The sequence below is a fragment of the Lygodium microphyllum genome, chromosome 26, assembly GCF_053477565.2.
Source record: "Lygodium microphyllum isolate KBCC chromosome 26, Lygodium_microphyllum_v1.1.10, whole genome shotgun sequence".
Taxonomy (NCBI): Eukaryota; Viridiplantae; Streptophyta; class Polypodiopsida; order Schizaeales; family Lygodiaceae; genus Lygodium; species Lygodium microphyllum.
In genome coordinates, this window is record NC_141160.1 from 108926616 (window position 1) to 108998704 (window position 72089).

The following is a 72089-nucleotide window of genomic DNA, read 5'->3' on the forward strand; positions in this document are numbered from 1 at the left end:
TTCAGTCGTTAGGAGATGCCAAGTACTTTGTCACATTCATTAATGATTACTCACATAAGGTTTGGGCCTATCCCATAAAGCTGAAATCTAATGTTTTGGCTACCTTTCAGTGTTAGCTTGCATTGGTTGAGAACTAGTCTAGGTATAAACTGAAATGCCTACAGTTAATGCCTACTATTAGATAATGGGAGTGAGTATGTCTCTAAAGCCTTTGAGCAGTTTTGCGATGAGAGGGATATTAAGCGTCAGTTAACCACCCCGTATACCCCACCCTAGAATGGTATGGCTGAGCGCATGAATAGGACAACATAAGAAAGGATCCGTAGTATACTTAGCGAGGCAGGCTTACCATAGTAGTTTTAGGCTACGGCAGTGACTACTACTGTACGCTTGATCAACCGATCTCCTTGCACTTCTATCAACTTTCAAGTTATAGAGGAGGTGTGGTTTGGAAAACCTCCCTTGTATGATCATTTGCATGTATTTGGTTATGAGGCTTTCTGTCATGTACTTAAGGATGCACAAAGCTGGATCCTAAGTCCGTAAAATACATCTTTCTTGGTTATGGGGATGCATGTGAGATGGGCTATCGCCAATGGGATCCATAGGCTTAGAAAGTCCACAGCTAAGGAAAATATATATAAGCAACCTAAGTGGGTAGTCGAGATACGTAGGGTTATCTTTCAAGAGGAGCCTCCTACTCTCATACACCTAGCTAAATAGCCTGTGCAGCAGCAACTAATGCTCTAGTAGCCCATGACCATGATTTTTACAAAATCTGAAGGCTCCTCAACCTGCCTTGAGATGCTCTGCTGGAGCCAGATGTCCTCTTGAGTGATTTGAGCTCTCCGTTGATTATGTGATGGTGACAGATGTAGGTGAGCCTCTCACTTATGATGAGGTCATGCACCATGGTGATAGACACTCTTAGGAGAGCGCCATGTAGTCAGAGTTTGACTCTTTACAAAAAAATCATATGTGGGAATTGGTTCCTTTGGTTGGCAAAAAGCATGCATTACCATGCAAGTGGGTGTACAAGTTGAAGAGAAACCTCGAATGCCCCGAGCCTGCTTATAAGGCTAGATCGGTTGCTAAGGGTTTTAAACAAGAGCATGGTGTTGACTTCGAGGATGTCTTTTCTTGTGTATTCAAGATGACTATCCTACATCTGGTACTAGCAAATTGGTTGCTAAGTTAGATTTGGACCTTTATCAAATGGATGTTAAGACAACTTTCTTAAATGGGGACTTGCATGAGGAGATTTATATGTAGCACTCTGAGGGCTTTGAGGAAAAAGGTAGAGAACACCTCCTGTGCAAATTGAGAAAGAGCCATATGGATTCATGTTTATACAACACAAAGAAGGCTCATGATGGCAGCCTTTTGATTTTGGCACTCTATGTGGATGATATGTTGATTGCCGAGAGAGCTCCTAAGATGAGTTGGATGCTCCAGCTTAAGAGAAGAGCTTTGAGATGAAGGACATGGGATAGCCCTCACATATTCTTGGGATGCACATTATGCGTGACCACTCTCAAGGGCTTTTTTACTTGTCACAAAAGGAGTATATCCAAAAGATCCTTGAGTGATTTCATATGCAAGATGTTAAGCCTATTGGCTATCCTTTGCCTTCTCATGTGAAGCTGAGCCAAGCTGATTGTCCGCAGTATGATGAGTAGAAGGCCGAGATGGCCAATATCCCTTATGCATCCGTAGTGGCCAATTTGATGTATGCCATGATAACTACTCGTCCTGGCATAGCTTTTACAGTGGGAGTTGTGGCATGCTGTATGGCTACACTTGGCAAGTGGCATTGGAATGCCATCAAGGGTATCATGAGGTACGTGAAGGGCATAGTAGATATGTGCATATGTTAAGGTGGCCATGATACAAGAGTCATGGGATATACTGACTCTAATTATGCAGGACATGCACACAATAGAAAATCCACCTTTAGCTATGTGTTTACCTTTGATGGGGGTGCTGTTTCTTGGATGTCTAGGGTGCAAAAATACAAGGCACTCTCTACTATTGAAACTGAGTATGTTGCAACCACTAAGGCTTGCAAGGAGGCTCTCTGGTTAGGTGGCAGACCTTGGTTTTATTGACATGGTTCCTACATTGCATTCGGGTTCTATGAGTGCTATCCAATTAGACAAGAATACCATGTAAAGATGAAGCACATTGAGGTGCAATACCACTTTATCAAAGAGGTTGTTGAGGACAAGTCTATTGACCCTCAAGATCTCAACTGACCAAAATCTTGTAGATCTGCTCATGAAAAGTCTCTCAGCAGAGCGTTTTGCCTTCCTTAGGAAGTTGATGGGTATTGGATGAGATGACCTCTATTCCTCATCATGTTGTACTCTATGTACACATCGTAATTTATCACTTTTTTTTTCCTTATTCCCTCTTCACTCGAGGCACATTCACCTTTAAGTGGGAGGTTGTTGGGGGTAAAGGTTCATGTGCCTAACCACTCGTGTATTACTACATTGATAGTACTTGCACTTATACACTGTAGGCGACGGGCACCCATCACTGTCACTTCATTCTTTATTATTTCAGTGACATTTGAATAAAGGGAAGGCCAATCATACATTATGACCATTGGAGTTCCCACATCTTGAGTCTCTCTCTCTCGCTCTCTTGCTCCATTCATCATAGCTCACACCTCTCTTGCTTCTTCTTACTCATGCTTCCACTTGGGCTTCTCCCTTCAACAGAAGGTGCCTTTGCAAAGGGCTTTGGGATGCTTATGGTGAGCTAGTTGGGACTCATTGTGGTATGGGCCTTGCAGGTGGCAATCATGCAATATGTCTTCGTGGGCACCTTTGTGTCACATTATAGCTAAAACTCCACCTTGGAGCTCTAGGTGGGTTTGGCCACGATTGCCTACCCATGGAGGTTCAATGGCATTGCAACATCAAGTCCCTAGTTGACAAGGAGTATAAGGTTGCAATATAGAGAAATGGAGCTTTACCTAGGAGGCTATGTGTGAGTGTGTCTAGTGGATCATCCAAGCAAACCACCTTATTTGTCTACAAGCTTGCAAGATAACGTGTCATTACCTCCTCCATAACACACCATGCACCCTTAGGACTAGGGTGCCCTCATCAATCACCATTATGCAAAAGCCCTCGAGTCAACTATAATAATGGGAATTTCTCAATTGGCTATTGTTTCAAGTTATCAATAATCATTGCAAGTTGTTAATTACTAGATAATTTAATGCTTTGATGAGAGAGAGAGAGAGAGAGAGAGAGAGAGAGAGAGAGAGAGAGAGAGAGAGAGAGAGAGATGATTGCTCCTCATATCATAATTGTAATAACTTTTTTGAATACACGTTGTTCCTTGGACATATTATTTGCAAGCATGGTTTACTTTAACATATGCAATTCCCTTTAATCATTATTACACAAACAAATTCATATCAATTTTGACTATGCATTTATTAAAATGATATGCATTTAAATGGGTTATAGGTTGCATCATGCTCTTCTTTACATGTCCAAGTGCATCTAGATAAACTGACACACACACACACACACACACACACACACACACCCCACATCTACATGTACACATGAGATATTGTAGAATGCACATGCAAGGCACACCATTATGTTGCGCGAATAGCACCCTATTTATTTTCTGTGAGCATGTCTCAAGAAGAGTTGCAAGCTTCAGAAGCTCGTAGACTATATACATTGCATAGTTATGGGCCAGCTAGGCTAGCCACTATAAAATATGGAGATTGCATGCCCATTCCTTTTGACTTGATTTGGGACTGACTCAAGGCACGAATGTCCAACATTCATTTCCATAAGGATTGACGATAACAAGGGTTCATTCATACGCATGCTCAAAACTTTAAGGACCAGCATTGCCTATAAACGTTCCATGCAGATATGGCCCATATGCTCATATTGCCGGCTGGTAGCATCCCATCTCCACTATAGCGTCGAGGTGTACCTGATTTGTGCGTGTTTTCGAATCCATGGCGGCCTCTGTGTGCTCTGCCGATTTCATGGCCTCAGGTAGATTCTTGCAGATCTGTTAAATCCTTGTTTGTACTGTCTCCAGGCACAAGCGCGCACACGAGAGAGAGAGAGAGAGAGAGAGAGAGAGAGAGAGAGAGAGAGCTCCAAATCCGGGAAGGTATGGCCCTTTTGCCTGCATGTCTACCCACTTACAAGCCATCTGATAGATTTGCATCGCGAGTTTAGTCATTTACCGTCGTACATCCACCCTTATTACTATCGGATACGATTGCCTTGCTAATAAACAGACAACGATTGACAGAAGAATGCGTAACCTATGTTCTTATCTACGCTACTGCATTGATTAAATTGCTTGAGATCTCCTTGACTGGAGCAATAATTCCATATGCTGTAGGGCCAATCCGCGTTTTCCTGCACACACGAGTAAGGAATGGGAGTAAGGAACAACTCGAATGCTTCCTTTATACAAGGCTACACATAGAAACTACAGCTTTTTGGTCTTTAGTAGTGACTGGAGTTTGGCTGCTTAGGAAGAAGCACAAGTAGAGTGCAAAGAGTGTGTAGCTGGAGAGATTTTACCAACGTGAGGCAATATTTGGATCAAGCCATGTACTTTATCTCTCAAATCCAGGCCAATACTAAAAGTCACTCAACCAACCACAATGTCATTTTGAGTTCAAAGCAACTGATGTGGTGCTTATGCTTTGGAAGCCATGTGAGTATGTTTTGTGATTGCACCATTGCACAAGCTAAGCAACCACATTATTCGTAGTTTTTTTTCAAAGGCTATAAACAATTATCACACGTTGGACCACTCTAATGATGATTTAAAAAGTCAAAGTTCCTAAGTTGGAAGAAATAGAAATGAGAGATTTTGGTGCTTCGGGAGTGCTTCTTTGGTAATGCGCTCAAGATGGTCATATGTTTGAGGAGTATGAAGAACATTCTACAAGTGCCGTTATTAGATTGTCAAACACTCCATGACTTGTACTAAACTCAAGAGTGGTATACTAGCGAGAGATGGAAGGTCATGAGCATCATAGCAAATTGGGATGCATGGAAGATAAGGTGTGGTGGTGATTGAGCAGCCAAAGGATGTTAGCCATTGGGCTTGACATTACTAACTCTTCGAGGGGCTACTATGTGTAATTCAAGAGAAGCTTAGAGAGAGGACGAGGTGAAGGCACTTTGTTTGTGGGAGCTAGGTTATCTTTTGCTCTATAGATGGTTCCATAGGGTGGAGTTGACCTTAACACTTCCATGTTGGTTGCTCAATGCTATTCAGATTGTAGTAGCTAGCTATTGTGAAGTCTTTTTGATGTTGGGTTCTTTTCTAATAGTAAGGATGATATACTTTGTGTGGTCTACGGGATGTTTGAATACACAATATTGATGGAATGGCCTTTGTAAAGGCTGCATGTAGAGTGTTTCATGTCCTTCTTTCATCGTAAATACATTTCTTTCTAGTGATTAACAATTGGGATTAACCAATATCTACTTTGTTAGTCACCTTGCATCTTTCTTTGACATGCTAACCCTAATGGACTTGGTGTAGGAATACACTAGGGTTTGGAGAGAAAAGATACAAGTACTACATGAACTTGGAGGTAGAATGAGAATGAAGAAACGAACTCACTCAAAGAACAAACCAAGTCTGCAGGTTATGATATAATGGAGGCCCAATAAGTGGAGGGCTTGTGAAGATATGCTAGGGTTTGAATAGAGAAAACATAGTGTACAAACATGAGTAAAGCGTAGTGAACTTATACAAGAATGCAAAATGTAAGAAGGAAGAATTTGATGAATGAATGAATACTGAAATGAAATAAATGAAGAAGAGGATATAGATGCGGTGATTTTCAATGAGTGGAGATGTCCAATAACCATGGAATCTTGTGGGGGTGGCTTGAGGGAGAGTGCCAAATAGTGCCCTCCTCCATGTATAAATCCCGAGAATAGCAAAACCACCAAGAATGATGTAGATGTAGTAGATTAGAGCTGAGGGTGATGAAAACTAAGCAGCAGCTGAGGGCCAATCAGTGATTGAAAATGCTGAATCTGATATCATGGGGCAATTGGCAGCAAAAAAGCAGATCTCTGCAAAGGTGTTTGACAGCTTATGACTGTTGCAAATGGCGCAGGCAATGCTGGACAGCGGTTTGAACCTGAAAATGCGGATCTTTAGAGGCTAGAGAAGGCTGGCGACAGCAGCAAAGAGTGATGTGGATGGGTTGCAGATTGAAATGCAGCAGCAGGAGATCTCCATGATGTACAGTGACAATAGGGAAGAACCTCTAGCCAGCTGGCGGTAGCATTGTGAGATTGGGTGGTGGGCTGGCAGCAGGGGCGGCACCTCTTTATGGCTGGATGGTAGGTTCTGGGGTTGAGAAGGAAGGCTGATGACAATGTAGGATAGTGCAATCATCTCCTAGCTTTGCTCCATTGCATAAACATGATTCAGTGTTCATCATTCTTCATTCATATGGTTCTTTAGTGTTTTTGAGTTTCCTTGTCTCAATATTTGTCGTACAGTGTGTTTCTCCCTGCAAACCCTACCATTTCTCAATAGTGTATCGGAGCATATCCTTCTGTCTCTCGACATGGTATCGGAGCAGAGATGCTCCAAGAGCTAAATATCCTCATTCTTCATCAAGGTGAAGAAAGGTTGCAAATGCATGTGAATGTGAGTGTGCATCCAGATAGCTGCAACTGAAGGTCGAGAGTGGCCGTTGGCACTCTAACCAGCACTGAATGCATACTTAAACAGCTCTCTGACAAGATAATGTGGATGCATTCAATTGCAGTGTATATGCTTTGCACTCATCCAAGGGTTGAGGTGTTGCACTTGTCTAGGTACATGTAATTGCAAATAAGTACTGGCTATGTAGAGCATGCATCTCTTTTGTTCATAGTGCTTATGAGATCAGTGGAATTAGACAGTACATTTCCACTTCTTTATGCTGTGAATGTGTGTGCATCCAGATAGCTGCAACTGAAGGTTGAGAGTGGCTCTTGCTGGTTGTTATTTTCCAGAGTAGATTTTCTTTGTCTAGCCTCTAATCCCATAGTGGAGCTTCAGCTGTTTTACAAATGCATCCAGTTCTCTGCTGCAGTTACATTAAAAGTATTTTAGATGGTCAAATGTGTTTAGACTTAAATTCAAATGCGTTTAGACATTAAAGCATTTTAGATGATCAAATGTGTTTAAACTTAAATTCAAGTCTGAGCGATTGGTGAATGTATGGTCTCCCTTATAACTTAGGTACTGTCTGTTTTTATTTATGTGTAAGGCACCTATAAGCTAGTTATCTGCTTCTTATTATCAATGAGTTATATTATGATATCATTCGATTATTCAAGTAAACTGAAGCCCTTCCTGTCTGAATATTTAACCTGGGTGCAGGGAGCTCAGCTTTCAAAACTACTGAGTTTGCAAAGGTGGACTGTTTGCTCATCCCAAATATAGCCCGAGGGTCTAAACATTGGAGAGGGAAGCATCCTGATCTCCAATCTCTACCTATGCGACAGAGATTATGCATATCTGCACAATATGAGTAAGTTCTGAAAGACATAATATAACATTCAGGTGCATGCAGTGCTTATTATAATGTAATTCTTTATCAACCTCTTTATATCAAATCTACAAGCACATATCAGGTCGATGCACATCTTTTCATTCAGATTCAAAGCATTTTGAATGTACTTTAGATTTCCGCACAAAAGTTCCAGATAAGACTCCTATACAAACATAGGTAGCCCACCCTTGGCCGGGTACTCTATAGCGCAACTGATACATGTATAAATAGCTATATAAGTGAAGGTGGGGAGGAAACTCTATAGGGAAGACACTTTGAGAGGTGTTAAGCTAGAAAATGTGCATTAACAATAAATTTTTCATTAAGCTCATTAAACAGCCCCAAAACTCAAATGCACAATTGTGCTTCAGTGTCCCATAAGCAAAAGCCTAAATTTTGGTTGCTTCCATCTCTATAGATAGAGAGCTAGTTCATGTCCATCCCTTTGCATCCTTTTGCAGCCCCAATCTCTCTAGTCTGCACATCATCACCAGCTGCTGGCGTGACCATCTGAAGGCTGCCCACACTTATGTTTAGTTCCAGCTGCTGTTGCCATCACTTCAGCCCCGTTTGTCTGCTCCAGCCCTTGTCAGAGAGTTTTCAGCTGTCACCTTGACCAAGACGACTTGGTGGACTGCTGCATTTACACCAAAACAAGCTCCCCTGCTACTGTTCCTTTGCCTGGAGTTCATCCACACTGCTGACACCTTCCACAGCTGCATTTCACTGTTTACATCACTTTGTCATCATCACCTGGTTGCTGGTCTGCTCCTACTGACTAGGCCATCTTGATTGCCACGTTATTGTCCGGATGGTTACTTGCTGTGGTTTGAGTTTTTCAGCACTTTTCTGCATTATCCTAATTTGTTTTTGCATCTTTGGTAGGTTTTTGAGTTTTCAGCACTTTTCTACATCATCCTCTAATTTGACTGGTGGTTACTACACTTGGGATCCGTCTTTGGTAGGTGATATGCTCGACACCTCCCTTAGTCCATTGCCATGAGAGTCCTCGGCTGTTGGACTGCTTTGCTCTTGAACATTGTGTGTATTCATTCATTCAGTATACGTAATTCATTCGGTTTCATCATCTTCTCCCAATTTTCTTGTTTTGCATTTCGGTTGGAGTTAGTGTTTTAATCGTGTCTATACACTCTACGTTTTCTCAATGAAAAATCTAGTATATCTTCGTGAGAGGCATGCATGTCATGGTGACTGGCCATTCCATTTGTGTTATTTTTTGTGGATGTTGCTTATGTTATGTCTCATGTACAAGTTGAATCTTAGGGGGATTTTTCAACTAGCAATCTACTTAACCATTGAAAGAGAAGTGTAAGAATGATATTGCATTTCTACTATATAGGAAGCTGTTGAGAAAGGGGATCCAAATTTATGGGCATCCACTAAGGAAGGATGCCAAGGGATGTTCATTGTGGATTCAAGGGAAAAAAATTCACCATTGATGAAGATTATTTACTCTATAAGGATAGAGGATGTGTCCTAATAGATGAAAAAATGTGGTGCCATACTTTTTAGTACCATGATACCGCTAGTGCAAGGCACTTAGGAAAGGTAGTTTTATTTGTTTAGAATGTATAAGGACATCGTGCACTGTGTAGTCAAATATAGTACATATCAGTTATAAAGCAGAAGGATTAATTCCCTTTATTATAGAAAAGATTGTTTATAAATGATGACTTAAAAGAGGCATTTAACTTTCTAGGATAATGGGGATAGCTTAGACAAAAAGCATGTTTATAAGATGGTTGTTTTCTTAAATGGTGCCTAGTGCTTTTGTGGTTGCATTTTGTGCCAAGATAGAGATAATGGATTGGTACTAACTTAAGAATGTTTGAGTTTATGCAAGTGGATTGCCATAAGGGAATTGCGTGGATTTGATGTTGAAAGAAATCAGTGCCTTGGTGTGGCTGTTCTTGACTATGAGTGGTAGAATAGAGAAGAACTAACATGGATTATGAATATGTAAATTAGTAATAATTTTTTAAAAGCACTACACTCTCCCTTGAAGTCTTGCTAGTTTTGGCTTATCACTCAATTGGCATTATTACCCCCAAAAGTGTGAATACCCACACCTAGGATGATGAGGTTGTCCGTTAGAGGAAGGTTCTCTCCTATGGGAGTACGGGGCTAGAGAGGGGCTAAAGATGGAGCATTTCTCCACCCTATAGATATTCCTTTGAGAAAATGTGAGAGCATCTTCATGGTTTTCATTGTTGGATTACCTAGGATACAGAGGAGGCATAATTGTTGAGCTAAAAATGCCTTAGCTTCACTTAAACAGCCCCAAAACATACTTAATTAAGGAAGAAACCTTGTTTATTTGAAAAGAAATGTATTCCTAGAGAGCATTTGTATCCCATAAGCACAAACCCACTTGGAAGGGCCCAAACTTTCTATAAATAGGTATGCTGCCCTCCATTCAGTCCTAATCTTGTTTTTGCAGTTTTCAAGCATTTCAGCTTGCTGCCCATACCCTACATGCGGAGGACACTCCCGGTCATTGCTGTCTACAACAGTTTGGTGCCTGTTTCCAGTCTACCACACACTGTTTGGAGGTGATTTCAACATATTGACTGTTGCTGCTGGTTTTCTTGCGTTTGCTGTTTTCTCTCTCCTGCAGCCTGTGTTTTTAGTTGTATCTCTTTCCTCATTTGCGTTTTTAGTCTCTCTTTTCTTATTTGCGTTTTTAGTATTTCTCTCTCCTGTATCGCTGTTTGCATCATTAGATTCAGTCTTCCTTGGTTGCATTTGTTAGTGTTTGACATCCAGAGGTTGCCTTGCTACGATTGGAATCCGTTCGGAGTATGATACACTCTTTAGCTCATTGCCCTTGTCTTGATCCTTAAGATACAGGAGTTCGAGGTACAATATTCATTCACTACATAGTGTATTTGCTACATGAGCATTGTATATTCAGCAGTCATATCACTTCATTCATTCTCTGTGTTCATTGTCTCTGAGTTACCTTAACCCCAATTGTGTTTTTCTATTAGTCTATGCTTTGTCGTAGTGTTATTTGTGTTTCTGTGTTAGGGTATTTCTTCACATGGTATCAGAGCTGAGTTTTGTGAGAGAAACTTAGACCTTGATTTGAAAGCTCTACACTAGAAGCAAGAACAACAAAAGGGCAGATGACTTCGAACACTACTTCCGCACCACTTCTCACGTTCAAGCTAAATTCATCGAGGAATGAGTCGGAGTACGCCTCACAGCTTGCTTCAAAAGCTTCCGACATGGCTTGGACTACCATGAGTTCCATGATCTTAGGAGATCACTGCTGTTGAGTACGATCTCATTTTGATGCATAGAGCGCAGCAGCAGATAGAAGGTAAGTTTGAATTTCACCCTTTAGATTCGGTGCATCAATCTACCGACCATGTAGGAAGGGCGGAATCTCCACTTAGGATTGGCCAGCCACAAGTGGAAACTGGTATAGAGTACACTCCATCGCCTTCATACTTATTCTCTCCGGTGCCAGGTATGTCTACCATCTTAGATTCTGTTAATGATGATTCTCCTTCTCCTATTGGTATGGATAATTTTCATGATGAAAGAGTATGCAAAACAATTACTGGTTTATGAGTAATTAGAAAGATAGATATTTCTTTATGAACTCAAGACTAGATGAGTAGTTGAAACAAGAAATTGTGAGTACTCCTTTCTCTTTTTTTCCTTCAAACAATTTTGGTCGAAATCAAGTAGGTGCATCTTCATCATCATTATTTCAATTTAATGTATTTAATAGACAAAAGGAACCCACATTATTTTCCACATCTACATCTCTACCCCTCATCTTCTGCTAAGCATGCATTCAATGACAAGACTCGTTTTAACGGGTCAAACTTTACAACTTGGTCGAACTTGATGAGACATGTCCTTGACTCACAAAACCTATGGGATCTTGTGCAGGGGTTGGAATCCCAACGTGATCTTGCACTTGTTCCATACGAGGTCGTTCACTCATGGAAGGCTAGGAATGCCTTCGCTATTGTCGAGTTGATGTAAGGCTTATTGCTCGAGTTTCATTCTCAGCTTCAGCATTTTGACTTAGCATCAGAGCGATGGGCGCACTTGATTGGCCGTTATGTGGCTCGGGATAGGACCCGTTCAATAAATCTTGACCATGAGCTTCAGAACTTCAATATCTCTAATTGGGATGACTTGAAAGTCAAGTTGGTTGAGTATTAGCGTCTCCTTGCCGAATTCTCTACTATAGGGACTCCTAAGTCGTCTGACGATCAGGTTACATTGTTTCTTAACAAGCTGTCGTGTAAATACTTGAATTTTGTGCAACTAGTGGTTTCTTTGCCCAATTTACCTACATTCTATAAATTTAAATGTCAACTATTGCATTATGTACGGTTGTTTAATCAGTTTTATATGAATAATCTCTTAGAGGGGACTCTTGTTGCTCATTCTTAGAAGGAGCAGGAAGGGAAGGGTAAACCAAATCAAACTTAAAATCAAAATCAAAATCAAAATCGAAATCAAGCAAGGGAATCACAAGGAAACTCCTAGTCTCAACTCAAACTCGAGTGGTAGAATGTACCTAAGAAGAATAGGTATCGTCAACATTGTCAAAAGGTTGGCCATTTTTACGATGAGCGTCGATCAAAGGCAAGAGGTACAACACCAAAATCCAAGTCACAAACCCCCGCTCCTCAATCGGGCAACCCCCATCAGGGGAGGTAGAGTGATGGCAAGGGGTTGTGGAAAGATCAGACTCACACTACCATTGGTTAGCCATCTCAGTCGACGTTCCTAACTCTAGAGGGCTTGTTTGACTGGTCTGTTGAGGCCCACATCGTCTCTGTAGAGACATTTGATGTGAGTCTCGTCCACATTTGTGAGTTGCCTGCCAACAAGGTTACCGTAGAGGTCCACTCGTCATAGCCGAGCACATCAGCACCTGTTTGAATTGTGGATAGTGGAGCTACACATGACATGACTTCTATAGAGGACATCTTCTGTACTTGAGCCCTTTCAGTTGCGTGGGTTTGCGTAGGACAACTCCTCAGTCAAGATCCAGGCTCAAGGTTGCGTCAGCTTTGCCACTGACAAGGGTCGAGATTTGGCTTCGCTGGACAATGTATACTATGTCCCTTAGCTTGGGGTGAACTTGTTATCTGTTTAGCAGCTTTGCCAGTTGGGGCGATCGGTTTTCTTTATAGCGACAATAGTCAAGGTCCTTGACTCTCAAATTGGTTTAGTGATTGCTTGGGGTGAGGCACAACCTAATGGTTCTCTTTATGAGGTGTCTCGCCATGGGATGGTTGAGGGCCTTTAGCACTTGAAGCTAGCTCGAGATGTATATAGAGCATGTTAGCTCGGAAAGTAGCACTGTACTATATTTCCTCCGCAGTCTACATATAGAGTTGAGACGTCTCTTAGATTGATTCATGTTGATCTTTGTGGGCCCACATCCACTGTCGCCTTGAACGGCGCGGTGTACTTTTTGACAGTGGATGATCATTTGAGATACATGTGGGTGTATTTCCTTAAGCATAAGTCCGATGCTTTCACATATTTCTCTGCTTGGGTGTTGCTAGTTCATAACGAGACATGTCGTCATGTTGGTTGCATGAGGAATGATAGCAGCGGTGAGTTAATCTCCCACAAGTTTTTTGAGTTTCTATAGCAACATGGCATCCCTTGCTAGCTCACCTCTATCAACTCCTCCTCTCAGAATGGAGTCGTAGAGTGTTGGAATTGAATAGTCATGGAAATGACATGCTCTATGCTATTCATAGTAGAGCTCCCTGAGCGCCTTTGGGTGAGGTTGCTAACATTGCAGTGTACATCCTCAACTTGTGCTCGACCCTTTAGGAACTGCAAAATCCTCATAGCAGCCTTCTAATGTATCATCTTGTGTTCACTCATGAATGCGGCTAACAGACCTACATGAAAAGCACAAATCAACCCAAGAGTTAAGAAGCCAAATCAAGGACCCAATCAATTGCCTGTAGCAGTTAGTATCTGTTGCTGAAGAACTACATAAGCCATAGCCTTCGAGTTGGGATCCATAGGAGTAGAAATGGCCTTACATCCCTCCATCTCAAATGTGGCTAGAAGCTTCTGCACAGAGCACTACTGGGAGATGAAAATACCCCTCGGAGTCTGGTAAATCTCATGGCTTTAAAAGAATGAAGAAGGTCCATTTTTGTCATCTCGAATACCTCATCTAGTGCCGCAGTATCCTTGACCTTTTGGACATGGTTACTTGTCAAAATAAGATCATCCATATAAAGCACGAACAATGTATGCCTTCCAACGGAGGTGTGGACATACAAGTGGGGATCTGAAGAGGAACAATGATACCCCAACTTCCCTTGGAGGAACAAGTCTATCTTCTCGTTCCAAGCTTGTGGATCTTGTTTGAGGGCGTAAAGGGCCTTTTTCAACCTATACACCTGTCCATCTCATGAGGAAAAGCCAGGAGGTTGTTTAATATAGATCTCCTTCAGATTACCATCTAGGAAGGCAGACTTCACATCAAGCTAATAAACTGGCCATCTCCTATGGCTTGCTAAGGCAAGAATGGCTCTAATAGTAGCCATCCAAGTTGTAGGCGTAAAGGTGTCATGGAAATCCACCCCTGGTTGTTGTGTGAAGTCCTTTGCAATGAGCTGCGCCTTGTGCTTATTCAAACTACCATCATTGTGATATTTGGTCTTGAAGACCCATTTTACACCAATCACCTTTCTATGAATGGGCCGATTCACAAGGTTCCAAGTGCCATTCCGCTCAATAACATCCAACTTCTACTCCATAGCCATCTTCCAATGCAATGACTACAAAGCCTTCTTCATGGAGGTGAGCTCCCTATTCTATATAGCATGGGTCATCAAACAATAGTTAGTACAAACAAGCTTAGTAGCATGTGCTTGGTTCCTTCAAGACCGTTGTAGACTATCTTGTGGCTGCCACTCCTCAAGGAGTCCCTCAATTTCTGAATCACGGAGTGTCTCGAGCTCATTGAGGAGTTGGAGCACGCACCATTTGCTAAAGTCTATGGAACATCAACCGATGGAGGACTCAATCGGAGAGGCCGATGTGGAAGTAATATCCTCATCCGAAGATGATGCATCTCCACGAGGTGTGGGCTCCAAAGGTACAATCACTGCCGCTCAACTATCTCTTGGATCTCCAAGCATGAAGTGCTCCTCACCCCCCTTCAAGGTTGGAACTTCCATGAAATGAACATCTTTACTCGTGTAGACATCTGGCTTAACGAGATCATACAATCAATAACCTTGGGATTGTGAGCTATAGCCCACAAACACTTGTCTTTGGGAAGTTGCTTCAAATTTATCACGCTATGTCTTCAAGATGTGGATATAGGCGTCACACATAAAAAACTTGAAATAAGGAACATTAAGTTTAGATCCAAAATATGCCTCATAGAGTGTCATACCAACAATGGTTGAAGTGGGGGATTGATTAAGGATGTGGATGGTAGTAGCCATAGCCTTAGCCCAAAGATATTGAGGTGTTTGTCTATGCTCCATCATGGTGTGAGCCATCTCAATCACATCTCGATTCTTCCACTATAATGTTTCATTTTCTTGAGGTGTGTTTGTGTTTGCGAACTCCTGATGGATACCAATGTCTTTAGTTTCCGGCTTGATTGGTTCTCAAAGAGTAACTAATCCTTGAAGTTGGAGAAGGCCTTCGACTTCAAGTGTAAAAAAAAGGCCATATCATTCTAATAAGATTGTCCACAATGAGTATGAAATACAAGCTTCCCTCAAGGGACTCCATCCTCATAGGTCCACATAGATTTGTAGAAAAGTATTGAAGTCCGCCTTGAAGCCTTGTGTAAACGCCCCGAACAACGTAGTATGCTTAACAATTATGATATTTGCTTGTTTTCGAGATTTAATATAAAAGAGAATGAACACTTAAAGTTGAAAATGAAAATTACTCACAAAATTACAGCCATAAAAATGTAAAAGTAATGGAGACAAGATTGAGGGTTGAAGATGGGCAACCCCCCCCGAAGGAATGTATTTCTGCTCAACCCAAGTCCCTTAGGGAAGAGCTCAGTTACAATCAACCTGAGAGTGAGAAGAAGTAATTCTCACTCTCACAAGATCATGCAAAGATGTACAAACACACATGCATTATCTATTATGCAATGATAAGAACTGATTTCTTTACAGTATGAGAGAAGAAAAAGGAGAATTCAGCCTTTCTCCATCGTTGATCAGCAGTACAGGGATAGAGCTTGCTTCTTGTAGCTAAAATGGAAGAAAGAGCTCAAGAAGGAGGTGCTGTAATGAATTTACAGGCTTGCTGTCTTGTAAAACAGCAGTGATAGAAGAGGGAATATGGAAGAATTTGATAATGGAGAAGTGGGGGATGATGATGGGGATGGATGGGGCCAGTTTCTGGCTATCTGTGGGTGCTGTACATGAGTTTACAGCAAAGAAAAATGATGCTCAATGAAGAAAAACGAGCTCTTATTTATAGGAGAGGGGAGAGCTAGTACAAAAGGGGAAAGTGGAGTAGCACAAGACAAGTGTCCAGCCACATGTCATGAGATGTGACAAGTGGTGGGACACTTGGAAACTTGTGTGACAAGTGTCTTGACACTTGTCTCTTCTTTATGGCCTTCCTTTTTGGGTTGAATACTGTCAAGAATAGAAACAACCAAATTTAGTAAGCACAGTCAGAGTACAGAACTTACTATTTTTAGAATGACATCCCTATTTTGTAGGACTAGCATTTTTAGGCTAATTCGAGGCTCCTAAAATTTAGGGACCTCCTAAAATTTAGGGATCTCCTAGAATTTAGGGACCCCCCCAATATGGGTATCATATGAAAGTTTTTTCCGTGTACATCGCAAAAATGGTATCCGAATCTTCATGTGACTTTCCTATGCAAAGAAATGTGCATTTCAAGCTTTCAGCCCACACATGCACATTATACAAGCATTTCATGATCATGCCATCTTGTTGATTGTAACTGTCTGTTCTGGTGGATCTAGCCCACACTTCAAGGCATCAATCCTTTCTGTGTGCGAGTCTAACCCTGATATGCGTGAATTCTAGTCACAGGCGCCCAATCGGGTCATATGGGTGGAAGTGTGAACTATCTTTTCTCTAACCCACCGTGTGGGTCCACCATAACCTGTGACCACTCATCAGTGGCCAGCTCCAATGCACTTTTCTTTATATCTAATTAGTGCAAAGGAAATAAATTTAATAAATCATTATATAGATAAATTAATGAAAAAGGATACAAATTCTGTTTCTATAGAGTTGTGACAGCCCTCTGGCTTTTATTCAGCTGTCCTCAGCTGAAAATCTTCTTGATATTGTTGTAGAATATTTGGGTAATCCTTCATGAATTTTTCATCTACCCACTGTGCATCTGTGGTGGGTAGATTCTTGAATTTTAGCAAGAATTTTCGTGTCACAAGGCCACTTCTCGTGGTTCGATCCTTGAGAAACAAAATCTTTTCAGGTTCCAAGAGTTGCTCTGTTTCTTCAACTTCTGGGGGATCTTCAGTAATGGGTTCCTTTGGTTCTGGTCCTATGTAAGGTTTTAGCAAACTTACATGAAAAGCATTGTGTATTTTCCAATGAGTAGGAAGCTCAAGTCGATAAGAAACTTCATTTATTTTCTCAATCACTTTGAAGGGTCCAAAGTATCTACTGGAGAGCTTTGGAAAAGATGAATTTTGACCAGAACCTTGTTTGAGCCTGCTTTTATCAAACTTTAGCAAGACATATTGACATTTTTCAAAAGCCAAAGGTCTTCTTCGTTTATCTGCTTGCTTCTTTTGTCGCTCTTGCGCAACTTTGATAGTGGCTCGAACTTGATCCATTGTTGTTTTTAAATCTGAAGCAAACTCATCAGCAGCAAAAATCTTATCTTTAGTGCGAATAATTGGAGGAGGAATCACTTTACCCTGTACTATTTCATTTGGAGCTTTCCCTGTGGATGAGTGCACTGTATTGTTGTAAGCAAACTCCAATAATGGAAGATATTTCTCCCATTGTGACTTATGTTCACTAACATAAGCTTTCAACATATCCAAAAGAGTGAGATTCATCACCTCTGTTTGGCCGTCAGTTTGAGGATGAAAAGCTGAGGAGAACTTTAAAGTGGTTCCCAAATTCTCAAATAAAGCACGCCAAAAGTTACTTGTGAATTTGGAGTCTCTATCTGAAATGATCTCAGAAGGCATACCATGTAATCTGAAGATATGTTGAATGAAAAGTCTTGCAGCTTGTGCGGATTTCAATGTTTTATGACATGGAATAAAATGTGATTGTTTGCTGAATCTATCAATTATGACCCAAATCATATCATGACCTTGAGGTGTTCTTGGAATACCTGAGATGAAATCCATTGTGATAGATTCCCATAGATCTTTGGGCACTGAAAGAGGTTGCAACAATCCTGGAATCTTCTGCCTATCATATTTGGATTTTTGGCATACCAGACAAGCCTCAATGAAGTTATGTGTATCTTTTCGTAATGTTGGCCAATAAAAGTAGCGCTCAATTGCACTTAGAGTGGCTGCCCTCCCTCTATGCCCTGCATAAGGGGGTTCATGACTTTCTTTAAGCACCTTTTGTCGAACAGGAAGAGTGACACAAAGGCGATTGTTCATGAGAAGGTAACCATCTTTGATGGAATAATCTGGATGAGAACCTCCTTGCTGTAAATTTGACCAAATTGCTGCAAAATCAGTATCTTCATCATAAGTATTCTTCATTGTTTGAAAATCTTCATGATGAGCCACTGTAATAGTTGCAATGCGAGGCACTCTAGAAAGTGCATCAGCAACTACATTTTGTTTCCCTGAGTGTACATAATTTGAAAATGAAACATAGACAAGAAATTTTCCCATCTTGCATGTTTCTCCTGCAAATGCTTTTGAGTCTTGAAATACTTCAAGCTTTGATGATCGGTTTTAATAAGGAATTCATTGCCTAAAAGATAATGTTTCCATATCTTTAAAGCATGAATCACTGCTAAGAGCTCCTTTTCATAAATGTCATACCTTTTCTCCACATCATTTAGACGGCGGCTTTCAAAGGCTACGGCATGGCCTTCTTGATTTAGCACTGCACCAATACAATCACCGCAAGCATCTGCTTCCACCACAAATGGTTTTACCAGATCTGGAATGATAAGAACAGGTCCAGAAGTAAGAGCTGTTTTCAGCCTTGTGAAGGCTGCCTTCTCTTTTTCCTTCCATTGGAAAGAGATCTTCTTCTTTGTAAGGTCATGAAGTGGAGAAGCCATATGTGCAAAACACAAGCACAGACTGCAGAAAATGAGAGTTCACATGCAATATAACCCAAAATCTGATCAATAGAAGACAAAATCTGCTGCAGAAAGTCAAAAAATCAGTCAACAACTGGCAAAAACAGCAAAAACGGCCTGAATTAACAGTCACCCAGCCATGAGAGATGCTGAATCAGCAAAACACAGGCTGGAAACTGCAGAAAAACAGGTAGAAAACTGTCGCCAGCAGCTGCTGATGGAAAACACAGGCAGCAGAGGGTGCGTAGGCAGCAGGCGATGGCAAAACTGCAGAAATTGCAGGCTGAAACAGCCCCAAAACAGGTCGCCTGGCTACTACAGCAATTGCCTGATCAGCAGGGGTACAAAACAGTCCTGAAATCAGCAAGAAAACACAGCAGGAGCACAGATCCTGAGATCTGATACCATGTCAGAAGTGGGGCAGCAGTGGAAGCATAAACATGTGCTGAAATAAACTGCTGAAACACAAGACAAAAAGAGAAAAAAAAAGAACACGATACAGATGAGAACTCAGATGTATGCACGGGAAATGGAATCCATATATCTGAACACGAGACAGTCGCATACAACAGTGAGTCACTGGCTGCGTGGGGACTGGCACTGTGCTCCTCTCTCCACAGAGTCTGCAGATGGTGAAGTTATTGACTGAGGAGGAGCCACTTGAGTATAAATAGGCTGAAAAGTGGGGAGCAATAAATGCTGGTCGGCCAGCATTAATGCTGGCCGACTGGTGCATAAAATGCTCCACTGGCATAAAATGCCACACCAGAAAAAATACCTAAAATACCTAATAAAAATGCCCAGCCCAGATCAAGCTCAGACTCACACATGAGCTGACAAATACTCTGCTAACACTTATAACTAGAAGCAAGCGCCTATCTTGATCCAGGACTAAGAATCTAAAAGGAATCCTTGTCAAAGTCAACCAAGAGGCCAAGGGCACAAATCCAGTGTATTGAAAGCAAATGGTAACCCAAGCCTTGGCACATAAAGCACCTCTGAAATATGGGCACCACCTTGCCCATTTGGAATAAGATGGATATTACCCCTCCCTTGAATAGGGACAGAAGAGCTATCGCTGATGAGAATCTGTCCATGTGAAGGCCACAAATGGGCAACACTTGCTTTAGAAGGAGTCATGTGCCCAGAAGCACCATTGTCAACAATCCACTCATGAGGGTGTGGGTTCATCAATGCAATATCAGAAGCCCTAGGGGTTGATGCCTCAATCAACTCCAAGTGGAGGAAGGCAGCTGATGAGGGTAGCCACACTCCTGAATCCTTTGAAAACTTCTCCTTCCTCTCCTTGCCCTCCTTCTCCTTGTCGGGGAAATCCTTCTTTCAGTGACTTGACTTGTCATAGATGTGACAAGTGGAATCATTCTTTTTGTCCTCTTTCAATTTGTTCTTCTTTTGGTCCGTCCCCTTCTTTTGAGAGGAGTGACCTATTAATGCCTTTGATTTGGAAGCATTGTGTCCTTTCAATTGCTTCTCCTGGTCCAATACCATAGGAACTAACTCTTCCCAACGAAGAGTCTTTGACCGCCCTGAAGCAATCAAGGCAGAGTAAAATGCACTGAATCAAGGTAGTAATTGTTGAGAAAGAAGATTTATTGCCATGTCCTTTGAGGTGATCATCTTCCTTGCTTCGTCAAGGTCATTTGATTGTACATTTGATCAAGCTCTAGCCATATGTCTCGAGCCATGATCACAAGCCACAGTCAAGTGCTCAATACGTGCAATGACTACTGGAGTGCAAGAGAGAAAGAGGAAAGAACGGTGCGGGCATTCAATTTGTCCCAATGCGCCTATACCTTCATCAACTCGGCTTTCTCATGTAAAGAAAGCTTGGAGGCATCACGAGTTGTAGGACGGTCTATAGCCTTGATCACGAGCTCCGCTAAATTATAAGACTCCAAGATGGCCAGCATCATTACGTGCTCCCCATTAAGCTTTTGATCTGAAGGAAGAGTTGGCAACACGGGGACCTTATGGTCCAATAGCTTGAAACTCCATGTTGATTTCGGTCGACATTGTGAATAGAATGACATGCATGAAAAAAAAGGGCAGCCCCCTTCGACTTTCCACATGGTGTTGGTGCTTGCTAGGGCTTCCTCCGCTTGTTCTCAAAGAGTTTCACTCGTTGGAGGCGATGAAAACTTAAAATCTGCAGCAAAAGGCTAAAAACATAGCCTTTCCTCCTTTACAAACAGCAATGACCTGCAAAACAGCAACTTCACTCCTTCTCCACGCACAAGCTGTTCATTGTAGCCTCGAAAGGCTAAAAACTCAAACTTTTGTCGTGAAGAATCCTCTCGATCATGTTTCCACAATCAATCAGCCCTTCTACGGTGCTTTGATACCATTTCAGAGTGCAGCGAATGCGGAAGCATATGGACAAGACTGAAAGACAACGAACACGAGAAAGGGAAAGAGAAAAGAGATAGAAGAACACAAAAATCTGTAGTCAATGAAAGCTCAAATGAAGAGGGCAGATATACAAGGGCTCTCAATGTATCTCCTTGAGCCGTATCTCTCCCACCAGCACTTGAAAAAACAAGTGAGGAGGGCAGGCTGCCAACTAGGCCTAAATAGGAGGAAATAATACAATACAATAATGGAAGTGACCGGCAAAACTGGCCGACCTGATCAAAAAGCTGCCAACTACATAAAAATTGAATAAAATAATCAGCAACTGATCCTCCAGCTGCCACATGGCATCATTGCTTGCCTGATGGAATTGCCCATACAGTGTGCCTGCTGAAAATGCCCACTGACTGACAAGAATACCTCCAAGAGAACTGGCTGCACCAATGGTAACCTAAGAAATGCTAGTCCAGGGGATGACTAATTTTCTAACAATGATAGCTAAGTGAGGGATGAAAGTGGCTGTCCCCCTTCCCTTTGGATAGCGTTTGTTTGGACTTTTGTCTTACCAAATTCTCAATAACACCAAAATAAATCGGATTTGCTCTTTGGGGCTTTATGAGAGTTGCATGAATTGGCCAGTAATTGAGAAATTAGGTTTGGCCTAATTTTTCATCACTTAACAAATTGTGACTGGTAAGTTGGGAGTTGAGGCAAGAAAGATTTAAGTAAACTGTATGTGGAACCTAGAATGAAGCTTTCCATTGTTGAAACTTGATGGATTTAACACTACTTACTCCTTTTTCCACTTCATATCTGGATTTTGGTTATTCTAAGTTCATGTTCCTCAACCTAAACTTCAAGCTAAAAACTTCAGTTCAATGTTTTTAAAACAGGGTTTCCAATCCAATCAGTTGACATGTTCTACAAATGTATCATGTCACGAAGTGATCCCATTCTGAATAACCTGCTGTTGGCATTTCCTTGAATCTGATACTTTTTCAAGCCATGCCAAATCCTTGAATTTCATTTTGTGGACTAACTAGGCCCAAATTAACACTAAAGCTGGAGGGAATTAGGGTCATTGCTCAAATTGAGCGGTCACTAATATTCTAAGCAAGTCCAAAATTTGCAGTTCCGATTTGATCATCCCCCAATTTCTCCAGTTCATAGGATTTGAAATTGATAGCTTGATGTCGTTTTATGCACGAAAGAGTTGTGTGTGTAAATGTGTAGCTTGATGTTTAATGGATGTTATTTACAGTGGCAGGCGGGGCAGTGGGTCTGGTGAATTTCTTGCTGGTTTTGTACTGGGAGGTGTGGTGTTTGGGGCCTTAGGCTATTTGTTTTCTCCTCAGGTAACTCTTCAAAGGAAAAACTCTATTTGTTTTCAGTTGAAAAGCTCTATAGAATCATGCCATGCTGGCAGGTTTACCCTAATTGCTTCAAATTTCTTGACTGCAGGTTAGTAAGACTCTCGCTAGAGTCAAAGATGGGCAGCTAGATAACATCTCAAACTTTTTAGATGTCGATGATGGCATTGAGGTGAGTACTCTTCACAGGGTGTTAGTTAACATGTGCAGTTGTTTTTTTAAAAGGGTAGATTTTGTTGATGCACAAAAATTAAAGGTGCCTTGCCTTATTTTTGTAATGATAAGCTTTGCACCCAGCCAGTCCAGTTGCTATTGACATTACCTTTTAGTGGTTGAATCATGCACCGATTGTAGTTAGGTATTCTAAACTTGCACTGGAGAATTACTATGCAGTGAGTTTTTATTTCTAGTTCTGTGAAGCTATTTCAATGCCTTTCGTATTAAATGCTGCTGATAAGCTTCAGCTCAGCCAGTCCACTTGCTATTCACCTTACCTTTTACCAGTTGAATCATGCACTGAGTGTAGTTGGTATTCTAAACTTGCACTGGGGTATTACTATCCAGCGCAATAGCCAAAAGTTACCTTCGTTAGCAAATTAAGGTTTTATTACTAGTTCTGTGAACCTATCCCAATGCCTTCCATACCAAATGTAGCTATAAACGCATTAATCTAAAAGAGGTACATGATTTGGCACAGACCAAAATGTTTTCATGAGGTACTCACTAAGTTTCTGCATCCAAACGCTATTTTCCAAATCCGTCACATCAAAACAAGTAGATATCATAAACCTAGGGCTGGAGAGAGGTTAGGGTTGTTAGCAGATTAGTCAGTTCATGGCTGTGCATGTGGTACAGCAGGCTGGGCACCAGAGATATTTTAGGCTTTTTATTTGCCAGCATTTATTGTGATTTGGCATTATTTGCAGCCAGTCAGCCAGCATTTAATACTGGCCAACCAATCATATTTTATGGCATTTATTTGGCCTATATATTCTCAAGCTCCCTTCTCCACAATCATTCATTCATTGCCTGACAATTCTTGGGGAGAGGGAGTAGGTGCCAGTGCCCCTAGAGCCGGTGACTCACATTGCTTCTGTATTGTCTCATGTCTTGGTATATGGATTCCATTTCCTGAGCATCTCTTTTCTTTTGAGTTCTCTTGCAGTGTTTCTCTTTTCTCTTTTCTCTCTCCCTTGTGTTCAGTAGTCTATTACAGTAGTTTTCCATGCTTCCATCGTTGCATCCAATTCTGGCAAGGGTCTAATGGGTTTTGATTGTTAACTCCCTAGGCCACCTTTAGATCATGTGCATGATTTGGAGAGATTTACAGGGTCTGCCATGGCATGACCAATCTTTTTAGCATTGGGGCATAAGCAAAGCAAGAAGCTAAGTACAGTTTAAAATGGCTTTCTATCATGACTTCTCACAACCACTAGATTGACCCAAAACAAATACTTTGATAAAATCGGTGAGATCTATCTTCCTGCTCTATGCATGAACCATTTTTTTTAGCTTAAGGGGTTTCTCCTCAAGGTCAATTGTTTGCGACCAAAGATGTTGACAATAATCTTTGTTGTGTTAGATAAGAAGCAAAAATGGCTATTTGGAAGGAATTGTAACGAGATGTTTTGGTGCACCCTTAAGATTACCGGTGTGGCTTAGCCTAGTTTCTCAAAGAGTCAACAAAAGACCAAGTTATGTGACAAAGACCTATTAACTCCCTAGTATGCTTAATTAATGAAAACCCTAAAATGGTGTGTAGTTTGAGAGAGTTTAAAACGGTGCGTGATACAAGATCATGAAACTTTCTATAAATAGGTAGGTTGCCTTTCATTCAGCCCAATCTCGTTTTTGTAGGTTTTAGGTCTTCTAGCTTTGCTGTCCACACCCCATTCATGAAGGACATCTCGACCAAGGTTGTCTGACCTTGTCTACATCCATCCAAGGCTTGTTCCCAGTGTTCATCGTGTAGTCCACACCAATGATAGTTGCTTCCAATCCGGGAGCTGCTGCCCATCCATTTGTTGCCACCTGTTGCCATGTGGCAATCTAGAGTGCATTGGTACTTGTTGGCTGCTGCCTAGCCCTAGGCAACTGGCTGCCGTATAGGCTGCCACATCACCATCTAGATCTGTGTTTACTGTGCAGGCTGCCACGCCGTCAGCTGAATCTGCATTTGCTGTTTTTCTCTCTCCTCTACTTTTTTGACACAGATCTAGTACATCTTATGCTGTGTTTGCTACTGTCCGACATCTTGGAGGCTGCCCTGTTGTGTTTCACGATTCGTCAGGAGTACGACACACACTCCAGCTTATTACCTCTGCCTTGGTCCTTGAGACATGAGATTTTGGGTACAATTTTTATTTCCTGCATGGTTTGTTCGTTGCACGAGCATTGTATATTCTGTATTTTATTCATTTATTCAGATCTTTCACTATGTTCTTTGTCTTTGAGTTACCCTAATCCTAATTGTGTTCTGTTGAGTTTATGCTTGTGGTAGCTTCCATTTATGTTTCTGTGTTGGGGTATTTCTTCACATGGTATTAGAGCAAGTATCTCTTTGACAAAACCTTGGCCTTTAATCTTAAAGCCCTTCGCAAGAAGCAGGAACAACATGAAGGCAAGTGACTTCGAACACATTTCACCACATCATCATGATGCTTTTGAGCTGAGCATATCGAGACATGAGATGGAGTGGCCTCATAACTTGTTTCTCCTACTTCTGACATGACTGGGTTTGGACTACCATGGAGTCCATAGACCATATGAGATCTCACAAGCTGAATATGATCTCATCCTCATGTAGCAAGATTAATAGTAGATTGAAGGTAAATTTGAGTTTTTTTCTTCAGATTCAGTGCACTGGTCTAATGATATTGCAGGAAGGATGGAAGCTCCACAAAAACTGACCATCTTGACGTGGAAATTGACATGGAGTACAAACCATTTTTCTCTCTACCACAATCATCTCCATCTCTACCTCTTTCATCTTTTCCATACACTTCTCCACCTTCATTCACTTCTATTCAAATAGGTATATTAATACTTCTCAATCTTTTGAATTTACTTTCTCTTTTCCTCAAGATATTGGTGATGCTTCAGGATGAAGGAACTTGTTAATCATATTTTGTGAAGGCTGAATATCAAAGAAAAGTGAAAGCTAAAATGTCGGATTGTTATTTTTGGAGTGCTTCAATGATTATTTCTGGATACTTATAGTATTTGTGTACTTTATGGACACATCAGTTTATCATGGTTGTATTATTTTGTGAGAGTTGGGCTCACTCCCGTGCAACATTGTATTAGTTCCCATAGTTGTATTTGTCGCACCCGCAATTGTTGTGTGGGTTGTGCACGTGGATTTGTGACTAGAATAGCATAGGCTAGGTCTCTTTAGGTTAAGGCACAAGCATGCTTCAAGGATTAATTGGCTTAGATCCCATTAAGTGGGTAGGACGCCCAAGAGAGGGCGCAAACTCTAGTTTATAGGGACACAAACCCTAAAATGCAAAGTGAGGTGTAAACCCTAAAACGTAAACGGGGTGCCGCCCTAGAGAAGTCATTGAACCCTAACCCTAATCCTAACCCTAACCCTAATGCGTTTGGAAATTTTCCCAGACATTTGAAAAACAGACATCTAAAAACCCTGTTTCAGACATGGTGTTTTAAAAAAAATAAGAAATTTAATGGCTTGAAAAAAACAAGCGATTATTGGTTGCTTTTACCAAATGACTATTGCCTTGAGTCAACGCAACCTGGAAAACACTTTTGTGACTGGAAACGATTAAAATCAGCCTGCAGGAACTCCATGTGGCATGGACTGTGGGAAACACAGCTCCCTACTGCTGCCCCAAACTTTCTGATCACACAAGGTAAGATCTCTCTCTCTCTCTCTCTCTCTCAGCCTTTGAAGTTTGAGACTTGAGCACTGCAGTCTGCAGTGTATTCAGCATGGGCCCTGGGGCCTGCATTGTCGCTATTCACAGTGCACATTGGCCTCTCTCTCTCTCTCTCTCTCTCTCTCTCTCTCTCTCTCTCTCAGCCTTCAAAGACCGCAGACTGCAATATGCACCGTGAAGTGTGCAACTTGCACTGTTAAAGCTGAAGTTGAAACCTACAACTAACAATGTCATGTGACATGTCTACATAAAATTTGTGTCAAGTTTTAACTTTTGAAGATGGGAAGAAAGCGGAAAGCTGAATGGGATCATGTAACTGTTGTCAAAATAGTTGGAAAAGGGTAGAATACATGCAAATGCAAATATTGTAGACACACTTTGGATGGTGGCCCGCTATGCATAAGGGCACGTATTTTGGGATTGATAGGTCTTGGTGTGGAAAAGTGCATGCTAAGGATGTATACGGCAGATTGCATGTGGGTGTTGGAGTGCAAGACTCCACTGCAAACATTGATGCAACTGTGTTAGATTTGGGAGATGCTTCTCATGTTAGTGGCTCTAGCAATGTATCTATGCAAGTGTTACTGTTGGGCAGCTTGGGCAATCAAGCATTGCTGACCATGTGAGAAAAAAAAAGAAAGTTGTCAAATCATAGGGCACATTGGCAAAAGCATGGGATTTGCAAGCACGAAAGGAGGCAAACATTGCTGTTCATTGCTTCTTTAATGTAGAGGATATCCCATTTTGAAAAGCAAAGAATCCGTATTTTCTTGGCATGCTAAACGTAGTTGGGTAGTTGGGTCAAAGCTATAGACCACCTTCATATAATAGTTTATGCACGAAGGACCTTATGGAGGAGATTAAATGCATTGATAGTGACTTGCTTGATATTAGGGAGAAGTGGAAGAGATGGATGTAGCATTGTTTGTGATGGATTGTCAGATGCAAGGCACAGGCCTATTATAAATGTTATGGCTACATCTATTTATGGTTCAGTTTTTAAAAACGCTTTTGATACGAGTGAAGAATACAAGTCTGAGTTCATCTTTGGCATCTTGAAAGATGTGATCCTTGATATTGAGCCAGATTATGTGGTGCAAGTATGTATGGATAAGGCAACTAATTGTGTGAGGTGTACATGCCATTGCTTGGATCTTCTTTTAGAAGATATTGGGAAGCTTACTTGGATTTGCCCCTGTGCTTGTTGAAGCAAATAAAGTTATTAGATTCGTTATGCGTAAGCATACAATATTGGCACTGTATCGCTAATTCAAGCAGAAAGAATTATTGAAGCCATTGACTACATGCTTTGCGTATATGTTTATCATGTTAGTGAACTTGTTGGATGAGAGATGCTATGCTTTTTTTTTTTTTGCAAGTAAAATGTGGCTAATTATATTACTCAAATGGCTGATTACAATGGAATGCTCATACTCAACAGACTAGCTGGAGCTGATGCAAATCACAAATACATCATGTATACAAGCCTCTCAAGGCGGTCTGGGGGGATGGGGGCAAGAAGCCATGGAGGGGGGGGGGGGGTGTAACGCCATCTGGGGCTGCCTGCTTGCATCATGAAGAATAGGTCCTGGCCGCCCCACGTGCGCTGAAAGTGAAAACGGAGCTCTTGACGAGCTCGAGACTTGCCCTGCAGCTGGTCCCACCAGTCGCGGAGGGAGTGGATGATGGAAGTTCAAAGCTTTGCCAAAGTCGCGTGTACTGAAAGGCACTCCCCGCCAAAAACCTCCTGACAACGTGCCTTCCAGATGTGCCATCCTGTAAGACTCCCTACAATCTCCCATACCTTTGAGCGGTTTGTTGTGGGCTCCAGTACTTGGTGGCTGAGTAAAGTCCCCAAGCCGACCACTGCACAAGACCCAGCCTCAATGATGAAAATCGTGTCTTGCATCCCGGCCTCATACAAAAGGTGACGGTCGTGGCTGATTGCTTGCCAGTAGAAAGCTCTCCACGAGATACATCCAAGGTTGGGTGCCACACGACAAAGAATGCGGTAAGCTCCTCTCCACACGAGCTATGCCTCCTTGCAAGACCAAAGGCAGTGCTTTGGAGTTTCCAAAAGTTGCTGTGGGCAGCGTTACCCCCTCCATCCTGTTGCATCTGGGCCAGCCAACTCCCAACCGCTAGATCTCCATGTGCCAAAAGCCATAGGAAATACGACACCCTCCTCGGCCTCCAGCTGTTCCATAGGTAGCGCCAGAAAGTCCGACAGAAGGCATCCGTGATGCTGTGCTCCGCCCAGTATCTGCTACACAAAGGCGCCTGCCGCCTAGTCCATGTCCTCCTGCATGAGTACATGTCTACCAATCTTGGTTGTGTACTCCAAGAACCTTAGTGGCTTCTTTGCGACCACAGTGGTCGGCCATAGCCACTCTCCAGGGTCCCACTCCAGCTCATCAAGTGGCTTGCTCTCCCATATCCAGAGGTGCTATTCCCGAAACTCCTCCCAGAATACATAAGGATCTAGACGCCAGGTCTTCCCTTGGAGACCAACCACCCGAATCCTCCTCCAAGAAGGAAGGACGATGATCTCCTTATCCTGCTGCCCTTTGTCAAGGATCAAACGCCCCCCATCATGCACAATGAAGAAAATCCTGTAGGGGGCGCCGCCCGCTCTACCTCTCACTTGTAAGGGCATACCTGGCGCCGGTGAGAATCTAGTGGCCCACACCTCGCCAAGCTCCACCGGCTCTCGGATCAGGGGGTCAAGCCACTCTCGAGAGATCGTTGAGTCAATCTCCCTTCTCCTCAACTCAGCTCCTTGCTGATAACCTGTTGCTTGTTGTAACATCTCATGATCCACCGTCCTATATACCTCTTGCCATGTCTTGATAGTACGAGAAGGGCTAGCCTCCCATCCAACCCATTGGATGTGGGGGTGCTCGCCAATCTGTATCCTGTCCCGATCTTTGACCTGGGGGTTCCAGACCATCAGCTGGCGGTCTATCTCCTGTTGGCATCATGGGGGCCTATGAATTAGGGCCTTGTGGTGGCCTTGCCACACACGAAGTAGGCTGCGGAGAAAGGAGGATCTGGGTGGCGTGATGTGGGCAGCTGTGATGATCCATCTCAAGGATGGCCTCCGATCACCACCAAGCCTCGGTCTGCACTCTTGGAGACCCTCCTGTAGAAGGATCTTCCAAGTCTGTTCTCCTAGTGTGAGCCTATGGACTACTAGCTTGCCCAAAAGAGCCACGCTCTGAAACTCTGGGTCTATGATCCCAAGCCCTTCCTTAGGATGATGGTTGTTCATGCCACCTTGGCTCGAGAGTCCGTGGAATTGTTAAAGCTGGCCCATAGGAAGTTCCGCACTAGATGGCGAAGCTGAATCACACAAGACGAGGAGAAGCACCAACACGAGGCAATGTAGTGGGCCGTTGCAAGGAGGACCTGGTTGACCACCAAGGCTCGATCCGCTAAGGAGAGGCGGACAATGCTCCAGTAGATCAGCTTCCGCTTGATAGAGTCGAGAACTAGAAGAAACTGTTGGGCAGCAGTGATGTCGAGTTCCACTTAAAACCCTAGGTATCGGATGGTCCCCTTGCACACCTATCTGAACCCCAAGTGGACGCCCCATCCGTAGTAGCGTCTGGGTCTGTAAGAAAACCAATTGACTTTTGCCAGTTGATTTTCGCTCCCGCTGCAAGGCAGAACACCTCCAAAGCTAGTCTCACTCTCTCCAGCATCAACACATCATCCTCCATATAAAGAGCAATATCATCTGTATACTTTGAATCAAGTAGCTCCGTCTCCTTCTTTATCGGAAGTCGAAGGCCATGTAGCCCGCTCACACGTGAACGGAGGAAGTAGGACATCGCCTCTGCAAAGAGTAAGAATAGATATGGGGCAAGAGAACAGCCCTAATGGACAGATTTCTCCAGCCGAAACTCCTCCCCCCTCTTGCCACCTATGAGAACCCTACTAGTGGCTGATTTGTAGAGTGCAGAGACCCCGCAAATCCATGCTTGGGGGAAACCCAACCTTGCCATGGTGTCCTCTAAGAAGTCCCAGTCAACCCTATCATAGGCCTTCTCGAAGTCGAGTAGTAGTACAGCCAATCCCTGGCCATTGTGCTGGGCCCATTCAATCGCCTCGAAGAAGGTGAAGACATTGTCTAGGATGCTCCTATCCTGGACAAAACTTGTATGTGTGTCATGAATAATGTTTGGAAGCACGGAGCAGAGCCACCCACCGATCATCTTGGCTAGTGCCTTATAGGCCATTGACAATAAGGTGATTGGTCTCCACTGGGATAGCTCCAACTGGTCTCCCCCTTTGGGGAAGAGATTGACAAGACCTGCTGATAGACTCCCAGGCATCCGTCCTGAACAGAAAATCTCTTGAAAGGCCAACATGATGGGATCCTTCACCACCTCCCAGTAGTAGTTAGTGAAGAAGGCCTTCGAAAGACCATCCTCTCTTGGGCATTTCTACCTATCCTGCGCATGGAAAGCCTCCGCTAATTCCGTCTTCGTGAAGGGGTCTAGGAGGGAGTGACCCATCTTTGCGGCGAGGAACGGAATGCAATCCCAGACCTGCTGTCTACAATGCTGTCCCCTAGCTGAGCTTGCCTCTTGCTAAAAAAGGTGACTGTAGTAGTCAATGGCAATCTCCATCACCTCATCTGGGCTAGAGCGAATTCTCCCATATTGATTACGGAGGTTATGAATCTAATCTCTTGAGGTGCGAGGCTGGTGCACTTGAAAAAACTCCCTACACATCGTGTCCCCCTTCTGCGTTCAAAAGGCTGCTAAGGTATGGAAGGAGAACTCCGAGCTCTTGTCCTCAAGACCAGCAAGGGCTGCCCGTGCGTGCACCTTCTGTGTGTGGAGTGGGATCCCTTGGTGCCTCCTGAAGAAGTCTTTGCGTGGTAGCTAGGTCTCGCCGGAGTGCTCTCATAGTATCAGAGCGGTGAAGATGGACTGACTGAGGGCTGAACCTATCTGAAGAGGAGATTTCAGCGTGACACAAAGCTGCATTTCGAGGATTCGAGGGCGAGCGGGAGGGCTGCACATCGGATTAAGGCTGAAGCGAGCATGGGCGTGCGGGAAAGGAGTCTAATTGGTGAATTTGTTGCAGCAGGTTATTGCTGTTTGAAGGGGAGGAAGGCTGCGTTTGAGGCCTTCCATTGCAGATTTTACTTTTTCATTGCCTCCGGCGGGTGAAGAAGGTTTGGGTAGCGGAGGAATCAGTCCTAGAAGGCTGCGTTTTCACAGTCAGAGGGGGCTGCTTTTTGCGTTTGTGCAGGTATTGCAGGTTAACATGTCTGCAGAGACTGATTTGGAGTTCCAGGCCATCATGGACAAGAAGGTGCTTGTCCTACCGGCTCTTCCAACGGATCAAAAGCTTGATGGTGACAATTACCGCATCTGGCGGGTGATGATGTTGGCCATTTTAGAGTCTTATGATTTGGCGGGACTGGTGATGGAGGAGATTAACAAGCCCTCGCTGAGGGATGAGTCCAAACTCTCTTCCAATGCTTGTGCGGAGTTGACCAAGGCCCAGTCTCATTGGGACAAACTGAATGCCAGGATTCGATCTTTTCTGTTTTTGTCTTACACCACAGCCGTGATAGCTCACATCGAGCACTTGATGGTGGCTCGTGAGATATGGCTGGAGCTCGATCGGATGTACAACCGGATGACCCTGATGAAGAGGGTTTCTTTGGAGGTGTAGATGCGGACTTTGTCTGTGAAAAAGTCTTCTTCGCTTCGGGAACAGATCAATAAGCTTTGACAGCTTCAGATGCAGGTTCAAAATGCGGGGAAGCTTATTTCCTCCGAAGACATGGCGATCACTTTACTATCCTAGTTGCTGCCAAGATTCAGTACTTTTTATTCCGCTCTTATTGCTTCAGGGCGGAGTCGACTCTTCGGTGGGAAGAGTTGGTTCCTATGGTCTTGGACCAAGAGGAACAATTGAAGAGACAGAATGCTTCCAAATCGGAGGTATTGGTTAGTCAAGCCTCTCAGAAGAAGAAAAAGGATGACAACAAATCCAAGAAGGACAAGGAGAAGGAATCAACTTGCTATATTTGTGGAAAGATCGGTCACTGGAAGAAGGATTGCCTCGACAAAGACAAGAAGGATATCAAGAAGAAGGACACGAAGGACTCTGGAGCGGTGGCTGCACCCTCATCAGCTGCTTTTCTATACTTAGTAGTCATTGAGGACTCTATATTGACAACTTCTGATGCTGCGATGACAGCTCCCCAGGCTTGAGAGTGGATTGTGGACAGTAGTGCCTCACGGCACATGACTCCTTCTTCCGTTGGTGTTGCCCATTTGCGACCTTCGCATGGGCAGATTCTCATTGGAAACAGCTCTTCTATGTCTATTGTTGTGCGGGGTGAGATGCAACTTATTCCAGATGGACGTGGTGGTACCCACACCTCTGAGGTGTTGCATGTGCCAGGACTGGGGTATCATTTACTTTCAGTTCATAAGATTTGTGCTCTTGGTCTCTTGGTGGAGTTTACAGTGATACTGTTGGAGTCCTTGATCATGGATTGAGGAAGGTTCTCTCTATAAGGTATGAGAAGAATGGAGTCTACAAATTGAAGTCTTCTTTAGCTCTTACTTCTTCTCTTCTTACTTCTCAAACACAGTCCGAGCTATGGCATGCTCGGTTTGGCCACCTAAACTACGAGTATCTTTGGAAGGCGTCGCGAGGGTCGTTTGTCCGAGGCTTGCTGGACATAGTGGTGAGCCATCAGCCATGTGTCTCTTGCATTCGTGGGAAACTACATCGGGATGCGATTCCCAACAAAGCTTCTAGGCGGTCTACTTCACCCATGGAGCTTGTATCTACGGATCTTTGTGGCCTGATGAGGACTGAGTCCCTGAAGGGGAGCCTGTACTTCATGCTGATCGTAGATGACTACAACAGGATGACTTGGGCCTATTTCTTGACTTTGAAGTCGGAGGCTTTCTCTCACTTCAAGGATTGGCTTCTCTTTGAGGAAAACCGTTCTGGCCGGCGACTGAAGATCCCCAAGAGAATGGCATTTTGGAGGGGAAGAACCGAAGTGTAATCGAGATGGCATGCACCATGATGGAGCACCGACAGGCATCTTAGTTTCTGTGGGCTGAGACAGTGGCTACCGCAGTTCACATCCTTAATCGATCTTCCACTTCGGCCGTTGACAGGATGACACCTTTTGAGGCTTACTTCGGGACTAAGCCTGATGTCTCTTATTTCAGGATCTTTGGGTGTGACGCCTATGTGCACATTCCGAAGACGCAACGTGATAAGTTCGAGACGGCTTCCCGACGACAGGTTTTTGTTGGCTATAGCTCCCAATTCCAAGGTTATTGTTTGTTTGATCCCGTTAAGCGGGATGTCTACACGAGCTGAGATGTGCGAGTAGCGGCCACAGAGGGGGATGAGGAGCACCCTGTCCTTGGAGATCCAGGGGAGAGTTGGGCTCCCGAGACAGTTTCTTTGGAGCCAGAGCCTCTTGATGGAGATTCTTCTTCGGATTCGGAGTCTTCTCTTCCATCGGCCATCCCCAAGGAGCTTTCGCCGGTGGATGTTCCTGAGTCTTCAGTAGATGGAAAGCGACGAGGAGAGATTTGTCCTCCTCCTTGTTGGGTCCGTGACACACTTCGAGATTCAGGGATCGAGGGGGTCCCTGAGGAGTGGGAACCGCAGGATGGACCGCGGAGGTCACGGAGGAACCAGGCACATTCTTCTGAGCTTGTCTGCTCCAACTATTGTTTGCTGACCGTGTTATGCAGGATCGAGAGCCCACTTCAGTGAAGGAGGCTTTGCAGTCTGATCATTGGCGGAAGGCCATGGAAGCCAAGTTGGAGGCTATTGAGAGGAATGGCACTTGGTCTCTTGTGCCTCGTCCCTCTCACAAGAAGGTGATTGGTGTCAAGTGGGTCTTCAAGACCAAGTACCTTAGCGATGGTTCTTTGGACAAGCACAAGGCTTGCCTTGTTGCTAAAGGTTTTACTCGGCGCCCAGGCATTGATTTCCATGATACTTTTGCCCCACTGCTTCTATGGCGACTATGTGAGCTTGTCTTGCCTTGGCTGGCCTGTTTATCGGTTGGATGTGAAGTCGGCCTTTCTGAATGGTGACTTGCAGGAGGAGATCTATGTTGAGCAGCCTCTTGGCTTTGGATCCTCGGATGGGAAATTTTACAGGTTGAAGGCGGCCTTGTATGGCCTCAAGCAGGCTCCGCATGCATGGAACGAGAAGATTGACTCGTTTCTTCAGTCGAAGTTGGGGTATCGGCGCTCCAAGGCCGATCCCAGCTTTATGTGCACACTTCCGAGGTTGGTCGTGTGTTGTTTGTGTTGTATGTTGATGATTTGATTTTGACAGGGGATCATGCACAGCAGGCCCGAGAGACCAAGACAGCTTTACATCAGGCATTCGAGATGACGGATTTGGGGCTTCTTCATTTCTTCTTGGGTCACGAGATTTATCAGTCTCAGAGGGGGATTTTCATCTCTCAGCAGAGGTACATTTAGAAGCTCTTGGTGACTTTTGAGATGGAGACTTGTCGGCCCATTACCACTCCTATGGATCCGAATTGGAAGGCTACTTCACACTCAGATTCTCCCGTGATGGATGCTTCATGCTATCATCAGTTGATTGGATCCTTGATTTGGCTTCTTAACACTCGTGTTAATCTTTGTTTTGCTGTGGGTCTTTTGGCAGGGTTCATGATGGAAACCCAACAGGTGCATTGGCAGGCTGCCCTGAGGATTCTTCGGTATTTGAGGGGGACCTCTAACTTAGGGATTTCTTATCCCGCAGGTATAGATGCTTCCGATTTGGTTCTTGTAGGTTGGAGTGACTTGGATTGGGCTAGCGATGTGGACCACCGACGGTCTACTACAGGCTACTGTTTTATCTTAGGTACAGGTGTTATCTCTTGGAGTAGCAAGAAGTAGCCCACGGTAGCCCCTTCTTCTACTGAGGCGGAGTATCGAGCTGTGTCTTCCACCACATGTGAGGTTGTGTGGCTTCGGAGATTGTTGGAGGAGCTTGGCTACCCCTAGACTCGTCCTACTCTTCTGCAGTGCGACAATATGTTATGGTATAACTTGCATTTAAAATTTGTGTATGATTCTTGATGTATAAAAGTTATATTATGAGTTGCAAATCTCACAATAAGGTAATTGTTAGCATTTTCTTACCACAAACTTGCAAAACTTCTACGCAATAGTTTTGACTAATTAAAACTTGACAAAATAATCTTATACAGACAACTTTAAGTCGTAAGATTGAGCCTCCAATTTAAACTTACTTCATGATTTTGTTGGCCACAACCAACACATTGCTCATTTGGAGTCAAATCATAAGTTAGAAGTCCTAATTGTGCAGTGTTGTAGAATGCTCTTAAACCATTTACATTATTCACAAAACATTAGCTAACATGTCATCTTATAAATATTTGATAGTGACTTTTTCTTCAGAGGAAGTCTACCAAATTTTGCAAGTGACATCTTTAAGTCCTACACACCCCATCCACTACAATAATGACGACTCAACATAGAACCAAGGAGGAAGTATTGTTGGTACTTTGTATATGAAACCAAATAGTTTCCTTCTGTGAAGAGCAATGTTTCTTTTGCTATGGAAATCAACATATCACTTCATTTGGGAGAAGCTTCTAGATGGGACCATTGATGTGGAGTATTGTAAGACGGAGGATAATCTTGCAGATTTGCTCACAAAGGCGCTTCCCCAGGCTCTTCTTTGGCAGCATTTCCGATCCCTCAGTCTTGTGACCTGTCCAGGATCTGAGAGGGGGCATTAGCAGATGCTTTGGCATGATTAAACATGCTTTATTGAGATTATCAATAAAGATACTCTTTTAAGGAGTTGTTAGACTAATGCAATGGCTCTCTCTCTCTCTCTCTCTCTCTCCAAAAATTTTAATTCTCTATCCCTAATTTTTTTCTACTTAAGGTTCTCTCTTTCTCTAAAAGCCCTATGTTTGTTTGTCTATGTCTTTAAATTTTTAATTCTCTTTTTCCAAACTGTTTAATTTTCTCTTCGCCTTGAAAAAATTTCCCTCTCCCACACACTCTTCCCCATTCTCTCTTCAAATGTTTAATTTTCTCTCTCTCTCTCTCTCTCTCTCTCTCTCTCTCTCTCTCTCTCTCTCTCTCTCTCTCTCTCTCTCCATGCTCCCAAATCTTTTGCGCTTTTCTCTCCCATTCTCTCCCCCCTCTATTTTTCCTTTTCTTTTCTCTAATTCTCTCTCCAAATTTTTTAATTCTCTTCCCAAGTAAACCCCCCCTCTCTCCTAGCCCTAAAATTCCCCCCCCCCCCCCCCCCCCCACACACACACACTCTCTCTCTCTCTCTCTCTCTCTCAGATTCTCTTCATATTTTTAATTCTCTTAATTTTTAATTTGCTCTCCAAATTCTCTCTTTCTCTCTTTGTTTGTGTCACCAAAAATTTTCTCCACTTTTTTATTCTATTCTCTTAAAAAAATTTCCATATCTAGTTTTTGGAAGAGCCTTTGCAACCTCCTTGGAATCCAAGTTAAGTTATCCACATCCAATCATCCACAGATTGATGGTCAAACAGAATGGGTAAATCAAGTCTTGGAACAATATCTCCGCTGCACCATCAACTACCATCAGAATGATTGGTTTGAGCTCTTGCCCTTTGCAGAGTTTGCTTATAATAATATTATCCATGCATCTACTGAGCAAACTCCTTTCTTTGCAAACTATGGCCAGCATCCAAGGATGGATGTGCATCTCTCCAATCAAGTAAAGAACCCTGCCACCCGAGATAAACCTCAACACCTAGCAGATATACACCAAGAACTCAGGCAACAAACCCAAAAGGCTCAGTACTATGTGGATCAACATCAACATCCAGTATACAAAGTTGGTGATAAAGTATGGTTACTTAGGCATGATCTCCAGACAACAAGGCCCTCCACCAAGCTAGACCAGCAGAGATTTAGGCCCCTTACTATTATAGCCCAGATCAACCCAATTGCTTATTGACTCTAACTCTCTGAAGATCCACCCAGTCTTCCATGTTTCCTTGCTCCAGCCATACCATAGCTCATCACTAGGGGGTAGAGATTGGATCGGCCACCACATGTCCAGATTGATGATCATGAAGAATTTGAGGTCGAGCATGTCTTAGACTCAAGGATCTCCCGAGGTTGATTAGAATACCTTATTCACACATGCCTTTAGAACTCATTACCAGAGATTGCGAAGGGACCGTGGAAAGCATTACATGTTTCCCCCCTTGCAAGCCCACTTAGGAATAGCCTTTTGGAAACTACTCAACAGATGCCTTGGCCACATTGAACTGAATATTTCGATAGTGGAAACACATAAAGCAATGCTTGGTGTGGAGTAAATTTGTCACAGCCTACTTTAGGCGTGGAGAATGGGGACATTATTACAAAGAAAGCATGCATGGCAAGATTTAAAAGGATAACCAACACTATGAAAAGCTTGGAAGACAAGAATAAAAGGACTTGGTGGAGGGGAAGGCTGATGTGCAGGTTGAGGAAGAGGGGTGGCAAGTGGTGCAAAGGAAGAAGGGAAAGGAAACTTGAAAGGACAAAAATGGAGGCACCAAAAAATGCATGGGCATAGTCATCGCAAGTATTTAGAAACTTCTGGCAAAAAGCCTCTATTCCCAAGTATAATAGCATTGTCAACAAGATTCCCATCTAGCAACTTGAAACAGAATATCTAGGTATCGACACAAAGGTACAATTAGCGTCAGCAAAGCAAGAGGGCGAATTTCTTTGACATGCATGGCTCGGGATGGCTCGAGGCCCAAACAAACTTAGAAAGAGGTAATATGAGAGACACAAGTAAATGGTTCCATGATCATGCACATTGGAAGAGTGGTAGTAAGGGATTTGAGGGCAAAAAAATTGACCAATCTAATAATGATGGAAGAGCTTAAGAATCTCAATTCGGTGACATCTAACATCAAAGGCATTGGAGGGGAGGTCAAATGAAGCCTCCTTTGGCTCTAGGTGAAAGAGAACTAACTAGATGTTATCCTATTGCAAGAGCATAAAGTGAATAACATAAGTGAGACATGCTTCACGTATGGACAATACTTAGGCTTTGTCAGTGGTTCAAAGGGAGGCAAGCTTGAATACATAACTTTGGTGAAAGAAAAATAATAGCCAAAGTTGAAAGAAAATTCAAGGGAGGGAAGATGGATAGTGGTCACAATGAATTGGCTAGGAGAGCCTTTAGACATTGTAGATGCTTACGAATTTAATGACCCCAGATTGAGGGAAGTGATTTGGGATTCATTAAGAACTTGCAACTTGAACAGATCCCTCGTTGGGAGGAAACTTCGATATGACAATTGGAGAAACGTGTAGGAGGAAAGGAATTAGAAAAATGGGATGAATTGGTAGATTCCCCAATTCTAATGGATGTCAAACAATATTTGCAAAAGGAGAAAAGCTTAAGGACCTACAATTCACTAAATAGCATGGGTTACTGGGCCCAATTAGACCATTGGTATGCAATAGACAAAGGGGAATGGCTACTTGCAATGGTCAATGTGAGAATGGATTATGGATGTATTATTTTAGACCATATGCCTATTTGGATGGCCCTCCAAGCATTTGAGCCATGTAAGGTGAACGGTCAAAGGAAATGGTTGGTGGCAAATAGTAGGCATTTCATGAAAACAAATTTTGGGTACATGTCAAAGGGGGCTATACAAATATTGGAAGAGAACAGTCGGACAGGACAGGCTGCAGTCAGACAGTTTTTTATATTATTTTCCTGCAGTTGGCTGCATTTAATGCAGCCGACCTGGTGCTGGGCATTCTTTTCTTTTTGGCTATTTATAGCCAGTTGGTGGCACACTCCAGTCATTATCATTGTTTAGTGATTTCAGATTCTGATCTTGAGATCTGTTGGCTGAGACAGATTGTGCTCGGGCTGATAGAGATCAAGGTCATCAGGTCGAAGACATACGCAGATATTTCCTCTGCCCCCTTGTGTATTTCTCCACTCTTATACAGCATACTACACCGTAGATTTTCTGCGTTTACACTGTCTCCTTTTCTCTCTCTCTCTCTCTCTCTCTTCTCTCTCTGTGTTCACTCTCTCTCAGTCTTTGTCCTACGCTTCCGCATTGCTGCACTCTAACACAAAGAACTCCGTATGAGGCATATTTTGGCTCTCGGCTTGTAGTTTTCCACTTTAAAGTCTTTGGAAGTCGTGCCTATATGCATACCTCTGATGATAAAATAGGCAAGCTCACTCTATGAGCTGATCTTTTGGTTTTTGTAGGATACTCCTCTAAAGTGAGAAAGCTTATTGTTTGTTCGATCCTAAGATAAACAAGGTGGTTGTTAGGAGAGATGTAGTGTTTGATAAGAGGGACATTGTGCAGTGTTTTATACCAGATTATGAGTCCTTTTTTCACATTCTCCTTGGAGATGGTATCTTTTGAGCCAAGTCTACTGCATGCTCTTGACCCACCTGTTGATTCTTTTGTTCCTAGGCCTCCTTCATGAGACATGTTAGCTCGCTTGTACCAATAGATCATGTGGGATTCGGGGATTCTTTCACCTTCAGAGGGTCCTAGAAGATTTTCTTGGCTTGCACCTTAGGCATCATTTGCGTTGTCGTTTACAGTTGATTACATAGCATATTCTGAGTTGGACAGTTGGTAGGAGGCTCTTGAGCATCCCCAATGTCGAGAGGCCATGGAGAATGAGCTAGAGAGTAAGAATGTCACTGACATGTTGTTTATAGTTTTTTAAAAGACATTATGTATATTGTACTTTGTACTTTCATCCACATCATTAGGATGACATGAGTGTAAAGGGGGGCTTGGGCAAGCGAACAATTCCCTTGCGAGGGCACTGTCCAAGTGGCATCGTTGCATAGTATTTTGCATAAGCATGATCACACTTGGATTGCCTCTTGCATAACTCCAGTGCATTGGCATTTTGTTCTTGCAAACATGCATTTGTGCGCATTTATTTCTTTTTAGTCTTTTGGAGTAATTGACTTTGGATCCACCATATTTGCTTCACACACCCTTTGCCTCTCTGTCGTCATCGATATTTTGTAGTGGTAGGGATAGCTTATTTTGTGAAAGCCTTTGGGTCTTCCCCTTAGTCTCTCGTCGTCAGTTACTTAATCGACTGCAACTGTCAATATTTGGAAAAACAAAAAACTCATTGTGGTTTCATCCACCTTTGCAGGACTTGGTAGGCTATTGGGTAGCTGATGTGCATCCTTTATCCGATGTCTTGGCCTCTCCAGGGTGACTACTTGGACTTGTTGGGTAAGATAACCATTGGCTCTATTGTCTTGGTAGGCCATTGGGTAGCCACCATGCATCCTTTGTTTGATGCCTTGGTTGCTTGGAGGTGGGACGCCTTGGGGTAAAAACACATCTAAATAAAAAACACAGGAACCTTTGGGTTGGCCTTCCTTTCTAGCCCATTTTTGGGTATGAGAGGTGTCGAGGTAAAATAAGCATTACATGCTGAATTAGCCTCTTAAATAGCTCCAAAAATGCATATTTAATGAAATCCCTAAAATAGTGCACGGTTCGAGAGAATTTAGAACATTGCATAGTACGAGGACCAGAAACTACAGTGCGCGGTACAAGGACCTGAAACTTTCTATAAATAGGTAGGCTGCCCTCCATTTAGCGCTATCTCGTTTTTGCAAATTTCAGGCCTTTTAGCTTCATTGCCCAAACCCCGTTTGTGGAGGACATCTTAGCCAAGGTTGCTCAACCTTGTTTATGTCCATCTAAGTCTTGTTTCCAGCCTTTGTCATGCAGTCCACACCACTGACAGCTGTTGCTGCTCATCCATCTGTTGTCGCCAGCTGCCATGCAGCAATCTTTTGTTGCATTAGTACCTGCTGGCTGCTGCCCAGCCCTAGATGACTGCTGAAACCCTGTGTTTGCTGCAGCTGGTTGCCGTACAGGCTGCCATGTCACCATCCAGATCTGCGTTTGCTGTGCAGGCTGCTGTACAAGCTGCCATGTCATCAGGTGAATCTATGTTTGCTGTTTCTCTCTCTTCTTTGTGCATCTGACACTGACCTAGCACATCATCTACTGTGTTTTTCTCTCTCCTCTGCATGTCTAACACTGATCTAGCACATCATCTACTGTGTTTGCTGCTGTCCGACATCTTGGAGGCTGCCTTGCTGCGTTTCGGGATCCATCAGGAGTATAACACACTCTCCAACTCATCACCTTTGCCTCGGTCCTCGAGCCATGAGAGTTCAAAGTACAATTTTCATTCCCTGCACGGTTTGTTTGCTGCAGGAGCATTGTATATTCTTCATTATTCAGATCTTTCAATGTGTTCATTGTCTCTGAGTTACCCTAACCGTAACTATGTTCTATTGAGTTTATGCTATGTCATACACTTTCATTTATGTTTCTGCATCAGGGTTATTTCTTCACCCCTAGGTTGTTACCCTAGCCTATTGCTTCAATTCTTTGGACAGTAAGAGCATTCATAGATGGCTTGTTACATCAATTGACGGTTTAAGGTTCCCTTGAATATTGGGTTGCGTTTGTGATATCTCATAGTGCTTGATGTTCAGAGCCAATATCTTCTTGGTAATGTATGAGGACAAGGATGTGTCTGCTCCTTATGCTTGATTAGAGTAGGAAAGTGGGTTTAAACTACAGGGAATGACTTGGCTGACTCTTTTTTGGGTGTGTGTGTGAGCATCCGAGAGAAGTTTGTCCATTATACTGGGATGAGCTTAGCACTCCATTCTGAATTGTTATGGTTGGCAAAATTTTATCACAGCATGATTGTCAAGATATTGGAAAGCAACATGTAATCAGGATTTACACATGTTTATAAAATGTGTCTTCTTCTACATATGCAAATTTCTAATCTGATTCAATCACTTTTGTTTTGCAGAAAACAAGAAGGAACCTCAATGAAAAGATAGCCAAACTTAATTCTGCTATTGATGATGTATCTGCACAATTAAAAGCAGAGAATGGCGTTGCTTTCCCAGATGACAGTGTAGCTGAACTGGAGTCTGCAGCTTGATTTAGCTGTTAGGATAAGAGGATTTTACTTTCAAACATGTGAGAGAGACACACTCTTTGAAAAGGAATACTGAAGACAATGTCCTCTTGTTCCTAAGGGGAAGTCTTGGATTTAACTAAATTTGTAGCAGGCTTGATGGAAAGCTTGCTTCATGTGTTTAGGGCTTGTTAGTGCAAAGCCAATTTGCAATCTCAAAAATTACCTATGTAAGTATCAACATTATTTTATACAAATGGCTATTGCTCCTTTTAACATATTTTTCTTATGAATCTTTACCTGTGCCTGTTCCCTTCAACCCGGTAACTATGGCCATTTATGAGGTTGTTTTAGCGGCTTTTGCCTTTCTGTGGAGCCGGATTAATGATTGGTTACCTAACTGTCGATACCTGCTTCTTACACGGTCTTTAGCTGTTTAAGAAAATACCTGTAGTCATTGTTCTTAAATGGTGTCTCTAATGGTCTTATTTTGTGTTCTTATTTACATCTGTCTCCTTTTGTTCGTTTACTGTTACTTATTACTTCTGACTTCCACCTTTTAAAAGGAGCATAGCTCTTTCTCATTACAATCTTAACTCTTTTTCATAGGACCGGAGCCAAGCTTTTGCTTTTGCTCCTTGGATATCCACTTATCACAAAGGAAGTGAAGTTTCTTAATTCATCACCTATCTCTCATTGGGCCACTTGCTTATGCATCCCTTTGTATTTTTGGACATTCAGTTGCTTGAGCGCCTCATTGAGTTTCTTGATCCCATCTTAGTCACACATGGCTCTGAGTGCTTGTTTCCTAATTTTTATAGGTAGAGCCAATGGTATCATATTTATGTGCATTTTGATATTATAGCAGTTATACATGCAATTACATTTGGTCTCATTGTTGTTGGTTATATATATATTCAATTAGACTGTCAATTACCATTGTTAGTTATATGTATTCAATTACATTGTTAGTTACTTCTCATCACACAACGGTTATGAAGTTTACTATAGATTTTGTTTTCAGCCTTAATCCTTAGGCACGTTCCTACATAGTGGTTTATTTTTGTGTGAGACATTTTCAGGCATTTCACTTACAATATACAATATGTAGATCTTGTAGGGTCATTACTTTTGTGCTCCATTGAGAAATTTGTTTTCCTGTCTATCATTTTGTCATAATTATATAGTGGATTGCACACATGCATTCGTGAGCACTATCTTGAGTTTGTGCATGATCCTTCTTGTTGTGTGCATTCACATGAATCCTTCTTGCACCTCATTGTATCATCTTCGTGTGTGTGTACGCGCATGAGCATGCCTGCATGTGCATCTTGGCACATCTAACTCGCACTTGCTTTTACGTCACATTGCCCATGCTTAGCATCATTTTGAGCATTTCTTTACACTTATTGCACATTACTAAATCAATTTTACAGCATTTATGGTTCCATCTCTTAGATTGGGGATTATCTTTTGTCATTGTGATTTCTTAGCTTGCTTATTGTTATCTTCTTTATGGGAGGATGAAGTACATGTCATCTTGTATCAATACATCACTCTAGCTACTCAAGTTCCAAATGTTAATGTTTGGAGATTCGGTTTGACCATGCATATAGATTAAATCCTTGTTGATTTTGATTGGGATACATAGATAAGTTGTGATATCATCTTTTATAGGTTTTGATTCTAATTTCAACACATCTTTAGATGGTTCAATTGTACAAACTAGACCACCTGCTTGATCAAGTTTACATAATTTTGGTGATCATTTGTCCCCTTGTGATTCTTTAGATTTGGATTCTTATCCCAACTCACATGATTCACCTAGACTAGCATATTCTTTTCGTAGATCATTTGCTTGTAGGTCTATGAGATCACCATCGCCTTCATCTAAAGCATCTAGTAGGAAACCTATGCTATGTATTACAATGATGGGAAGCTCCTAAATGATTCCAATCCATTTGTAGCTTGAGATCCTATTTAAGGGCATTGTGATCATGCTTTTATACATTTTAGATAGCACATGGATTTTTCGATTGATAGAGATGTCTCTTAGTAGTTTGACGTCTCTTTAGCACAGTCATCAAAAGCCCTTGTGAAAAGATCTACAAGTTTACGTTATGTTAGCATATAGGCCAATGTGATGTCTCTTGTAGAGAGACTCTCCTTAACATAATAATAATGCACATTATCGTGCTTGTACGTGCATGGAACATTAGATTTGTGCAATTGCCCATGCGCTTTGGCTATTAGGGAAGACGCTGGTAGATGATGACCACCACCCAAATCAACCAAAAGGTGTTTGAGTTAATCACTATAGTTGTGAAAGTTATCATTTACTTAGCAGCTTCACAATTGGAAGTGGCCACATTGGGTTGCTTCTTGCTCAATCATGATATGTATGAGTTGACAAGAATAAAGCAAAAACCACTCGTGGATTCATGATTATTGTAGTAATCAAACCAAAATCCAAAAAGACATCTAAATATGGTGGTAATGGTCCTCCCTTGGGCTAAAACAACCCAAAGTACTGGAGTATCACTCAAGTAGCAAGATATATGCTTCACTGCCTATTGATGCTTGTGGCTAGGCTATACATAAACTTTCTTATCTACGAGACAACAAATTGAATATCATGCCTCATAATGCATCCATAAATTGAATATGTAAGAATCTATTGACGGAAATAGATATCAAAGCATTCTCTAGGATAATGAAATCTCAAGTTCATACCTATTATTTGGGTGCTTGTTTTAAACCACATAGAGCTTCATTAAGGAGACAAACATGGTTAGAATACCTTTGAGCTACAAAATATGGTAGTTGGGATATGTAGATTTCCTCTTCTAAATGTCCATGGAGAAATGTAGTCTTAACATCTACATGGTGCAAAAATAAATGTAATTGAGCAACCATGGAAACAAGTATTCGTAAAGAAGTCATGGATAATATTGGAGAGAAGGTACTTTTATAATGCAAGCCTTCTATTTTTTCAAATCCTTGATCTACCAATGAGTCTGTGTACTTCTTGATCGTGACAACAATGAGACTAGTAAGGGTTGTAATACTATTGGCCGAAAACATTGCATCAACGGGCTAATCTCTTGTGAACTTCGACTAATGAAGATGACTTCTTGTTGCTTTGACCTCTTGCTCGTATTGAAATGGGTGATCTAGGGACTAAAGATGGTGAATGTGGTTGCTCATGTGCTAAAGAGATGGTGCTTTTATTAGCAAGTGAAGGGTTTGTTGTTCCTTGTCATGTTGGTATTGCTACTTATGGTGCCATCTGTGGGCAACCAATGTGTGGAGAGGGAGATATAGATGAGTAGCTAGGATGTTCTAGAACATGATTATACTCATAAGAATCAAGGGAAGACATTGCAAGAGCTGTAGGCATAGATTGGGCATCATGCCCAGATTGTTGTAGGTCACCATATTCATGGATGAAGGGTTATAATTATTTAGATAACCCTTTTTAAAAAAAAATTTGGGAACCTTAGAGACATTAAAATCTTTTGTCTTTGTAATAGAGCCTTGTCTCATGTGGCTCGTGTGTTGGCAAGTTTACATTGGATAAGATTTGAATGCTTGGAGCTGAATGCGTTATATGGGACCCATCACTAAGATTGTGGTGATTAGTGTATGGAAAGAGAGATGTGGTGGATTATAGTGGTGCAATTTGATATAGGGTAAGTGATTGAGAATGAGTGGTGGCTAAGGATCTTGGAAATATATTTAACTCATGAAATATTACACTCCGATCATAGATAAAGATTTTGTGGAGAGGATCAAAGAAGCTATAGGCCTTGTGGCCATAAGGCTCACCATAACTAGTGAAGACAAGCTATGTGGCTCTGGGTGAAAATTTTGATTTGTGGTTGGTATTAACTAGAAAAGCCGTGTATCCAAATATCTTAAGATGTGATAAGTTAGGAGTGTGACCAAACCATAATTCATAGGGAGTGTGGTCGTGAAGAGGTAGAGTACAATCTATTTTGGAGATAAGTTGCAGTGGCAATTGACTCTTGCCAATATTCTTTGTCAAGACAGGCCATAAAGAGCATGGCTCTTGTTGTGTCTAAAAGAAAACTATTCTTTCATTTAGTGATTCCCTTTTGTTATGATGATATGGTATGGTGAGTTTGTGATGAATTCCTAAAGCTTTGCAATAATCATGAAACTCATTTGAGGTGTACTCTCCTCAGTATTCGCCGGTAGTTAATTTGTAACTTGTACTTATTCTCCACCACTTCTTTATACTCTCGAAACTTTGAAAACACTTGTGACTTCTTTATAAGAAAATATACCACAGTATATCTAGAATAATAATCTATTAGCACCATGAAATATTTTGCTCTTGTGAGAGAAGCGAGATTGATATGACCAGAAACGTTGGAGTGTACTAATTAAAGGGGTTGAGATGTAATGGAGTGTGATTTAGAGTAAGGGCAGTGTGTGGCTTTGCTCAAAGCACAAGTTTGATGGAAGGGAAGATAAGAGAGAGACGATGGGATGCCCACAACAAGCCTTTTATGGACAAGTTGCTAGAGGACATGTTGAGAGGCATGACCAAGTCGAAAGTGCCATAGAAGAGAGTCTTGAGATGTGCTTGAGAGTGTGTGGGATTAGCAGAAGTATTAGTAGAAGATTTAAGGATTGAGTAACCAAGAGTATAAAGCCTTCCTAATTTGGGCTAAGTGAGTTTGATAGAAGGTGAAATTAGTTGGAGGACACAATGGTCCTTAAAGAAGTGAGTAGTAAGAGAGGCTTGAGAAGTGAGCTTAGTGATACTAAGAAGATTTTTCTTGACTTTTGGAACATAATAAACTTTTTGTACCTTGATGATGTGGTTGGATGGAAGCTCCACTCGATTGGTGATGTACCCTTTAGCTTGGTGGATGCTATTGTCCCCTATGGCTACATTGAGTGGAGAAGACATCTCCTTGAAGTTGACCAACTATTCTTTGTGGAAGGTCATATGATGGGTAGCTCTAGAGTCTAGTAACCAAGTGTATTCTTCTTTGAAGTCTTGATGAGATACCTAGATACTTGTAGCTAGGATGACGATGGTGTCTAATTGATATTCTATGTTATAGTTTCCCATCCTAACAAAGTGAGCTTTCCCTTTGGATTGATTCTTATTAAATCTATCTCTTTGCTGACAATCTTTCTCTATATGACCTCGTCTTTTTACAAATATTGCATATGAAGTGGTAGTGAGGATTTCTAGGAATAGATGAATATTAAAATGAGTGATGAAAATTGGATTTATGATATAGATTACCAAGGATTGTTTTGAAGTTAGAATGAGAAGAGATTTTGGGCCTTTGATGAAGGATGTGAGGCATTTTGTGAATATACTTCGGATTAGGTAGTTATAGCTAGAGATTTTTCTTGGGTGGAGGAAGTGGAAAGAGTTTCCTTCATGATTGGTTCTTGCTTAATTCTATTGATGAGAGGCTAAAACTGGAGTTTATCAATGGAAGTTTGAGTAGTGATGAAGGCTTTGCAAGATAGAGACAAAGAGGAGAGTAGAAACATAGCTTTTAGTTCTTAAAAAATGACTAAACCAAATATTATAATTTCATCCAACAAGGACGGCCATTGCTCTAAGAACTTAGTCGCAGATTGATCTTCATGTATAGTAGCAATGGGCTAACTTTCTAAACATGTTCATTTGATATACAATATCTATGTGTTCATAGATATATTTAAAGAATTCTCAAATACCTTTTGTAATGGTTGTTGTTTTTACTAGTTGCACTTTGTCGATCTCCACAATGGATTGAAATCTCCATCCTTACAACTATATCTCTTTGCATCCAATCTTCTTGGTTTGTTCTTTCTTATTCAAGGTATTATTTTTTGCCATTGATGATATTCCAAAGGTTGTCTTGAGATAGGTAGAGCTTCATCCTTAACTTTTAAACTTCATAGTTATTGCCATTGAGTTTGTCGAACTTAATGTGGCAGTTGTAAGTAGTGGCATTGATGAGAGCCATTGGATTAGAATAATGAGAATAAAAGGAGATAAAAGAGCAAGGAGTTTGTGGTTTTGGAAATAGTAGGGAAGAATGGGCTTGATAATTAGAACCGTCACCCTGATACCATGAACTAAGAATGATAGGCTAAAAGATAGGATGAGAAGACATTGTGCACAATGTATGGAGAGAGATAGAGATAATATGAATGATAGAGTTATTTATTTCATTACTTTTGTGTGTGTTTGTATACAATGTATGGAGAGAGATAAGAGAGAATATGAATGATAGAGTTACTTATTTCATTACTTGTGTATGTATGGAGAGAGATAGAGAGAATATGAATGATAGAGTTACTTATATCATCACTTGTGTGTGTGTGTGTGTGTGTGTGTGTGTGTGATACATTGAATGGGATATGCGAGTCTCTTTTTGTAATATCTGAGATATTTACAATGAGGATCATCATGGGATTCTTTTGTCCGCATGTTCTATATCTTTATCAAATATCTTATCGTGCTACACTTGCATCGTAACACAAATGCCATGGATTATTTTCCTATGATGAGGGAGAGAATGAGAACTTGTGGCCTCTACACAAATGGAAGCAATCTCCATACATTAAGGGATGCAAAGGGGCACTACCTAGCCAAATGGAAAGTGGACTAGAGTACTTTTATACACGTGAGCAGAGTGATGATGATATAAAAGAAAAAGAGAGGAGAAGGCATGGTACAATATGAAGCAAATGATTAAGGATATTAATATTTAGGGTTACAACTAATGTATCCCAACCCAAAAGGATGGGCGGGACAAGCACATATAAGTAGAGGGATAATGGTGGTGATAATGGTGGTGATAATGTAGGAAGAGAAAGAGGAAGAAGGGGTGGAGAGGATGATGGTTCGGAGGGGTTTGGGGTAGTGGAATGGGAAGGAAGGGGATAATGGAGGGATGGAGAATAAGGGAGGATGAGGGCAAGGGTATGATGAAGTAGGGGGCAAGGAGAGTGAAGGAATTGAAAGATGGATGGGGGGTGAGGGAAAGGGAGATGGTGTGTGTGATGAAGTGGGAAAGAAGCGTGGTGGAGTGGAGAGGGATGGGGGAGTAGTGAAGGAGAGAAAGAGAATAGAGGTTGTGAGAATGATAGTAGAGTGGAGTATGTGTGTCTCCCCCTTGAAGGCTCAAAGGGATCTCATTTTATAGACATTTGGTTGGATTATATTATCTGCTAATCCTAATGAATCAACCATAATTTTGATTGATTAGAGCCCCAAATTGGATGATACACTAGGTGATGTAAGACGTCGTATAATATATTTTGTTATCTTGTGTGTATGAGTCTTCATATTCAAGCTTCCCAAAAAAAAAAAAAAAGGAAAGGTAAACTACAAAGGTTAAAAAAATGTGAGAGAGAGTTATACATGTGTATTACTAATATAATGTGATGCTTTATAATATGGGATTGATAGTTTAACAAGGTTTTAAGTAGAGAAAAAAGACTTTGAATAATAATTGAGAAGAGTCTCAAATCTCCACTATTGTAGATGTGGCCTTTGTTACGAATCCTTTTGTGCACCAATATATTATTACCTTTCTTTTGGTGACCAAAGTTTTTTCTGTGTGTACACCATTTATGAAGCTCCAAATATTAAAAGGAAGAAGATCATAGTTAATAGGCTAGGGAAGATGAGATGCATGAAATAAAAACAAATATAAGAGAGAAGAAAAATGAAAACAAATATATGTACCACATGAGAGAGTTATCAGAGTATTTCTTAAAATACTCAGAGGCATGTGTATCCAAGCTTGGTCCCACCTCCTCCTTTCATTTTCAAAGATTCTAGCTTCAAGTAACTGATAACTTTGAATTTTTATAGAAGGTGTCTTCATATCTCCTTGTTCTCATGTTGACTTTTTTGTATGCTTGGCACCATTTCCTTAAATGTGAGAAGACTGTTATGCACCACTCCAAGGTTTTTTAAATATCATGTGGCTCACTTCCGAATCTATCAAAGCCTGATGCTAGAATTATTGTAGATAAATATTCTTAAAGAGGATTAGTTATAAAAAGGAAATTTCCAAGGAAAAAGTAGATCACTCTTATTTGGTAGAAATGTGTAAGCCTTTATAAGCATTGGTTTCTATATAAGGCTTAAACTACGCACCCAAAAGCTATATATATCTTGTGTGATTCTAGGAGGAGGATCATATAGAAAAATAAAAGATTGTGAAACGTATCCATCAATGGTAAGTGGGAGCAAAGGCCTTATCAAAGTCAATGCCCTTCTATTAAGCATACCCCTTTGCTACAAGTCAAGACTTATAATGATCAACACTACTAAAACTAGCTTAGACTTCAACTTCTAAACCCACTTAGTATCAATGGCCTTTTTGCCAGGAGGTAAGTTCTATAAGAGCCAAGTATAAATTTTAACAATAACATCATATACAAATTACATAACAGCCATCCAAGTTTTTGAATATTGTGTCTTTTTAGAAGAAACAAACTCATTCTCATCACATAGACTAGAAATGGCCAATGTATAACAATTTGATGCATAAGAGACACTGTCACTAAATTGATATCTTGTTACACATTCTCTAATTAATAAATTTATGTCAATAAATTAATGAATCACTTTTCTTTAAGTATCGATGATGATCTAGCATGGCCATGAGACCATTTAGAGACTAGTATTCCTACTGCATCACTTAATGGGGAGATTAGAGCACTGTGACGGGGATATCTGGTACATGCAGTACAAGTTATGAAGGGGAAAAGAAGTGTTTGCCAAGTGTAAGAGTGTACATAAGAACCAAGGAGTTACACATAAATAAAGATGGATTGAGTTTTAAGAAGAGGAAGTGCATTAGCATTATGTATATGTATTTATGTGTGTATCCAGGGACGCCTGGGAACGTTTACTTGTGTGTAATGGGCATTGCATTCTTTTGGGGTCATCCTCTTGCTTACAAGTCAAGGTTTAAGGTTTTTTCTTTCATTAAGAAAGATGAGAGAGGTAATTCTCTCACTAAGAAAGACAAGAGACGTGATCCTCTGGAAGTGAGGAGAAAAGTGATTTTCTCTTTCTAAGGTCTAAAATGACACAAGCTTTTGTGTGGAAGTCAATCTTAAGGTTGAGGTCCAAGGCAATTTAATGAACTCTCCTTAAGGTGGTTGGATGGACCACAAGTTAAGAGTACAATTTAAGAAACTGTTAAAAAAAAAGACATGGTGACTCCATTTTTAGAATATCTCGCGATAAAAAGATGATCTCTAAAAACGGCCAATGAAAGTTATCAAAAACGACGAGATCTACAACTTTCGTGTTGGACATTTTTTCATTTGAGCAACGCATAGAGAGATATCTCAAAATTGGTGTTGTAGAGTAGGTCATGAAACAACCACATCTTGCTTGAAGATCAACCTTTCCAATCTTGGCACTCAAGTCTCTCTCGTATCCAAGAGGAGAAGAGAAGGTGCAAGTGGTGCGAAAGCTCTGCTGAAATCAAGTGTCGCAGAAGCTCTGCTGAAATCAAGTTTCAAGAGGAGAAGAGAAGGTGCAACAGTTGCGGAAGCTCTGCTTCTTTTTGCTGAAATCAAGCTCCAAGAGGAGAGCCCTACACATATTGTGTAGTAGGAGAGAAGGAGACTCAAGAAGGATCAAAAGGTGCCAACTTCCAAGTTGTGCAAGTATTAGCTGGTTGTATACCGTGCAAGGAACCGCGATCTTGTTTCCAAGATCTATAAGTAAGAATTGGTTTAAGTGTAATGGAGGAGCTTGCTCCTTGTCAATAATATAACTCCACAAGGGGGGGACTGTGCCCATCTTCCAGTCCCTAGTGTGTTTTCAATTTCTCTCTCTCTCTCTCTCTCTCTCTCTACATCTTTCTTTTCTCTCATCTATTCTCTCTCTGCGCCAGCATAATATTTACCATATATATTTTAAGTATATAAGAAAGTTGAGCGTGTATCTCGAATCTTATAATAGTGGCATCAGAGCAGATCTCTTTGCTTTTCTCAAAGTAAAGGCGATCCTTGTAAGAAGAAGGTAAAAATGGCAATCGATGAAGTGCCTATAAGTGAGCAATTACAGGCTCAATTGACAGAGTATCGTAGCTTGTTGGAGATTCCCGAAGTACATCAATTGATTGACAGCTTAAGGGCAAGGGAAGAAGCTACTTATGAAGGACCGAATCCTCCAAAAGATGGATAGCTTAAGGGCAAGGAAAGAAGCTACTTATGAAGGACCGAATCCTCCAAAAGATGGTGATACTGGAGGAAACACCATTACACCAATTGATGGTGAAGGTGCAAAGCATCCAATTGCTGAGAAGCTTCCTAGAAGGAACAAGGACTCTCGGGTCAAGAAGAGTAAAAAGACCTCACCTCGAGTGAGACAGATAAGAAGGGAGTCATCTCCCTCAGCAACTAGCTACTCCCGTGATTACTCAAGTTCCTCCTCCTCCTCATCGTCTTTTAGTTTCTACTCTCTTAGTTCTAAGTCTCGTGCAATCCGCAAATGGACAAAGAGGGACCATAAGAGGAGCAAGCTTAAGAAGACTAAGACTTTCAAGTCTGGGCATAAGGACATCAAGTTTGACTCTTACTCTGGTAAGAGAGATCCTGCTAAGGCGTTAGTCTTTGTCAGGAAATTTGAAGTTGCTCTTTCTGATGGTAATTTCTCACAAAAGTCCAAGCTTAGGCATGTAGGAATGCACTTGAAGAAAGACACCGCTAGCAATTAGTGGTTGACCCTCATTTTGGAGGAAAGGAAACCTACAACTTAGAAAAACTTCAAGAAGAAGTTTTATGCTCAGTTCTTACCTCCTGATTTTGAGAATGATGTCAAGAAGGAGTGGGATTGGCTAGGCCAAAAAGAGCATGAGAAGGTCACTAGTTATGTGGACAAGTTTTGGTCTACTCTTCTCAAGGTTACTCCTTTCATGGAGATGAGAGATGAAGAGAAGAAAAGGAAGTTTGAAGCTGGCCTACTCCCTCATTTACACAGAACCATGAAGGTGTATCCACATGAAACCTTATCTCGCATGATGGAGTCTGCCATCATAGCTGAAAGTTTGCATACACTTGGTACATCTCGAAAGTTGGAGATGAGTTCTTATAGAGGTAGACAAGAGCAACTTTATGATCAACCAAGAGACATGACTAATCGAAGAAGACCTACCTCTATCCATGACCAATATTCAAAGCTAGAGGGTAACAAGAAGAATCGCAAGTATCTCTGACCCTTTGAGATACAAAAGTAGAAAGAGGAAGGAAGGTGCTTTCTTTGTGGTGAGTTAGGGCATATGAAGCCTGATTGTCCTCACAAAAGGAAGGAATCAAATGTGGTTAAAGATTCTCCTCCGCCATCCTCAAATTCTATTCTGGATGTGCAAGCTAACACTCATTCAAATGAGAAGAAAAGACAACTGTTAAAGGGTTGGGGGACACTCAACAATAAAGGAGTTTTGATACTCTTTGATCCAGGGTCCACAGATAATTTTGTGTCAGCAGATATTGTTGAAAGGCTAAAAATTCCACTGGATCGATTGGGACCACCAATTGGAACAGGTCCAAGGACTTACAACCAATTCTACTCCTATCCAGGGGAAGTTGAATCTTAGAATTGGGAATTACAGTGACTAAGAATCTTTTCTACTTGCACCCATTGGTAATTGTGATGTTATCTTAGGCATGCCTTTGCATTACAAGATTAGACCTCTTTTTGATTTTGTTAAGAAGACCCTTGCATTTCAATTCAAGGGTCAGAACATAGTATGCATTGCTAATGCTGGATATTGGAATGTGCCAATGGTTAGTCATGTTAGCATTTCTAAAGAAATGAAGAAAGCTATTTTTGCGTACATGATTTTTATGAGAGAGTCAAAAGAAGCTAATGATTCAAGGGCACTTGATGCCTCTAATGAACACACAATATCAACTAATGCTTCTAAGTATCAGACTTTAAAAGAACCCCTCTCTTTAATTGATCAAGCAAGACATGATTTTTTTTAACAATATAAAGATTGTTTTAGTGATTCACTCCTAGGAGAGTTACCTCCTAAGCGCTCAGAAGATCACACAATGGATCTTATCCCAAGCATTTCACCACCTAACCAAGTTCATCAACCTAGCTCTTCTCCATATTGCTCTCTAGTCTTACTTGTTCAAGAGAAAGATGGTTCTTTTCGTATGTGCATAGACTATTACAGATCTTTGAACAAGATCATAATCAAGAATCGTTTTCCTATCCCAAGGATAGATGATATCTTGGATAAGTTGCAAGGGGCTAGTATCTTTAGTTGCATTGATCTCAAGAGTAGCTATCACCAGCTACGGATAGCACCTGAAGATGTTCATAAAACAACTTTTCGTACAACATTTGGACTATACGAGTTCTTAGTCATGCCATTTGGTTTGGCTAATGCACCCACCACATTCAATAGAATGATGGAGAGAATTTTCAAACCTCACTCAAAGTTCACAGGTGTCTTCTTTGATGACATTCTAATATTTGCACGGTCTGAAGAAGAGCATGGAAAACATATATCTATTGTTTTTCAAGAGCTTCGCAAGAATAGACTACAGGTCAATGTTAAGAAGAGTGAATTTTTCCTTTCGGAAATTCATTACTTGGGCCATATTGTTTCTCACAACTTGGTGAGAATGGATCCTGAGAAGATTCGAGCCATTGTTGAATGGCTTACACCTACTTCTATACATGAAGTTAGAAGTTTCTTGGGCCTATGTTCATACTACAGGAGGTTCATACGAGGTTTTGCATATGCTGCATCTCCTCTACATGACCTTAGTAAGAAGCGGATGCCTTTTTGCTGGGGATCAAGGCAACTACAAGCCTTTGAAAGAATTAAGTTTCTTATGACTCAAGAACTAGTTCTCATAGTTCCGGATCTTCAAAAACCTTTTGAAGTTCAATGTGATGCTTCTGGGGATTGCATTGGAGCTGTGCTTAACCAAGAGCATCCTACAATAGCATTTGAGAGCCAATACCTCAAGGATCATGAGCTACATACTCCAGTATATGTGGCGCTGGTACATGCTTTTCAAGTATGGAAACACTATTTACTTGGTGCAAATTTTGTTATTAAAATAGATCACCAAAGTCTAAGATACTTCCTCACTCAGAAGAAGCTCTCAGAGAAACATATGCACTAGGAAATGTTCTTATCTATGTTTCATTTTCAAATCCTTCACACATCTAGAACTACGAATGTGGTAGCAGATGCTCTATCATGGCGACCTCGAGTGAATGCAATCACAACTGTTTACCATAACGAGTTCATGGATTTACCCAGAATGTATGCAACTGATTCTGACTTCTCAACCATATGGGATCAGCTTAACTCAGGTTAGTTAATTACACCTTACTCGATTCGAGATTATTATTTATATCATCATCAAACAATTTGTATAGCATCAACATTCCGACACAAGGTAATGGATGAAGCACATGCATCCCCATATGCTAGACATATGTCTATTCTTCCCACTAAAGCATTAGAAATATATTTCTTTTGGCCCACTCTTAGAGCTTACATTGAAAGATATGTCCGCGAGTGCAAGATATGCCAAAAAGTAAAGTATGACATGCATAATCCACCTGGTCTACTGAAGCCATTACCTATTCCCAATGAGCCTTGGGAAAGTATAGGCCTGGACTTTATCATGGAGCTTCCTCACACACAAGCATGTAACAATGCAATCAGGACTATCATTAATAGATTCAATAAGCAAGCTCACTTTATACCTATGCAAAAGACAATCAAAGCTGATCATATGGCTAAGCTATTCATTGCTCATATTTTCAAGCATCATGGCATGCCTAAGTCCATTATAAGTGATCGAGATCCCCGCATGACCAGCCTCTTTTGGTAAGCTCTCTTCGAGAATCTCAGGACTCAGTTAAAGTTTTCATTCTCTTATCATTCTCAAACGGATGGGTAGAGTGAAAATGCTAATTCTACTATTTTGGACCTTTTGAAATCCTATGTCTCTGATAATCAAAGAGAATGGGAAAAATATTTGCCTTTAGTAGAGTATTTGTACAATAACATGGTGCACTGTAGTACTAGTAAGGCACCCTTTGAGATCATCTATGGTAAGCCTCATTTACCACCCATTCTTCTTACAAAGGATAAGATCTTTGCAACAGATGAGTTTGTTAGAGACATTGATATAGCTTTCATTCAAGTAAAGGCTTGTATCCAAAGGACACAAGAGAAGCATAAACGCGAAGTTGATAAGCATCGTCGTAAGTTAGATCTCAAGTTGGGGCAATATGTTCTTCTTAAGTTTGAGAAGGCTCGCTTGAAGAAGTAGAAATGTCAAAAGGGTAAAGTGGTTAAGCTTTCTAATCTCTATTATGGCCCTTTCAAGATCACATACAAGATAAACAATGTGACTTTTTGTTTGGATCTACCAAGTCATTGGTACATTCATAATGCTTTCCATATAAGTTTGCTACGTCCCTATATTGGAGAACCTCTAATGGAACCAATCAAGGAAGATTTACCTGACATAGAAGAAAAAGAAGAGTTCCTTGTGCCTGAAAGAATTTTACATCATCAGGACAATACTCTAAGGTCAAGTAAGGTATTACAGAAGTATCTGGTTAAGTTTAAGAATTATCCCCCATTGGATGCTCAGTTTATGACTAAGAGAGAACTAGAAGACTTTCTAGATCTTCTTAAGGACTATCTATCCCTTCTACAATTGAGGTCAACTGTTTAGAAACCAGAGGGATGCCACTAAATTGATTGCTTATTACACATTCTCTATTTAATAACTTTATGTCAAAAAATTAAGGACTCACTTTTCTTTAAGTTAAGTGCTAATGATGATCTAGCATGGCCATGAGACCATTTAGAGACCAGTATTCCTAGTGCATCACTTAATGGGGTGATTAGAGCATTGTGAGGGGGATATTTGGTACATGTAGTACAAGTTATGAAGGGGAAAAGAAGTGTCTGCCAAGTGTAAGATTGTACGCAAGAACCAAGGAGTTAGATATAAATGAAGATGGATTGAGTTCTAAGAAGAGGAAGTCCATTGCATTATGTATATGTACTTAAGATGCATCCAAGAACGCATGGGAACGTTTACTTGTGTGTAATGAGCATTGCATTCATTTGGGGTCATCCTCTCCCTTACAAGTCAAGGTTTAAGGTCTTTTCTTTCATTAAGAAAGACAAGAGAGGTAATTATCTCACTAAGAAAGACAAGAGATATGATCCTCTAGAAGTGAGGAGAGAAGTGATTTTCTCTTTCTAAGGTCTAAAATGACACAAGCTTTTGTGTGGAATTCAATCTTAAGGTTGAGGCCCAAGGCAATTTAATGAACTCTCCTTAAGGTGGTTGCATGGAGGACCACAAGTTAAGAGTATAGTTTAAGAAGATATTAAAAAAAAAAAGACATGGTGAATCCATTTTTAGAATATCTCGCGATAGAGATAGATCTACAACTTTTGTGTTGGACGCTTTTTTATCTGAACAATGCACAGAGAGATATCTCAAAATTACTGCTGCAGAGTAGGTCTTGGAACAACCACATTTTACATGAAGATCAACTCAAGTCTCTCTGTAAGAAGAGAAGCTCTTGAAATCCTATAAAAGAGGAGGCTCCACTTGGGTGTGAGAGAGGTGGAAGGAAGCATCACTTTGCATGCATCCAAGAGAAGAAGAAAAGGTGCAACTGGTGCAGAAGCTTTGCTAAAATCAAGTTCCAAGAGGAGAAGAGAAGGTGCAAGTGTTACGAAAGCTCTACTGAAATCAAGTTCCCAAAGGAAAAGAGAAGGTGCAAGTGCTGGGGAAGCTCTGTTGAAATCGAGCGCCAAGAGGAGAGCCCTACACATATTGTGTAGGAGAGAAGGAGACTCAAGAAGGATAAAAAGGCGCCAACTTCCAAGTTGTGCAAGTGTTAGCCGGTTTTATACCATGCAAGGAACCATGATCTTGTTTCCAAGATCTACAAGTAAGAATTGGTTTATGTGTAACGGAGGAGCTTGCTCCTTATCAATAATATAACTCCACAAGGGGGGGGGGGACTGGCCCATCTTCTAGTCCCTTGTGTGTTGTTAGTTTCTCTCTCTCTCTCTCTCTACATCTTTCTTTTCTCTCATCTATTCTCCCTCTGTGCCAGCAAAATATTCTCCATATATATTTTATATATATAAGAAAGTCAAGCGTGTATCTCAAATCTTATAACAGTGGTATCAGAGTAGGTCTTTTTTCTTTTTTCAAAGTAAAGGTGATCGTTGCAAGAAGAAGGTAAAAATGGCAACTATGAAGCACCTACAAGTGAGCAATTATAGGCTCAATTGATAGAGTATTGTAGCTTGTTGGAGATTCCCGAAGTACGTCAATTGATTAACAAAGTAAGGGCAAGGGAAGAAGCTACTTATGAAGGACCAAATCCTCCAAAAGATGGTGAGATTGGAGGAAACACTATTGCACCAATTGATGGTGAAGGTCCAAAGCATCCAATTGCTGAGAAGCTTCCTAGAAGGAACAATGACTCTCCGGTTAAGAAGAGTAAAAAGAACTCACCTCGAGTGAGGTGGATAAGGAGGGAGTCATCTCCCTCAGAAACCAGCTATTCCCCTGATTGCTCAAGTTCCTCCTCCTCCTCATCAACTTCTAGTTCCTACTCTCTTGGTTTTAAGTCTCATGCAATCCGCAAACGGACAAAGAGGGACCATAAGAGGAGCAAGCTTAAGAAGACTAAGACTTTCAAGTTTGGGGATAAGGAAATAAAGTTTGACTCTTACTCTGGTAAGTGAGATCCTGCTAAGGCATTCGCCTTGGTCAGGCAATTCAAAGTTGCCTTTTCTGATGGTAATTTCTCAGAAAGGTCCAAGCTCAGGCATGTAGACATGCACTTGAAAGACACCACTAGCAATTGTTGGTTGACTCTCATTCTGAAGGGAAGGAAACCCACGACTTGGGAAAAGTTCAAGAAGAAGTTTTATGCTCAGTTCTTGCCTCCTGATTTTGAGAATGATGTCAAGAAGGAGTGGCATTGGCTAGGCCAGAAAGAGTATGAGGAGGTCGCTAGTTATGTGGACAAGTTTTGGTCTACTCTTCTCAAGGTTACTCCTTTCATAGAGATCAACGATGAAGAGAAGAAAATGAAGTTTGAAGCTGGCCTAATCCCTCATTTACATAGAACCATGAAGGTGTATCCACATGAAACCTTATCTGGCATGATGGAGTCTGCCATTATAGCTGAAAGTTTGCATACACCTGGTACATCTCGAAAGTTGAAGATGAGTTCTTATAGAGCTAAACAAGAGTAGCTATATGATAAACCAAGAGACAGGACTAATTGAAGAAGACCTACCTTTACCCATGACCAATATTCAAAGCTAGAGGGTAACAAGAAGAAGCGCAAGTATCTCTCACCCTCTGAGATACAAAAGTAGAAAGAGGAGGGAAGGTGCTTTCTTTGTGGTGAGTTAGGGCATATGAAGCCCGATTGTCCTCACAAAAGGAAGGAAGAACTATGTCTACGACATTCCAAGGGAGTTCAAGATGGCATCACCTCTAAGACTATCTCTTGATGGACTATTGAATCGTGCCCAACGGACACATTTTTCTGTCCAAAAGGTATTTCTTACCGGAATATAATCCTAAGGACCTCCTCAGTCTTTTTGGGCTCATGAGAGAGAGAGAGTCAGAGATAGCCAATTCTACTGAAATAGAGTGATTGTATATGAGAGATTGAGAGAGAAGACTATGAAGATATTGAAGATGAATACTATGTGATGTATTTCCATTCAAAGATGGTGTATTCTTTTGCTTTCTTTGTTCTATTGATGGATTTTATGAAGATATTGAAGAATATGGTTGATTCTATTAAAAACCGTGGGAGGTCTACATGATGCTGCATTATATTCTTAATGTGCAAGCTAATACTCATTCAAATGAGAAGAAATGACAACTCTTAAAGGGTTAGGGGACACTCAACAATCATCGAGTTTTGATACTCTTTGATCTAGGGTCCACAGATAATTTTGTGTCAGCAGATACTATTGAAAGGATACTTTTGAAAGGCTACAAATTCCATTGGATCAATTGGAAACACCAATTGGATCAGGTTTGGCATTTGAAGGGCTTACAACCAATTCTACTCCTATCCAAGGGAAGTTGAATCTTAGAATTGGGGATTACCGTGACCAAGATTCTTTTCTACTTGCACCCATTGGTAATTGTGATGTTATCTTAGGCATACCTTGGCATTACAAGATTAGACCTCTTTTTGATTTTGTTAAGAAGACCCTTGCATTTCAATTCAAGGGTCGAAACATACTATGCATTGCTGATGCCGGAGATTGGCTTGTGCCAATGGTTAGTCATGTTAGCATTTCTAAAGAAATGAAGAAGGCTATTTGTGCGTACATGATTTTTGTGAGAAAGTCAAAAGAAGCTAATGATTCAAGGGCACTTGATGCCTCTAATGAACACACAATACCAACTAATGCTTCTAAGTCTCAGACTTTAAAAGAACCCCTCTCTTTAATTAATCAAGCCAAATATGATTTTGTTAAACAATATGAAGATTGTTTTAGTGATTCACTCCTAGGATAGTTACCTCTTAAGCGCTTGGAAAATCACACAATTGATCTTATCCTAGGCAGTTCACCACCTAACCAATCGCCTTATCGAGTGAGTGCAAGTCATCAAGCGGAGATCCTAAAACAAGTAAACGAACTATTGGAAAAAGGGTTAGTTCAACCTAGCTCTTCTCCATATTGCTCTCTAGTCTTACTTGTTCAAAAGAAAGACAGTTCTTTTTGTATGTGCGTAGACTACAGATCTTTGAGTAAGATCACAATCAAGAATCATTTTCCTACCCCAAGGATAGATGATATCTTGGATAAGTTGCAAGGGGCTAGTATCTTTAGTCACATTGATCTCAAGAACGGCTATCATGCAGACTGTGAATACTGCTGGGCAAAATGAACATAGTTTTGATAAGCTTGACTAGAAGCTGTCCATTCTCCCGGAATTACTGGCCAATTAATCTGAGGTCCTGTAAGGCAATCATCCAAACTCCATCCCCTTCTTCTGGAAATCTGATTATCAAACCCGTCACAGTCACTAACCAACTGAGGTGGTTGAGATATAGAAGTGTTAGGAGAGGGTAGTGGAATAAGGAAGAGTGGATGTAGGGAGGGATAGGAAAAATCATAAAAAGAAGAAAAGGTTAAAGAAGGAGTGGCAGAAATTTGTAAGGAATCACTAAGGAACGGTGTTAACTGATAAATAGGAAATGTGGAGGGTACATTTATGAGGGGTGAAGAACAGGGTGGAGAAGGGGAAAATACCCTATCCTCAATAAAGGAACAGTAAGTGAAAATAGGAATTTGAGGGAAATTTGAAGGTTGGAAAAGAAGAGGTAAAATAATTGTGGAATTAGATTGACAAATGGAAAGATATATAGCATAGCGGTGAGCCATTTGTTGGTAATAGAGGAGGGTAGGAACAGAAGGTCCTAAGAGAGATCGTCTATGATAGGCATCAAAGAAGGGAGCATCAAATGGATTATGTTTGGAAAGATAGGTTAAGAGATCCATCCTCAGTTGATTAGTACTCTGGGCAAAGGTAGAAGCTGTGTTTTGTCTTTGATTGAGGACCACCGAATCAATCATGGGATGCCACGAACTATCATGACAATCAGCTACTTTGGAAGAATAACTTTGAAACATATCAGCTATGCGCAACTCCAAATGATTGACATATAAAACAGCCTGTAAGACCACATCCCCCACATACCATGCCATATCTACCTCATCTGGGATTAACAAATCTCCTCGGAGATACATGTATGACATCAACATGGTATCTGGCGTGACAGAATCTTCAAAGACCATTCTGACTACCTCTGTCAACAACTCAGCAGACCAAGCCCCACTCCAGCCATCCTCTGGAAAAGGTAATTCCATCGTGGAAAGCTTCATATAAAAAACCATCTTCTGTAAGTGGTAGTGGACAAAGAAAGAATGGTCTGGTAAGACATATTCCTGAAACTGCTCAAAGGTAGACCATAATAAGTCCATTCTGGACTGCAATCTTTCCACTTTATCTTGGAATAAAAGGCACAAAGTAGCCTGTCTCTGTAGGGCAGCCAAGTCCTGCTGTGAAAGAGAAGGAATCAATGGAACAGGAGGGCTTGGAGGAACAGAGCGGGACTTTGCAAGCTGATCTTGGAACTGCTGGATTTGGGAAGCTTGGTTGGCCACTATGTCATTAGCCATCTGTAAAGCTGAAAGCTTGTCATCTAAAAGAACTTGGAATTCTTTCGCTTCGCTGGACATCCTCTCCTTCTCTGCTGAAAGGCTAGTAACCTGGGATTGAGCCTCGAGTAACTGGGTCTTCAATGAAGAAATCTCATCGCTTTGGGTGGCAACCAGTTGGGTTTGTTGTTCCATTTGCTTAAATAAATCTGCTAGGGTATCCTTAGCAGAAGCTAACTCAGATGTTGCCTTATGCAACTGGTCCTTGGACTGCATGAGCTCTTCATAAAAGGACGCGTACAGCTGTTGAACACAGGCTGTCACTGACAACTCAATGGAACTTTGAATATCCTTGCAGAGGAAAGGAATGGCATCTCCTGAAACGAGACTGTTCAGGGAAGGAACTGAGATCTCCAATGATCCTTCTCGATGTGCGCGGAACAGGTTATTGAAAGTGAGATACCCAAGGAGTTCACTGCCAGAAGTAGCAGGGATAGGTACTGAGGGAAGTACAGCAGGGGCTTTATCCGCTACCCTCTTCAAGCGTTTGCGCTGTATGACCAGGGGAGGCGGAGAATCATCATCCTCAATGTCAATGGGTACTGACTCTTCTGAAGGTGGAGGAGGAGGTACTGGATCTGATGGAGGAGGTGGAGGCACAGTCTTCTGTAAACCTGAATAGGTCAAGAAGGCAGACAAATATGATCCATACGTAACATTGGTAACATTACCCCTCGTGACTTTAACAAAATGCTGATCCATTTTAGTGAGGAGGTAAGTGCTCCAATCAATAGCAACTCCTTTCAACACCATCCTGGAAGCAGTGAAAAGCTCTTTGGACAAATAGTGGGATGGCGTTTTGGCAGGCATAAACCTGTCCTGAAGGAACTAACACATCGTCTTCCATACGGGATCAGTGATCATAGAAAAGGAAACTCCTAAAGAGTTTATCACCTTCTTAACATCAAGGATTTCCCTTGTCTGCTTCTGCAACAGCTTGAGAATCTCTTCATTAGAGAAGAGCTGACGAGTGGTCACAAAAGGTTCTCCTTTAAAGGGAAGAGACAGAGCCTTCCCTAAGCCTCGAGATGTCAATGTCATAGACATTCCTTGGACTACGCCTGTCTTCTTGCTGTAAGAGGCCAGGAACTCATCACATAACGACGGATCCTTCGGAAGCAATGGAAAAGGAGTGGCCACAAAAGCAGCAAGTCCCGCCTTTGTGAGAGGCTCAAAAGTAAGTAGGGAAGAGTAATCCCTACTAACTAATGGGACGTACTGGATAGGGGGAGGAGCATGAGAAGGCGCCATTCAGATGGTTACACACACACCACAAACACAGACAATCAAGGAGAATGCCTGCAAAGCAACAGACAAAAAACCAAGGATAAGAGAATTACCAATAAAACGTGACTCGACCTACTAACCCCAAGCAAACCACATCCTAGAAAAAATTTGACATGACCTCGAGACAAATGCGACCGAAAGCTTCATGCGATGCATCAGACAAACACCCTGAACCCCGTATCATGCAATAAAAGAAAAAACTGCATACCGTACTCGTAACCATAACAAAGACATGAAACCAAAACCATACCATATCCGACACATATCAAAACTATATCGGTGATAAACCAAGACTGAACCATGGAAAATAACACTAATGACTGCGCATACCCATCCCACGAAACGCTTCATTAAAAAGGGGAATTAAGTGCAGTGAGGGGGGAATTAATTTAATGAAGGGTTGATTTTAATCAATTATTAAAAATGGGTGAATTTTTATTAGGTGATAAACCTTAACAAGAAAACGGCGGTTCCTTATTATAAATTTAATTACCAATTATTAGGTGAAGCGGTGCAGTTATTCGATTCCCGGACTTCGATTCCCAACTGGGTTTCTAAATGCAATTCATTGATTATAAATTAAAGTGATGTGGAGCGCTTTTTTTCCAGCGCGTGCTCATGTGACGGCTGGTTCTTTTTAATAAAAAATTAAAGTGCCTCTTTAGCGCACGTAGCGCATGCTAAGTGAACGGCTGGTTGATTTTAATTAAAAAAGTATGTGTGTTTAGCGCGAATGCGCGTGAAAACTGTGGGTGAATTAAAGGGTTCATTTTAACAATTAATTTGTGATTAAGGGGAAAAATAAAAATAAATAAAGCACATAAAATAAATACTTGGAAGGGGTGTGTATGTAATGCAGAAATGCAGACGGAAGAGTCCACCAAAAGAAGTGAATCCAATAAAGGAAAAATAAAGATCACTGATGAAACAACAACAACAATACCTTAGCGGATGTGTGGATTGGGTTTGTGTTGGTTGTTTATTTTTATTTTTATTTTTAATTTATTGAGTTTTTGTTTTTATTTTGTTTTGTGTTAAGTTGTGATTTTTTATGGTTGAATAGATGGAAAATGATCAAGGGAGGTGAGGGGAATTTTTGAGAATTTTTTTAGAATTTGTTTAGAATTTTTTTACTATTTTTAAATGAATTTTCTACATTTATTGGCAATTTGGGGGTTAAATGAGGAAATATTTAATTTTCAGAAATTTTAGGGTAGGCAATTGCCAGCAGACAAATTCCCAAAAATTGGCAAAAGGCAAAAGGAATTTTTAGAAATTTTTCTGAAATTTTTTTATGGAAAAAGTAATGTAGTGATTAATAAAGTCACCTAAATCACATTAATCAGATAAGTCAGTGAGGCAGAAGTCAGTTAAGTCTGGTTAGTGAGGGGAAGTCATGTTAGTCTGCCCAAGTCAAGTCAAGTTAGTCAAGGTTGCTTAGGTTAGTCAACTAAGTTAGGTTAGTCAACTAAGTTAGGTTAACTAGGTAGGGGTTAGTCAACTAGGTTAATTAAGGTTAGGTAATTAAGGTGACTATGGTTAGGTTAGTCAACTAACTAGGGGAGGGTTAGTAAACTAACTAGGGTTAGTTTAGGGAACTAACTAGGGTTAGTTTTAGGGAACTAACTAGGGTTAGTTTAGGGAACTAACTAGGGTTAGTTTAGGGAACTAACTAGGGTTAGTTTAGGGAACTAACTAGGGTTAGTTTAGGGAACTAACTAGAGTTAGTTTAGGGTAGGTTAGGTGTAAGGTTACTAGGGCGTTAGGTTAACCTAGGGGGTTAATTGAACCTAACTAGGGTTAGTGGGAACTAACCGAAGGTTAGTTGGTTAGGGGGTGGGTTAGGTTAGGGTAACTAGGGGGTTAGGGGGTTAGACTAACTACTTTAGGGTTAGTGTAAGTTAATTAGGGTTAGATTAACTTAATTAGGATTAGTTTAAGTAACCTAGGGTTAGTTTGACTAACCTAGGGTTAGAGAGGGGGAGGAGGAGGAGGTGGTGGGGTCGGCGGTGACGGCGTCCAGGCGGTGGCAATTCCAGGGCGCGGCAGCACTTCCGGGGCGCGGCGGCACTTCCGGCGGAGGAGGGGGAGCGGGCAGGCGACTTCCGGCGGAGGAGGGGGAGCGCGACGGCGTCCAGGCGGTGGCGTGGCCAGAGGAGGATGATGAGGAGGGAGGGTGGGACGGAGGGCGCGCTGGCGAGAGGAAGAAGGAGGGAGGGCGCTGTCGAGAGAAGGAGGCGGACGGGGGGCTGGGGAGGAGACAGCGGCGGACGGGGGGGGCTGGGAGAAGACAGCGGACGGGGGGGGTAGGGAGAAGACGGAGACGGGCGGGGTAGGGAGAAGACAGCGGACGGGCGGGGGAGGGAGAAGACGCGGCGGACGGGGGGGGTAGGCAGGAAGGCGGCGGGTAGGCGGGTAGGGAGGAGGGAAGGAAGGAAGGGCGGGGCAGAGGGCTGGAGGAAGGAGAGAGGGACGGAGGCGGTGATGGCGCTGGGGAAGGGGAGAGGAGGAGGCGGCGATGGCCGCTGGGGAAGGGGAGAGGGAGCGCTGGGGGGAGAAGGCACGGACGTCGGGGGGAAGGAAGGAGAGAGAGAGAGAAGAGAAAGAAAGAGAGGGAGAGAAAGAAAGAGAGGGAGAGAAAGAAAGAGAGGGAGAGAAACGGGCGGTTGGGGGGAAGGGGTGGGCAGTTAGGGGAAAGGGGTGGGGGCCCATGGGGGGGCCATGGGGTGGGCAGGTGGGGGGAAAGGGTGGGGGGGCAAGGGCGCGTACCCCCGTCCCGCGCTCGTGCGCTGGGCGGGGTAAAAAAATTTGCCGTGACGGGATTGAAATGACGCGGGGAAGATGGTACGGGTGACGCGGACACGACCGGGGCGCGTGGAGACTCGTAAAATAAAAAAAGGGCGCGTTCACTCACAAAACGGGCGCGAGAAAAACGTAAAAATAAAGAAAAATTAATAACTCCCAATCCGGACGTCAAAACGAAACAGCGTAAAAACAAAAAGTGGGCAGGACAACAGGAGGAAAACAAGGAAAATATGGGACGGGGATTCCGGGAGGGGTAAAGGGCGGTCACGTGCAAAAAACACAAAAAATGAACCAAAAATCCGAATTAAAAATTAATATCAAAAGATCCGTGCATCGGAATGAGGTGAAGAAAAAAGGAAAACTGTGCAGAAAGATGTGCCCGACAATCCTATCACATCAAAACATAATTCCGACGGAGATAAGACGTGTTCACATGGGAAAAACCCAAAAAACAAACCCGAAAATGGGAGCAGAAATTAATATCGGATGAACCATTCACCGGAATGACATGCAGTAAGAAGGAAAAATGTCCGCAGGAAGGGGTGGCACAGGGTTATCATGTTAAACCGCAGTTCCGGTGGGAGTAAGAGGGGTTCACATGTGAAAAACTCCAAAAATACTCCCGAAATCTCATTTAAAATTTAATAAGTAAAAATCCGGAAGTCGAAAAAGGGGGGAGGAAAAAGGAGAAAGGTAGGGGAAGGCACAGGGGACACGGCTGTCAAATCAAATTTGAATTCCGATGTAAATAGGGCAGGTTCACATGGAAAAATGTCAAAAATACGTATGAAGAAGTCTTAAAAAACCGGAAAATTAATAACGGACAAACCGTGTATCGGAATGATGTGGAATAAAAAGAAAAAATGTCAGGGGAAAAGCGTTGGTCAGGGCTATGACATCAGATCACGGTTCCGAAGCAAGAAAAGCATGTTCACATGGAAAACCGTCTAAATTGCGTAAAATGCTTCAAAATTTAATAACTCAAAAACCGTGCACCGGAACAAGGGTAGGTAAAAAGGAAAAATGGTCAGTTCAATGGGGGGAACAGGGCTATAAGGTTGGATTTGGATTTTGGTGAACGTAGGGTACATTCACATGGAAAAATCTCATAATCAGGGAATGAAGGAAAACTGCAAGGGAACAGCCCCAAGGGTGGGTGGAACATAACCAGGTGGGTGGGAAGGTATCCCATGAGGGTAAAAGCAAGTCATGGCATATATGCAAGAACAGGTTGAGGTAGATGCAGAAAGGTATGCAAGGTAGACGCACAGGGACGCGTCCCCACACTTAAAACCTTAACGGATAGGGTTGACCGAACAACAGGGACCTAAGACCATGCCACAGACCATCCACTAACTTCCCCACACTTAAAACATGACCGGCACAAAGAAACCAAAGTGTAGGGTTAGAAAAACTTGGCCCGTTTCGTCAAGAATCAAGGTTGAGTATCGATGGCACGTCCAGTGTGGTTGTCGGCGCTGGAGGGACCAAGGCATCTTTACAGCGCACACGTCCGTCATGGCAGGGACCATGCAGCAGCACCCAGGGAGGTAGCTGATGGAAGGAATCGCAGGAAATTCGTCGATGATGAGGGATATTGAATACAACTCACAGTCACTCAATTGGAATGAAAGAACAGTCACTCACCCCATGACTAATATCACTCGTGGAAGAATGATTAAAACCCATATCGCATACCCGGTTGAGGAATCGACAAGGGGGAATGGTGCAGAAGGAGTATGCCAAGGTGCACAGTTGATGGTGCAGTAGTGCGTCCAACCTGTCTGGCATAAGTGCAAGAAGGAAGGCAAGGGAGCCTTACAGTGCAGTGTACAGAACAGGGTGATGTGTCTTGTGATGACGGCAAAAACCCATCTCGTGGGTGCACAGGGAAATGGGAACATACCTGACTCCAAGTGTCGTAACGTCCCTCAATCTCACCTCTCGGTAAGTGATTGAAGAAACTCCAGTCAAACTCAACCCACCCTCTGTCTCACGCTCTATTGATAAATACAGGAGGGCAGCCTTTTCCTGAAACCCATTGATGTAATCCTCACGGTCACTTGTGCAAAGGTTGTATGCCTTGTGCGCATTTGATGGTGCAACTGTGCATCCCGCCCTGTGCCGGCATACAGTGCAAGAAGGAAGGCAAGGGAGCCTTATGGTGCAGTGCACAGAAACAAATCGTGATTTGTGCATTGAGAGGCCCATCCCATGCGTGCAACACTTCATTCACACTTCTCACCTCTCATTCGATTTGAAGGGAAAAGACTGGTCCCTCGCCCCACCCTCTGTCTCACGCTCTGTTGATAGATACAGAGGGCAACCGTACTCACTTCCCCATCCGGTTAGGATGAAAGCTCACATCACTCAAGGGGTTGTCGATGAAGATCGCGCCATCAGTTGTTGAAGAGGCGTACCCAGGGAGGTAGCCATCAAATCGAACGTTGTATTGGACAGGAACATGTTGTCTGCTAGAGGACAGTTAATCACTTTGCAAAGAGACCCAGGACACAGCATACCAAGGGAGGCAGCTTCGGAATTGAATCCTAGGGATATCAATTAATGAATCCATTTTCTGGACTGCTGGGTGTTGCCACCTTTTCCACAGCCAGCTTCTCGCCCAAGGGTGTTTACCACCTTTTCTTGGAACGAGGCCTGCTATGACAGGGAATTGCTTCCTTTTCTCTCATAACAGATTTGTTTGTTTTTTTTTCTTTGTTCTTTGTTTTTTTTTTTCTTTTTCTTATTTTCCCCTATTCCCGAGGGTGTTTCCACCTTTTCTCGAAGAATAGGTCGGCATGACAGGGACCTAAGTCCTTTTCTCCCATAACCAATATGTTTTGTTTTTTTTTTCCTTTTTTTTTCTTTTTTTTTTTCAATATTGAGCAAGGGAATGGCAGAACTACCATTTGTCAGAACCCACCTCGCCACTGTCGCTGGTGGAAAATAGAGGATAAGAGATCAAGGCTAGAAGGGGGTTTTGAGGGGACAGAGGGTTGCGTCCACCTCATCAGGAGTGATTGAAGAACGGCTATCAGAAGTAGCATCATAACAAGTACAGTGCCGCGCCAATGAGGGAAAGGATCAAGTGTCCGTAATTGTCAAGATCCCCAAGGAGGAAAGTACTTCTTCAGGCGATATCCATTGATCAGAAAGGGATCATCAGAGGCATCAACGGTCTGTACTTGGACAGAGCCATTAGGGTTGACTGCAAGTACCTTATAGGGGCCCATCCACCGCTGCTGGAGCTTGCCAGGAAACTTGCCAAAGCGTGAATCATAGGCTAGGACCAAATCACCTTCTTTGAACGCCTTGTGCTTGATGAAGCTATCATGGTAAGCCCTGCGTCGAGCTTGCGTGGCTTCCATGCACTGTAGAGCCATCCGACGAATTTCGTCCAGACATTCCAAGTGCAGGAGACGGCGTTGCAGTGAATTATCGTCCCCCAAACGCTCTTTGATAGCCACTCTCAAAGAGGGCAATTCCAGTTCAACAGGAAAAACAGCTTCTGTACCATACACCAGCTGGAAGGGTGTCTGTCCTGTTGCTGCTTTATGGGAGGTTCCATACGCCCAGAGGGCCTCTGTAAGTCGATCATCCCAATCACGACGATGTGCGGCAATTGTTCTTGTCAGAATCGAGCAGAGGATGCGATTGGTGACTTCGACTTGGCCGTTGGCTTTGGGGTAATAAGGAGTGGACTTGCGATGGCGGATCTTATACAACTCTGTCAACTCTTCAATGACTTTGTTGAGGAAATGCGTGCCTCTGTCACTTACCAACTCTAAGGGACTACCAAAATGGGTGATGATATTCTCGTACATGAACAGGGCCACGCTGTTACCATCGTCCCGCTTTAGGGCTTTAGCTTCACACCACTTTGTGACATAATCCGTACATACGAGGATGTATCGGTTCTGTTTCCTTCTGGTGGGAGGGTCAATCGGACCTACGAAGTCAATGCCCCACTTCTCAAACGGCTTCAACGGAAGGATAGGTTGCAATGGCATGGCACTTGTCTTGGTGGGTTTCCCCATTCTTTGACAAGCATCACATCTTTTACAGTAATCATAGGAATCTTTGTGGATGGTAGGCCACCAATATCCCGCTAGCAGAGCCTTCCTGGCTGTAGCTTCTCCTGCAAAGTGACCTCCACATGGCTCATCGTGGCAAGCCTTCAGAATAATCCCAATCTCTTCTCCTGCAACACATCTTCTGAGCACTTCATCTTTGCCTTTCTTGTACAGTGCACCGCCTAGCAGGGTGTAGGGGACTGATTCTAGCATGAGCTTCTTCCTTTCCCGACTAGAAATACCAGGAGGGTACTGTTGGGTTGCTAGCAGATTGGCAATGTCTGCATACCAGGGAGTTACAGTCTCTACCAAGAATAGGGAAGCATCAGGGAGATCTGGATCATCCTGCTCCTCGTCTGCAGTTTGTGGGATACGCGACAGATGATCAGCCAGAACATGGGAACGACCAGGCTTAGTAATCACCTCAAAGTCGAACTCCTGGAATAGAAGGAGCCATCTCATCATTCGTCCTTTCACATCTGCTTTGTTCATCAAGAAGGACAGGGCCTCATGATCCACATAAAATTTAAAGTGGGTAGATAGGAGGTAATGGCGAAACTTCTCCAGGGCAAACACCATTGACAAGCACTCCAACTCTGTCACTGTATAGTTCCGTTCCCTATCAGTGACTTTCCGGCTTGCATAATAGATCGGTTGATCCAGCTTCGAGGAGCCCTTCTGGCAGAGGACAGCACCTAAACCTTCAATTGATGCATCAGTGTGTACATGGAACTCTTTCGTCCAATCAGGAGGTTGCAGAATGGGTGCCTCTACTAGACACTGCTTCAGAATGTGGAAGGCTTTATCACATTCTTCTGTCCAAGTAAACTCTGCATCTTTCCTCAGGAGCTTGTGCAAGGAGGTTGCCTTTGTCGCAAAATGAGCTATGAACCTTCTGTAGTAACCCACATGGCCTAGGAATCCCCTCAACTGTTTGAGGTTGGTGGGTGCTGTCAGAGCTGTAATCTTTTCAATCTTTGCAGGGTCTGTTGATATCTCTTGTGCAGAGACAATGTGGCCCAACAGAACTCCAGAAGAGACCCCAAAGATGCATTTGTTGGGGTTGAGGGA

General features: G+C 42.1%; 1 protein-coding gene and 1 long non-coding RNA gene across 2 annotated transcripts; both read left to right on the forward strand.

The window, feature by feature from the left end:
- Positions 1–3861: 3861 nt before the first annotated feature.
- Positions 3862–42841, forward strand: LOC148013663 (uncharacterized). The gene is made up of 5 exons (XM_087668436.1): positions 3862–4040; positions 7408–7558; positions 22512–22605; positions 22712–22792; positions 42434–42841. Exons 1-5 carry the CDS (start codon positions 4001–4003, stop codon positions 42566–42568), a joined length of 501 nt encoding a protein of 166 aa, XP_087524562.1. The 5' UTR covers positions 3862–4000; the 3' UTR covers positions 42569–42841.
- On the forward strand, positions 28077–35592 carry LOC148013664 (uncharacterized). Its single transcript, XR_015688910.1, has 2 exons — positions 28077–35309; positions 35412–35592. It is a non-coding gene; the product is annotated as an uncharacterized LOC148013664 (long non-coding RNA).
- Positions 42842–72089: the final 29248 nt, after the last annotated feature.

What these genes read in the sequence shown, in the direction of transcription:
- LOC148013663 (XM_087668436.1), top strand. Translation starts at nt 4,001, where the DNA reads ATGGCGGCCTCTGTGTGCTCTGCCGATTTCATGGCCTCAG. An exon ending in TGCCGATTTCATGGCCTCAG is followed by an intron (nt 4,041 to 7,407) that starts GTAGATTCTTGC and finishes ACCTGGGTGCAG; the next exon opens with GGAGCTCAGCTTTCAAAACT. An exon ending in TGCATATCTGCACAATATGA is followed by an intron (nt 7,559 to 22,511) that starts GTAAGTTCTGAA and finishes TGTTATTTACAG; the next exon opens with TGGCAGGCGGGGCAGTGGGT.